We start from the raw sequence: 71,826 nt of genomic DNA on the forward strand, positions 1-71,826 counted from the left end.
AATACGGTTTCCGTAAAAACAGGTCGACTGAATTAGCTCTTCTCGATCAAAAGGAATTTATATTGCAGAACTTCGAACATAAGCTATTAACAATAGGCATATTTGTCGACTTTACACAGGCATTTGATCATATTATTCACAATATTTTATTCTACAAACTAGAGAAATATGGGATTAGAGGCATTCCACTTCAATTATTAAAATCTTATCTTAATAACAGACGCCAGTTTGTTTCTGTAGGCCACAATACATCGGTAACCAAAGAAATACTTTGTGGCGTCCCACAGGGTAGCATTTTGGGCCCGTTGCTGTTTAACTTATATGCTAACGATATTACTTCCATCTACGAAAAGGCGAAATTTATAATTTACGCAGATGACACAAGTGTTTTCATCTCATCCGGTTTTTGTACCAATTTAATTAGTATGGCAAATGACTTCTTGCGCAGCCTATCCTGTTGGTCCACTGAGAACTGTCTAAAAGTAAATACGGCGAAAACAAAGGCCGTAATTTTTCATACCAAAGGCATGAGTCTTCTTCCTCCAGATCTAACATTAGTGTATAGATGCACAAATATAGAACTCACTCTTTCTGCAAAGGTGTTAGGGGTACACTTCACGAGTACCATGCAATGGGACGACCATGTAAGCTTTGTACTCCAAAAACTTAGCCGCATAACAGGTGTTTTAAATCGCTACAGATATACCTTACCCGTCTCTGTAAAATTATTAATTTATAATGCCTTATTCGTGTCTCACATACATTATGGGCATCTTGTATGGGGCACCACAACTGAATGTAACTTGAGTAAATTATTTCGTATGCAGAAGAAAATAATACGTGTCATCGCTAATGTACCGTTTGCCGCCCATACTGAAAACCTGTTCAAGAAATACAACATTGCGACAGCCCATAAGATCTATGACGGCAGACTATTACGCGAGTATTACTTTAATACCAAACGTAACAACACTTTACTTGTAGAACTTGCAAATCTATCCGTCAATTCATACCGTTATTCAAGTCGTACACCTGAAGTCTGGAAGGTTCCGCGCTCTAGAACTAACTACGGTTGTCAAATGTTGTGTAACAACCTTCCAAGATTACTGAATTTATACAACAGAGCAGGCTTCAATTTACAGGATTTATCACTGTCAGAATTTAAAACTCTATTGCTTTCACTTCTTTAGAGCACGTTTGTTAATGAATAATAATGTGTGTTATGTTTCCTCTTTTTTTGTCTATGTTACCAAGTGTATATCATTTATTTATTTCAATGCCGCAGTGTGTTTTGCATTGTTATTGTGGAAATATTTCACTGTTCTTTCATATATTGTACAACTGCAATGTTTTATGGCCACTAGATAAATGTAATTTATATGGCGCTTGATGTGTCACCCCATGCAGCCATATTGTACTTAAGGGGGTGAGGTTACCTCAAGCCGCGTCTGTGCGGCTTTTTTCCCTCATCCACCTCCATTTACCACTCCTCTGTACATGTGTGTGTGTAAATGTAAATCAATAAATCAAATCAAATCATACCGTGTCAGGGCGCTGGTTCAGAGCGTGTACATATACATGGAAGAAGTGTGGCAGAGAAGAAACGAGATGTGAGAAACTTGTTTGTACCGCACCGCATTGAATGTGCACAATGCCATTTGGAGCTTCCTGGGTGTCGCCGCATTAACCTCTTGGTAGGTGTAATTATCTGTGGCCCCGCCCCCCCTGCAAAAGCATTGCAGAAATTACAGCGCTTAGCTTTCTACTAACATGCTAGCCCAGAGGGAAGCTAGATAGAATTGTGGAGAGGAGGGGGAAAGAGGGCAAAGATTGGGTAGAATCGATGCAGTCACGAAACGAGTGAACAGCAGCCTTGCCACTCTTCACTTGCAGTTCCCGTACAAGGGGATGGGCGATAGGGAAAAGGTGACGTGAGAAGGCAAGGAAATGCTGCTACTGTATACAGTGGTTGCAGGCAAACAGAATAAATTTAAGTTCAAGGTACAGTACAGTACGTTTCTGGTACTTCTGAAAAATAAACACCATGCAAATTTGTGAATTGGGCAACTTACGCAGGGTGTGCAAAAGCACAGCCACAATGAAGTGCACCATAGGGTCAAGACGACACTACGGAAGTGGTCACACGTCAACACTTCAGCCCCCGCCGTGGTAGCTTTGTGGCTATGGCATTGCTTGAAGTCATGGGTTTGATCCCGACTGCGGTAGGCGCATTTCAACGAGGGCAAAATAAAAACTGCTCGTGCACTTAGATTTAAGGACACATTAAAGAATACCACGGCATCAAAATTAATCCAGAGTCCGACACTACCGTGTGCCTCATAATTTGATTGTGGTTTTGGCATGTACAGCCTCACACTTTAAATAAAGTTTAATACTTCTGCCATGATGTGATGTGCTATGTGAGGCAATGAATGTGTTCAATCCTCTCGGAGGTTATAAAGTATGGCGCATAACACCATCTCAAGTAAACACCTTCCGCTGTGTGTTTTGTCTACTACACAGACAAACACCAGTGGTGCAGGCAACTCAACGTCTAACGTCAACTCGCCACTCTCATGTATTAAACATTGAAGGAATTAAAGATTCACTGTCAGCATCACCGCTAGTTATCTTTGATCAAAGCGAACTGCTCAGAATGATTTGCTTACATTGATTCCCACAGTGTGTGGGATCTGCATAATTTTTCTTCCTGTATGGATAAAGCCGAAAACTAAATAAAACTGATTTTTCATAATGAGCTCTTCGACACTGCTGGCCTAGTTTTGAACATTTGGTTTGATTTTCAGGGATGGCATAGCGATTGAAATCTACACCTAGAAGGTAATTGAAATGGCAATTCTTCAGTTAGCTGGTAGCTGAGCAGCTCAAGCAGCACACTCAAGCATTCAAGCATTCAAGCACACTGTTCAATAGTGTGCGAACTTAGCAGTAGAGCAGCAGTAGCAGCAGTATAGTTGGAGTTGAAGTTGAAGTTGAAATTTATTTGCATCATCACAATGCGGGAAGGCTCGAGAAAAAAGTGAAAATCAATTCACTTGAAGAGCACTCTGAAGAGCACTCTGAAGAGCACTCTGAAGAGCACTCTGAAGAGCAATGCAAACAATTTGAGCAGTAAGGTTTTAATGATTATTTTCTTGATTTCTCTGCCGCTCAGTAAATAGACAGTTAAACTTTAGCTGTGTTCCATGGCTCCATGGTCTGTTGCTTGGATGTTTGTTAGTAGCTGCAAGGAAAACAAAGCTGAGAAGAGTGTGGTGCTCTAATGTTGAATTTTTTTGGTAGTGCAGTATGCAAAGCAGCTGTATATTACAAAGATCTTAACTTGTTAGTAACACTGCTGGGTAGTCTTTCTACCACGTACGAGGCACGTATTGGCATGCCTAGTGATAAGGCATAAATCACTGTACAGCATGGAAAACACTGAGGTGAACAGGCAGAAGTCATGAGGCACTGCACTAATATAAATTTATTTGGTAAAATATATTAGGTCTCCACAAGCAAACTATCACGCTGATGGCTAAGAAATCATAATTATTCTAATAAAGCAATTGATACTGCTGACATCGACATTTCGTGAGTCGGATATCTTTTTGGCATTATGAATGCTCACATTAGGAGATCTCTCTGTTTGCTCTCAATAGTGCATTCTTTTACTAATGGAGGCACACACTTGCTGCAATGTGCTGACAATCTGCCTCCATGCACACACTTGATCGTGTAGTTCTTTTATTCGATCATGAAGACAATGGCCAGTCTTTCTGACAATGTTTGCTATGTGTAAGGTGCATGACGTATGAATATTTGCAAACTCAAAAAATCATTTTCTTGCTTAGGCTGGTTCAAAATGGGTGTTATGGAGATGGCCTGGAAAGGTCTTGGTGCTGCAGTACACATAAATGGGTTGCATGGTTGCTAAAGATCGCAAAAAAAGTAACACGAAGACACAAGGCAAGCTAAAGACTGCATGAACACCGAATAACATCAATAAAACTGTTTAGTTGGAATAGGCTGATTATGAGGCTAAAGGGTTGTACTGCGCTCGCACATTACCGCAAAGGTGCGATAATCGCGGTAGTCTTTCGAGCAGTGCGCTAAGGAAATGTCGGAGCTACCTCGCGCATTTGGCGGCCGCTGAGATGTCAACACATCAGCAGCGCAATCGGAGAGTGCATGCAAGCAAACGCGCGAATTAAAGAAGGTCGTTCACGCCAGTTTCTTGCGCGATAACGTGCGATAAATATCAAAACAATGTCATCTGTAGTAGCCCTGCGCCGCAGAATTGCGTGATGGATCAAGTCGAATTTTCACACTCAGATCAAAATGGTTTTCGCGAGCGCACTCATTTTGGCCGACCCAGGCAGCTGTGTCAAATGGCCGTCGCTTGATCGTTTGGCGTATAATAAAAAGCAACCACTGCATCTGAAAAGCTATGTGTGTCAGCATAACAGTGCGTACAAATACAGCCGTCTACACAGCCACATTTCATTCAGCGAAGCGCCGCGGCGATCGAGTGCGACGTAGTATATACATGTACGTGCCGGCAGCTTTCACGTCTTTCGCGTAACAGCGGCATAGGCACCGCGCCGTGTCGCCGCTTCCCGCTTGCACTGTGCGAAGGGAAAGGTGGTCTATTTCTAATCGCTACAGTTGAAAATGAATCGCAATAAAAGCACTTGTCAGTTCAATACGCCGATGACGTGCACATATATGCATATACGAACTGGTTGACTGCGCTGCATATATATCCTTCGCTGAACGTAAAAAGCGCTGATAGAAGTTTGTGCGTTTCAACTATCGAAGAATGGTTCAATTTTTTCGAAGCACGGGAACGTATACATATACGTGGAGGCGTGGAAATCGCGCTGTCGATGAACGGCGCTGATATCAAGCTGGTACGCAGTCGATCGGCAGTTTTGCCGGCATTGCATGGAAGTTCGCTGAAGCTCGATCGCACACTGCGAGGACTCGCGTTTCGTCAGTCACGTCGTTGTCGGCCTAATATGACTGTATATTAAGTGGTCTGCCTCTAGTTTGTTTGTCAAACGTATTTAAGAAGCCCAAAAGTTCTCAGCACACACGACGCACGTACATGTATGATTCCGCAATGGTATTGCTGTTGGAAGGGGTCTTGAAGCAACATATTCAAAAATCGTATTTCAGTTGAAGGGTCGCCTATATAGCTTGAGGGGCCTTCATTAATCTTATTGGTGTGGGAAGCGCGCGGATAGATAGCTTTGAGGGAAATCCAACAAGCATATTGCAGTAGGAGGCTCGCCTACAGCAGGTTTGAGGTACCTTCAAGAATCTCATTGGTGTGGGAAGAGTGCCCATAGAGCGTCCTGGGGGCCCTTCAAGAATCTTATTGGTGTGGGAAGCGTTCCCACAGTCTGTACTGAGGGACCACCAGGATTCTTATCGGTGTTGCAAGGGCGCAAACAAGAAATCCTATCGGACCCTCAAGAACTCTGTGGGTCCAACAAGATCGCTCTGTCGCATTTTTTGACTCGGAAATTAACTTATTTATTATATTTATTTATTTATGGATGGATGCAATATTTCAATGAAGGTAAGCGACTCAGCGCGCTGTGGGCCGCTCCCACGTTAGGACAGTCGGGCCATGCCTGACTGCCGCATTCTATGAATAAACTTCTTTTAGTGCAAACTTGCATCTGGTTTTCATGGTACATGCACTTTCTAGGTTGCATATTGCCCTTTACCAACATGTTCACACATACAAATGTTACTAGGGGGGCTCATAAAACGTCAGTAGCAAGTACATAAGCACATGTAAGTAAAATGTCCCCACAATGTCACTACGGAGCCTAAAGACTTGTGCTGGTTGACGGTCACTATATAGAATGTTTACGGACCATCTATGAACATGCTTCGATTGAAGTGCAGTGTCCAATTGTTGACTGGATGTTATAAGGTGTATAAAGACAAATGTTAATAGGCGATTGGTAAGAATTCGACGACGTCTAAAGCATTCTTCTATTGGAAGAATGTTAATATGGTGTATAAAGAAAGTTTGTTAATAGGGGATTGGTAGGAAGTTCACAGAAAATATATGAACATTTCTCTTTTGAAAGAATGTTACTAGGGTGTATAAAGACAAATGTTCATAGGAAATTGGTAGGAAGTTTAAAGACATCCTATGAACATGTTTCTATTGGGAGTTGGTGGCCAATTGTTTCTAGGGTGTTACTAGAGCGTTGGTAGGATGTAGAAAGACATTTGGTAGAATTTCTATTGACTGTTCGTAGGTTCTAGTAAAAAAAGTCTATAGACTGTCTAAAAAATGTTGCTAGAAATTTTTATAAGGCAAAGACCAATCGAACCATCTAGTAGCTGGTTCCCTCTGAAGTTTCCCTCAGGATAGCTGGCGCTCGATGGGAGAGCAGTCACACCTGGTAAAGCGAATGATTAGAGGCATTGGGGTCGAAACGTCCTGAACCTATTCTCAAACTTTCAATGGGTGTACGGGAGGCCTTCTGGGTTGAGGCCTCCCGCTGCGATGAGAGTGCCAAGTGGGCCACTTTTGGTAAGCAGACCTGGCGCTGTGGGATGAACCAAACGCCGGGATAAGGCGCCTGAGTCGGGACGCTCATGAGAACCCATGAAGGTTGTTGGTTGCTTAAGACAGCAGGACGGTAGCCATGGAAGTCGGAATCCGCTAAGGAGTGTGTAACAACTCACCTGCCGAAGCAACTAGCCCCGAAAATGGATGGCGCTCTAGCGTCGCGCCTATCCCCGGCCGTCGCCGGCAGAAAAGCACGAAATGTGGGGCTTCTAAGCCGCGACGAGTAGGAGGGCCGCAGCGGTGGGCGTTGAAGGTGTCGGGCGTGAGCCCGCCTGGAGCCGCCGCTTGTTGGTTCCACTTCTCCTGTTATCATGGGCTGCAGGAGCCGAACAACAGGCTCACTGTCAACTGGGGGGAAGTAGGTTGCGCCATCCGAGTCTTCATTTGGTATTCTGGTGGTCATGTGGCCTGCCACAGCCCCAACCAAAGCCGACAGCGGTGTCATGCCTGCTGCAGCAGGTCCTCCTCTTAAAGAAATGCGCAACAGTTGTAACAATCTATGAAGTACATTTATGAAGTGCTTTGAGTGGGCCCGTACACAATGCACATTGAATAAAAATGTTCAACATATTTGATTTCAAGCAGGTTGCTGAAACTGCTGTGACCCACTCTTTTACTCGCATCCTTTCAAGTATTGCATGCAATTTATATTACAGTATTACATTGTGCCACATTTCATATTCTCTAATCTTTGTATAAATGAGTTAATATTTTCCTAGTACATGTATTTTTGTTACCTGCATTGCCTTTCAGCGTATGTTTAGAAGACCATGTGGTATTGCATAAAATGTCACTGCTGTGTTGTGGATGCAACACACAATGCTCATTGAGGCTGTTCTGAGTCTCGCCGAAAAAGGGTGCAGCAAACTTCTATGCACATACAAACAAGTAGGCAGGCTGTTATAGCAATAGGGCATTTCAGGAGTTACAGAATGTGATTCAGTGCCAAATTTTGTGAACTGGTGCTTATGTGTATCTGATCATACTGAAATAAAGTACCCTGAGCGTGTCAAACTACTGCTAAGCTGTTTTTGCCAGCATACAATTGTGTCGGGGTACCATTAAAACGACGTTACTTTTAAGAGCAGTAGAATGAGCATAAAAATTGGAGGACGCTTAAGCTTCGCCTTCAAGAGTGGAACGCGACAGCGTTCCCGTCGACCCGCCAAGGGGTGTAAGACAATGGGCTACGGCGAAGCGACTACGCGCCCCGCATAGGACGCGGTGAGCGTCGAGCAACGCAGCGTTCGGCGCGGCAACGAAATCTGCGCCTGAGCAAGCGACGCACGCCTGAGCCTTACAAACAGCCCGTTTCTAAGGCAACACCGCATTCACTAGACGCGCTTTTGTACCGCTTTGAAGCATCGAACTCGTGGCTGAGTGCTGCTTTTATGTACTATGATTTGCATTTGCTTTCTGCAAGGCTAGCTGCTTTAATGCATCCTATTGTTTTGGTGTTGTCGGTGCCATTGTCCACTGCTTTTCTTGCTATTGATTGGTGCAAGCATTTTGGTGCAAGTGTTGTGGGAGTGATTCTGCTGGAAATGAGTTTGAGATGCCTTTTCACTGCTGTTTTTGTTTACTTTAGCCTACTTTTCGTGGGAAATCTTTCACAGAGACAATGATGTATGCAGAGACAGAAGGGCTTCTGCAGCTTGCGAAGAGCTGTTGCTCAAAAGTGCTAGGTTGGTGTCATATGGAGACAACATCTTGAGAAGCATCGGGAGCTCTTCTGCGGCAGTTTGCTGATAGAGAGATGGGAGAGAATGGAAAGCAGACGCAGGATTTGAAACTTCACCCGAACTCTGGTTTCCACACCTTTCATTTGTTGTAGTTTTTGTTGTCTGGTTGCTCTGCTTACGCCTTCATTTTTGTCTTCTGTATGTTGTAACACTATATGGTTTTTTTATAGCAAAATATTGTTTTTCAATAAAAAAAAAACTCGTGGCTGAGTGGTAGTGTCTCCGTCTCACACTCCGGAGACCCTGGTTCGATTCCCACCCAGCCCATCTTGCAAGTTGTTCTTTATTCATGAAGTGCCTGCCGGTTTTTATTGCTCACGGCCAACGCCGCCGACACCGACGACACCGGCTTTTCTGCGACATGAGCTCCTTAACGCTGTCGCGTTAATATGCTGTTTGAACAGCTCGCTTGTTGCATAACTACTTCTAGCCTAATGCCTGCGTTTAGCAAACCTAACCTGTGTCTGCTCGTGTGTTACCCTACGCCCGATGTGACCCCCATCATGTGTTCCAGCATATGCGCCACGCGAGAAGTGCTTGCGCATCACGTTCATCACTTTGAGGGAAAACCTTTTGTACCGTGCACCATTTCGGCCAGCTGCAAATCTCAACTCTACACGAAGCACACGTGTAAGCAGTGCAGTACAAACGCGCGAAAAAGTGGCAATGTTAATTTTCGTGACAACGTCGAAACGTGGAGACATAAATAACACGAACATACAGTACCATGCACTGTTCGTGCCACTTATACGTAGCGGTGTGTCGTTGTTTTCGCAGTCAATGACGCGAGTCTCGGCAAGCATGCAATCGCCGAAGCCAATATACTGTCGACACCACACACACAGACACGCAGCTTGACAACTCAATTCCAATGACCTACACAATGGTGCTAGTCTTCTACGTTCCATCATCAATAAAAGATCGCTTACCCGTCTTGTGAATTTTTCTTTTTTCTTCAGAATTCTCCTTTTCCATTTCTGCTTCATGTTTCCCCAACATTTCTTCAGCTGCTTGGGATCGCGAGGCGTGACACCATGCTGTGCGTTGTACTCCACAGCGAGCTTCTTCCAAGCCGCAGTTTTCGCGCTCAGTGATGCCACGTCCGTCTTTTTACATTCTAGAACTTTTTCATGATTGTTCACTAAGCTCAAAAGAAGCGACTTCTCCTCGGATGTGAAGCGCGGTGCCGGTTTTCTCGAGCTACACACACGGTGCTGTCGTCTCCTCCGACGCCATTTTAAAAGTGACCGTCGAGCGGCAGTGGATCGACTTGGATGGTTATGGCTGTTTTCGTGCGATTTTCTTTTATTTATTTCTTTTTTTCTGCCAATGCCTGTCTGCAAACGGGTACCTAGCTTAACCTTTCAGGAAATCGTCGGTTCTACAGATGTACGAGATATTATTACTGTCATTCCATCTGGTAACCTCGCTCCCAGACACACCGCGGCGTAGCTTGGGCTTGACTTGACGAAGGAAGGCAGCGAGAACGTTTATGAAACGTGATCGCTGCCTTCAGCGTGTTCAAGTCGGGTGTAGTCTTGAGCAGGACTTGTTCAAGTCAAGGCGCAGCTTCAAGTTAAGGCGCATTTCTGAATACAACAGAAATACAACACAGGGACTCTAGCACAAAAGCCTGATATAGAAACAATTAAGCCGCGGACGCATGTATCGACAAGCGAATGAAACACCCTCATGAATTTATCGTGGGCACGCCAGTGCGTTGACACGCTTGGCGCGTTTCGATTTGGCCACCTGGACAAGCTCAATCGTTGCAATTAATAGCAATTCTACGCGTTCCCGGCGTCTTCTCCACTTCGAAGAATATAGATTGCGCTGAAATGTACGACAATAACATTTATATAGCGTAATATACAAAGCCACGAGAACGTCTGAATCCGCAAGCACGAAGATCAGACAAATCCATGTACTTCCGATCATTCCCATGACTGCAGCGCCAGAGTTCCCTCTAGTAATGTTTGTAGGAAACTCTATGCTTCCGAAGTCCCAGGCATAGAGTTTCTCACTACATTACCTAGAGGGAAATCTGGCGCTGCTGCGCTGTGGTATGCATGGGAATGCCGGTATATTGTGGATTCGGATTGGCATCGTTCTCGTAGAGACAGGACACCTTGAAGACGCGCTTGGCAAGTACCGTTCCGTCTGTCACAATGATTCATTTTCTACTAGAACAGCACGTAAAAAGCTGTTTTAGCTTTATTATTACTCGAAAACATGTTTCGTTTAACTATGAGAATTTGTTATTGTGTGTACGACTACATGTTACGTAAAAAGAATCAGCGGGCCGCTAAAGTTGGAGGACAGACGACAAGGTTCGCGCTCGCTTTGAAACGGTTGGTCGTCTGTTCTTGCTTTTCTTCGCTTGGTCATGAATCGTGGGTGAGTAAAGATGTAATATGCCTGAATGGAAACATTTTATGAAGATTTTTCTTTGAGAACGCGTTATTTGCGTAGCCATATCCACGTTTTAGACGAAGCCTCTTACAACACCAGCCAACACGAGCCTCGCAGACACATATACCGTCATTCCCATGACGGCACGGTGCCCCCTTAAGAAACTCCCATAGACGGTGGCGCCAGATTACCCTCTAGGTGTTATAGTGAGAAGCTCTATGGTCCCAGGGGCCTGCTATGCACCGTTTTAAATACACACAAGACCTCAAATGGTTGACTATATCCTCTGCGAGGTTTTCATAACACCTGGAGTGTATACAAGTCTACGACGCCATGCGTCCAACAGCGCGTTGCCTACGAACGCCGTCATACTGCCGCTTCGGGACTCTGACGCAGAACGCGTTGCTTGCCGGCGTTTGATACGCTCAATGAAGTCACCGTACAAAAGCTGTTGTGGATTTCCACTTTAAAAAAAATTATGCAATAACTGTTTAGTATATTGCTTTGAGAACGCTTACCTGTCTTCAAAATCTTCCGCTTCTCTTCTGACTTTTCTTCCTTCCACTTCTGTTTTAGGTTTCCCCAGCACTTCTTCAATTGTTTGAAGTCGCGAGCAGTTACGCCGTGCGGGGCGTTGTACTCCGTGCACAACCGTTTCCATGCTTGTGTCTTCGCACTCAGAGACGCGACATCTGTTTTCTTGAACTCTATCACTTTCTTGTACTTATTAACGAAGCTTATCAACATCGATTTTTCTTCTACCGTGAATCGCGGCGCCGGTTTTCGAGAAGCATGCAACGCAACGTCGAGTTCTGACTCCATGCTTGCTTTTCTGCTTGCGGGAGCTGCTGTGGATTGGCTAGGATGCTAGTGTCTATTTGCGCACGTTGGATTATACTTTCTGTGAGGTTATTTCTTCCTTTTCGAGTTTCTGGGTGGTCAAAACGCGCACTTCAAACGCTTTTTGGTTAGCGTAATTTTCTGTGACTACAGTAAAGATATTCTGTTCGAGTTAGTATTGTACTCTCGCTCCCAGATGCGCCGCACCGTGACTTGGCGACGACTTGACGAAGGAAGGCATCTGGAGCGTCTATGAAACGCAATGCCCGTCTCTGTCGCGTTCAAGTCAGGCGCTGCTTTATGGCGGACTTGATCAAGTCAAGTCGTGGCTTCAAGTTAAGGTGCGTTTATGAATACGGGGGTAAGTCCGAAACGACGTCAGTCGTGGCTTCGAGTACGCCTCCCGCGCTGGTCACACTCGTGCTCGGAAATGGCGAAAGGGCCGCGCTAGCGTGCCTCGAATCGATCGGCCGGCGGCCCCGTAGGGGGACAGAAAGGCGATTGTTCAGGAAACCGTACTGGCCATTGGCGAGAAATTGCCGTTCGCGCATTTGGTGGACGCGCTGCGCTTTCACGACTTCGGCATTGTGCTGCCGACGTAAGCTTTCAATCTTGCTCGCGTCGTTACGAGGCGGCACGACTTTCGCCGAACGCTCGTCGAAAGTGGCACGAGTACGGCCCCATGGAGGTACTTATCAGGGTACTTAGCAGGGTACTTATCGCTGCTATTATAGGGGGGTCCCAGAGAGCAGTCGCCCCCAAAGCGACCTGGGTGTTTGATATGCGGCGGGCTTCGTGCCCGTCAAGCGTGTCCCCGGTATCGCTCCCGTGGATCCCATAGCTGACGTCTGCAGCCTCATCCGCTTGATGCGTTAGGGGCTGGTTGTCGAACGACGCTTTTTCCACGATATCGAGGTGTGTTCCGCATCGTCATCGGACGAGTCAAATACGAAAGCGCCGAAGGCGCGGGCGTGACCCGTCGCCTAGCGGCTTTGCCGTCTCGGCTACGTTGCAAGTGTCGGTCGGTCCACCAGTGCTGCGGGCTCGAGAGAAACCGCAAGCCGCGATGGAGTCGACACAACCAGTCTATCGAGAATGTTGCGTGCTTCTTCCCGCGTGGCGATACCTGGCCCTGCGGGGAGGGCGCCTTACCGAGCTCGAACGCCGTCGTCTCGGACTGTGCAAAGTGCTACCCTTTGCGAGAACGAAGCGTGTTGGGGCGCCTGAAGCTAGCCTCGGCATCGCAAAAACGGCGTCCGGCCTGCTTGAAAGGCTGGACGCGCAGTTGAACGATTACCTGGTTGATCCTGCCAGTAATCATATGCTTGTCTCAAAGATTAAGCCATGCATGTCTAAGTACATGCCGAAATACCCGTACAAAATTGACTGTTGATTAACCATTGATATATTGTTGGGAAATTGTTGAAACAACGGAGTTTAACAAACTTTCAAGAGCAATTGAGTTCACTCAACCCTTGCACAACAATATTACTGTTGAGTGTTCTCAATAAACAATTTATTGGGTAATTTGTGTTGATTTTTCTAGTTGTTTTTTTGTTGTGTAGCAGTTGAGTCCAGTATACAATAATTAGGACTCGCATATGAAGACATTCCATACATGTTTTGCGATGCGTTCCAACCTCATTCCTGTCACTTGGCGGCAGGTAGGTTCTTCTTTCGCCTCGCTTTCATTAAAAGAAAATTATGTGTGACCGATGGGGTGGAATCGAACGTCGGCCGTCGAGCCCGGTACTCTAACCAATATGCCACGAGCGCGCGCATACTCCTCTCATTCGAAAGCCAGTAAGCTCTGAAATGCTTGGCGTGTGCGCCGCGTGCCACTTCCTGGTGCTGTCGCTACAGCTGCCGCTTTGCAGCGCCTATCTCCGGGACCGCCTCACTTTCGTAGCTATTTTCGCTACGTAAAAACTGCAACGTTAGACTAGATTCATGACCGCCCAAGTTCATAACGATTTATTTCTTCGCCGGTGTACAAATGCCATCGTCGTTTTAACATACACTAGATGACATAACCATTGGTACGATCCGAAATGAGCACGTTTCGGGGAGCAGAAGAATGCGAAATTCACTTGCAAACACGGTGACTACGCGCATGTGGAGTTACCCAAAAGTAGACACGGCGGCAGCGCGGCCGGCGATAAGACAGGTGCCGACAGGCGACGACGCTACCTTCGAGCATCGGACGCACTGTGGGAACCGTAGGATGCAAGCGCGCACACGCTACAAACATACACGGGTGAGGTCTTCGAATTTCCTGCGACGTACCCTTTGTCCGGAAAGTAAATATAGCTTTTTTTTATCCAACGGCCGTGGTACTACAGATCAAACAACGAACTCGCTTTGAGATCGCAGCGCGCAGCCGCTGTAACCATTGACTTCAAAGAGCTTCGGATTCAGCAACAGCCGCAACAGTATCACAGCTAATCGCTGTATCTGCGGCTGCTCCCGTTTCTCGCCTTGCAAGAAGCACGCGATTTATTTGAGCCTCGCCGAACTGTCGTCCTCTCATGTCCCAAGCCTGCAGGTCTGGTATGTTCAGTTAAGAACACCAAAGGGAAATGAAAGAAATACAGGTAACGGACTCTTATCGTACCTTACTTGTCACCTCGTCATCTGCAAAGATGCTGCAAACTATTTTAAAAGCTTCTAGGTGGCGCAACCAACGTTAAGTTAGCGTTCGGGTGTGTATGTGTGCGCGCAAGCGGGTGCAACCGAGCTTCGTTTTGCGCACACTTTTGCAACAGTACACACGGTTACTGCTAGTTTCGTAGTCGCATCTTTTGGTCGTAGTATTTATTGTTTCGGCTACAAATGAGGTAGTTCTTAAAAAATTATGAAGGTTAGTTGATGACAAATTATTGCTAATTAATTAGCGGTTCTTAAGTGTCGTTATTTTGTGTTTGAAAGGTTTTTATAACTGAATACGATAGTGAAGCTGTGAACGGCTTTCGGACTCAGTTATTCGGTTGCAGTTGTGCGGTGGTTCACGCCTCGTGATTTTTCATGAAAGTATTTTCTTTTTGGACATCATGACGCACATTTTAGTGAAATGCTTTAACGACGATAAGTGGGACGTTTATCGGTTGAAGTGGTTGGCTCATCCAGCTACTAGTCTTCTACTGATGTGCGAGCCTGACGGTTTTGATGAGTTGCGCGGCAGAGGCCCTGATGCCTGTTGGAGAGAAGGCACCCCGAAACAGTCGCAGCCGCACTTCTGAAGATAGGTAAGTAATCTCGTTTTCTTGGGCACGTAGCCTTCTTTTCTATTTTGACATTGACGAGCGTGACATGTTAAACACACCGTTCACTTTCTTCAAGCAAACCGCATGCCCCGGAGCAAATGCGCGCGATACTAACTCTCGCTGCCGCCGTCACTTCGTTTGAAACAATGGTAGGCGAAGAGGCAGCGGCGCCCCATGTGCGTAAAATTGCATTGCTTCATTTGTTCCTGTCTAATAACGTTTCCTTCATTTGTATGAGAGAACACAATTGGAACATAAGGATCGGCTTCTCTGCGCAGTGATAATTTTGTACAGTGGCCACGTCATCTTTCATGGGGGCTCACGTATGCCGTCTAAGAGCTTGTTATCGCGTTCCGATACGTGAGAGGCGCGCTGCCTTTCAAGGTATTTAGGCAGGAACTACGAGCTTAGGAGAACCGCGACAAATAATCGTGCAGCAGGTGTGCAGCTGTGCTACGCTTGTACCACACTCGTACCGGAAGGCAGTGTTGCACTTCACGCTTACGCATTTCGTAACTATGGCGGCCTCCGTGGCAATTTGGGGCTCGAGGTCGTGGATACAATCCCTGCAGCGGCCGCATTCCAAAGGAGCGGAATGCAAAAACGCTCGTGCATTGTGCATTGTATGCACGTAAAAAATTCCAGGAAGTCAAAATTAATACGGAGTCCCCAACTACGACGTGCCTCATAATCAGATCGTTGGTTTGGCACGTGGAACATCAGAATTATTTTTTTTTTCCGTAGTGGCTCATCGTATACCATACGGTTAGTGTGATCACCTTTTGTGCCGTAGCGGTTAAGCGCGCCTCGATTTAGGTTGCGGCTAATGATGCGACTGCGAAAGATATTTCGCCTCTCTGGGATTTGCGGAGAACGGCCAACCGATTAGTCACAGCTTCCGCGCGGTGACTGTACACGGATACACAGCGCAAATGAACAGAGGGGTGGTGACGACGTGGGCAAAGAACACACCCGCCGACGGGCTCACCTTATCGCCTATCACCGCCAAAACTATCGCAGTAAGCATCTTTATCTATCGCGGTGGGTTGCCGTTGAAGGCGTACTGTGCAATTTTAATAAGCGATAACCGAAACATGCGACCGTTCTCTGCTGCCTCTTTGAGTTGGACCGACCCGAATGTGCGTTGTTTCCAGAAGCGAAAGGAGCGCCAATCGGCGCATTGTCGCCTCGAGCTAAGCGTCGCACTCGAGCACCGTTTGCGTGGTAAAGAATGACGCGTGCATGAAGCTAGCTCACTGCGCGGACGCTACCGCGCAAAACGCGCAAGGGCGTGTAAGCGACGTTCCGCACACAAATCGCGCGGGATGATCGGAGCCACGCCGGAGCGGCTAGCTTCAAAGAAGCGGTACATGTTCTCACTCGTACAGGCACGCTCACGCTCGCATCGCTCTCGGCGTATGTTTAGGTCATTCCTTCTACTGGACTTCTACCCAAAGATTCGATATCTGTTTCGTATCGGCTATGCACTGTCGCGTGGTCTTTCGTTCTGCGAGAGAACCGGGAATATTTTCCCCACTGTGAAACATCGCTGTGCGTGTTTTAGGTAACATTTACCGTAGCAACCCATTTCTTCCTTTTCTGGACGGCACTCGTAAAGAGTCGCAAATTTTTACTTGCCAGTATAGTGTGTACTTCTATTTCGTGCGTAGTTATGTGCAGTGTGTGGCGCTGAGCACGAGGTCGCGGGATCGAATCCCGGCCACGCCGGCCGCATTTCGATGGGGGCGAAATGCGAAAACACCCGTGTACTTAGATTTAAGTGCACGTTAAAGAAACCCAGGTGGTCGAAATTTGCGGAGTCCACTACGGCGTGCCTCATAATCAGAAAGTGGTGTTGGTACGTAAAACCCCATAATTCAATTTTTTGCAGCGTGCGGAAGATTCTTAATCCGCGTAATCTCATTTTCTGTCCGCATTCCCTTCTCACAGGTTACGTATGCAGCAAATTCCCAGGTGCTAAAGTGTTCTACGCCAACAGCACCTTGGCGTCGTGCAAGAGACACCCGTTGATATGTGGCTGATCCACTAGCAAGCTCGCATCTCTGCTGCCACTCTCCATCAAGTGGGGTTTTCAACTATTTCTTGTGCTGCTCTGTGGTGTACTAGCTGCCGCATGGACGCTGTGAAGGCTTACTTTCGATTTGCTCTGGCGTTTAGTAGTAAAGGATGGGCTACCTTTTGAGGGGAGGCATTTACTTTTGTTTGTGAGAACGTTTACCAGCCTAACCAAGTGATACGTGCGTACTGTAAACAGCAGCACGAACAGAGGCGGACCGCGGACGACGAAATAGGTAGGAGCACACAAGAGCGCAAGCTCTACTAAAAGTTTGCTTTTGATGACAAAAGTATTAAACACACGTGTCAACTTGGCAAAGGTAAAAATCCGTGCATGCGTGGCAGAAACAGCCACGTGCGACAAGAAAAAAAATATGAAAAAGCCATGTCATGTAGAATAAACGTGCGTGAAAAACGAACTATCGGACAAATCTTTCAAAAAAGCGAAAGATTTGTCCGATAAGTGATACTACCCAACGAGAAATACTCTTTTGAGAACTGCAACTTTTTCCCACTAAGGGCAACGGATAACTTGGTTACGCATTGGTTTCGTGTGTGATCAATAAATATTGCTTCTGGAACTCCTCTGGTGTTGCGGTATAGAGCAGAAAGAACGATCGTTTCATCACAAAGACCAGAACACAAGAGGACTTATGGAAGCATTATTTATTGATCACGAAGAAATATTCATAAGCAAGATTTCTGTGACCCTTAGTGGGAAAGAGTTGCTGCAGTACTTCTCGTTAATATCACTTACAGGACAAACCTTTCAATTTTCACGTTTTTGTTAGTTTTTGACGCACATGTTTATTCTACAGGACGTATTTCGGTCCTTTTTTGTTGTGCCGGGCTGTTTCTGCTGCGCATCCATGGCTTTTTCTTTGTGAAGTTGGCCAGTGTGTTTAAAATCTTCGTCTTCACGAATAAACTTAGTTGAGTCAGCGTTCATGTGTGTTCCTACCTTAATTCATCCTTCTCCTCTTTGTTTGGGTGGTTGTCAAATATAAATGTACACCGAATTGGCGAAGTGTCCATAGAATTGATACATGAAGTTATTTGCGCTGTTTATTTCAGGAAGAACGCTATAGGGTCTTATCTTGTCTTTGTTTTTGACACTGAGTACGTTTTTCTAGTTCAACTTCAAGGAGTCCCCTGAGGAAGCCAATAAGAGTGATGGTAACTTCCTTTGTGCGTAAGATTTATGCATTTCATCCATTCAAGGCATGACATGGCACATGCCTGATTGTAGGTTGCAAGCATTCGTAGTAAGATCTACTTTTCGGTTCTGATGACGCTTCTTTGTACTGCGCTGCATTCTCCAGGCACATGAACCTTTTTATGCTTTAAGTGGATGCGTTCCTTTTCTATATGTTGGAGCGAAAATTGTGAGCTTAAATATGCATATATATCATTTTCCTTGTGAGTGAGTGTGAGTGAAAAACTTTATCAGCTCTAGATTCGCTGGTCTTCTGCGGTCTTCAGATGGAATCGTCCATCTTTTAGCACAACGGTCGGTTGCCCTTAGTCCAGGGCTCCGCTGGATGCTGCTGCCAGTTGTGCTCGCCGAATCAGACCTTCTTGGTCGACCTGGCGATCGCTGAAGAGCACTCCCTCCCATTGCTCCGCATTCGGGTTTGGTATAACGGGTACCACGTCTATCTTCTGGCATGCCCACGTTATGTGGTACAGCGTGGGTGTTTCGTGGCACCAGGGGCATGTGTCATTGTATAGTGTGGGATACATCTTGCTGAGTACGTGTAGGTTTGGGTACGAGCCCGTTTGTAGCTGCCTCCACGCGACAGAGTCCTCTCTGCTAAGGGAGTTGTGCGGTGGTGGATACCGCTTTCTGCAGCCCTTGTAGTAATTTGTTATTGCCGAATAGTCTTGGGGTACAGGTTCGGTCTCCTCGAGGTCGCCTACGTTGGATGCTCGGTAATAAGTGTACCCTCGAGCTATCCTGTCCGCCTCTTGGTTCCCTGCCACTCCCGTGTGTCCCGGCGTCCATACTATCGTATGCCTAATTGGTTCTTCTTTTGTTTGCCGTTCTGTTATGTGGTCTCCGGAGCGGAGTATGCGGAGTGCTCCGTGCCCTATTCTGCCGCGTAGGTAGTTGCGGCACGCTGTTTGCGAGTCTGTAAGGATTGTTAAAGACCGTTTAGACCGATAGCCCTCCGCTGCCGCTAGAGCGACGGCCGCTTCTTCAGCCTCGACTATCGTACAGCCTTGTAGTGATGCGCTGGTGATCTCGCGTAGGTTCGAATCGATCACCGTTGCTACCACGTTGCTGTTGCTCTGACGCGCTGCTCTGGCGTATGTGGCTGCGTCCACATATACCGTCGTTTCTTGGGGTGCTAGGGTCTTTTGTAGGTATTCAGCCCTCGCTTCTCTGCGTGCTTGTGTAGGTTGGGATCCATGTTCTGGGGTATGGGTGCTACTTTTAGTGTGTTGCGATACTCATCCGGAATTGTTTCGGTCCTCTGTATCTCTTGAAGTTGATCGGCGCAGCCTAGTTTCTTCAGGCCCCGCAGGGGCGTCTGCGCAAGCAGGCGTTTGGTGTGTTGCGACACCACGTACCCGAGCACACGAGGGTTGGACCCTCCCGCGTGTAGCCGTGCGCGGCTTAGCCGTGTCTGGGGAAAAGGGGATCCTGGGGGTTGAGCCGATGCTGGGTGTCTGGACCTTTAAGGCCCCCCGGCGGAGGCAACACACCCCTTTGGCCTCTGCTTCACATAGACGGCACCCCCGGACTGACCCACCCGGGGGAAATCGGTAGTTGCCTTTTCCTGTCTCTCTCTCCCTACAACCTTCGTCTCCTCCTTACTTTCCACCTTTCCTGTCTTCTTCTCATTTCTTTATTACTTCCGACCTTCCTGGCAGCAAGGGTTAACCTTGTGTGAGTAGCCAACCTTGGTTATATCATATTTGGTTATAGCGGTAGCGTACAGCTGGCGCTTGTAGGCCCTGTTTTACAGGCCCTGCAGCGTCCCCTTGTTGGGCTCCATGGTGGGTGGCTGGCGCTACTGCCGAAAAATACTCCCACTTATGGCTAGTTCTTTCCCTCCACTATCTGATCGCTCCCTGAAAAGGGGGCGCACCGAAGAAATCTTTGAATTTTTTGGACGCCAAAAAGAAACTTTCCCGCGATTCCGTGTAATCCACTCTGAAAAACAAGGAAAACAAGCTCGAACAATCTCACCTTTTGTTGTTTCAAAAACTCTAACTCAGGCATTTGGACCAGGATATAAAGCATCAAAGATGGCTAGCGGTGATCTCCTTTTGGAGCTCCGCGACAAAAAACAACACGAGAAACTGCCTAACCTTCTATCATTTGGAGAAGTCCCAGTCACAGTTACCCCGCACCGCACGATGAACACCACCCGTGGTGTAGTTTCGGATGATGACCTGATGGAACTTACGGACGCTGAACTATTAGAAGGCTGGAGCGACCAAAACGTAATCAATGTTAAGAGAATTCTGCTAAGGCGCGATGGAAAAGAGATCAAAACAAAACATTTAATTCTCACCTTTGGTTCAAGTGTGCTCCCTGAGAGTATTGAGACAGGATATGTGAAACTCCGGGTCAGACCATATGTCCCAAACCCTCTGAGATGTTTTAAATGCCAGCGATTTGGCCACAGCTCATCGAACTGCCGCGGCCGCCAAACCTGTGCAAAATGCAGTGCTCATGAGCACTCCTCTGAATCGTGTGAAAACACTCTCCACTGTGTGAACTGTGATGGGGAGCACGCCGCGTACTCGCGGTCGTGCCCATCTTGGAAAAAAGAGAAAGAGATTGTAACGATCAAAGTAAAAGAAAACATAAGTTTCAAAGAAGCACGCAGGCGGGTATCCTTCCTGCCAAAGCACACCTTTGCCGATGTGGCGCGTCAGGGGGCAGCGCCACAACGGTCTCCGGCGGCTGTCCGACCCACACCCAGTGAGGCGGCAGTGACGCCATCCGCCCCTCCGGCGGCTGCAGCTGACGCTGCTACGCCAACACAGCAGACGGGGACATCGACCCCGAAGGTGGGCGCAGCCGAGGCTGCCTCAAGCTCCCCGGCCCCTTCCAGCGCTGGCAACAGCCGGCGCAGCCAAATCCCTCAGGGAGCCCCATCGACCTCCGGGCTGGTGGGCGCAGGGGTCTTGCCCTCCAAGGCGGGACTCTCTCGGGAAACATCTCGCTCGCAAGAGCACGTGTCCGGCGCCTCAAGAGGCAATGGACACTACACCTATTCTCAAGGCGCACCAAGCGCCTAAGGAGCGGCGAGGCTCCCTCGAACGCTCCAGAAAGAACAGAACCCCCGTTACAGGGCCTCGAAAGAGCCCTGTAACCTAAGGCATCACCTCCCTTTCCGTACACACAGCACTTATTTACATTAAATATGGATACACAAATTATTCAATGGAACATTAGAGGTCTCCTTACAAACCTTGATGATTTGCATGAACTAATCCACAAACATAATCCAAAAGTGGTGTGTTTACAGGACACACATTTGAAATCCAGACACACAAACTTTCTCCGTACGTATGTTACGTTTCGCAAAGATCGCGATGATGCCGTCGCATCATCGGGTGGTGTTGCGATTCTCACTCATAAAAATATAGCATGTCAACCTTTACAGCTTCGAACGCCCCTTGAAGCAGTGGCGGTGCGAGTTGTTCTGCTAAACAAACTCATCACTATTTGCTCGCTTTATATATACCCCCACATTACAAGTTAACTAAACATGAATTTCAGTCCTTTATAGATGAATTGCCAGAACCCTATGTTGTTCTTGGCGACTTCAATGCACACAACTACCTGTGGGGCGACCCTCGTATAGATGCGCGAGGACGTCTTATCGAACAGTTCCTTTTCTCTTCTGGTGCTTGTCTTCTGAATAAGAAGGAAGCGACATACTATTCTCTTGCAAACAGAACATTTTCTTCAATAGATCTTAGCCTAGTCTCCCCGTCACTACTGTCTGAACTTGAATGGGAAGTCAACGACAATCCTTACGGGAGCGACCACTTCCCTATACTACTAAGAACATATAAAGAAAACGAATGTCTACCACAGGCTCCCAGGTGGAAAATCGATACAGCCGACTGGGAGAAATTCCGAACTCTCACCAGGATCTCATGGAATGACATGTCCTCTTTAGAAATTGATGCTGCCGTTCAGTACTTTACAGCCTTCATTATAGATGCCGCATCTAAATGCATATCTGAAGTAAACGGTTTCGCATGCAAACGGCGCGTCCCGTGGTGGAACGACAAATGTAGGACCGCCCGTAAGAAACAAAACAAAGCGTGGGGGTTGCTACGCACCTCTCCCACTGCGGAGAATCTTATTAACTTTAAAAAAGCAAAATCCGAAGGAAGGAGAACGCGCCGACAGGCCAGAAGAGAGAGTTGGCAGAAGTTTTTATCGGGTATCAACTCTTATACAGAGGAGGGGAAAGTCTGGAACAGGGTTAACAGGATAAAAGGACGACAAACTTATTCACTCCCCCTGGTAAACACTCAAGGCGATACCCTGCTTGAACAAGCAGACTCACTTGGGGAGCACTTTCAGAGCGTGTCAAGTTCCACCAATTATTCCAAACCCTTTCTCAAATATAAACAAATAGAAGAATGCAAGCCACTCGTAAGAAAGTGTCGGCAGAATAAACCGTTCAACCGCCCCTTTAGTATTGCAGAGTTGAGAGCTGCCTTGAGCGCATGCAAGAGCTCTGCACCAGGATCTGACAGAATCATGTACGAAATGCTGAAAAACTTACACAATGACACGCAAGTGACACTACTTACACTTTTCAACACTATCTGGGACGCAGGGTACCTTCCGACCGCATGGAATGAAGCCATTGTGGTCCCTGTTTTAAAACAAGGGAAAGATCCTTCCTCAGTGGCAAGCTACCGCCCGATAGCCCTCACAAGTTGCATGTGTAAGGTATTTGAAAAAATGATAAATCGGCGACTGATCCATTTCCTTGAACAGAACAAAATGCTTGATCCTTATCAGTGTGGCTTCCGAGAAGGGCGCTCCACAACCGACCATCTTGTACGTATTGAAGGAAATATCCGGGACGCATTTATACATAAACAGTTCTTCCTCTCGATATTTCTCGATATGGAAAAGGCCTATGACACGACGTGGCGATACGGGATCTTGCGAGACTTATCGGAAATGGGCATTCATGGTAATATGCTAAACATAATAAAAAAACTACTTGTCCAATCGTACCTTCCGGGTGAAAGTCGGGAATGTGCTGTCACGTCCTTTTACACAAGAAACTGGTGTACCCCAGGGAGGCGTGCTCAGTTGCACACTTTTTATTGTTAAAATGACAACGCTTCGTGCTTCCTTACCACCAGCCATTTTGTATTCCGTCTATGTGGATGACATTCAAATAGGCTTCAAATCCTGTAACCTCACAGTATGTGAGAGACAGGTACAGCATGGTTTGAACAAGGTGTCAGGGTGGGCAGAGAAAAATGGTTTTAAAATCAATCCTCAAAAAAGTTCTTGTGTGCTGTTTACAAGGAAGAGAGGCCTTGTTCCGGATCCTTGCTTACAAATGTGTGGACAACAGATACCTGTAAACAAAGAGCACAAATTTCTAGGTGTTATACTTGACAATAAACTCACTTTCGTCCCACACATTAAACACCTCAAAGAAAAGTGTCTGAAAACAATGAACCTAATGAAACTTCTATCCCAGACTACGTGGGGTAGTGACAGGAAATGCCTAATGAACCTGTATAAGAGCCTCATCCGGTCACGATTAGATTATGGTGCCGTGGTATATAACTCTGCCGCCCCAAGCGCGCTACAGATGCTAGACCCGGTTCACCATCTAGGCATCCGTTTAGCCACGGGCGCCTTCAGAACAAGCCCGATTGAAAGTTTATATGCCGAATCAAATGAATGGTCTCTCCACCTACAGAGATCATACAACAGCTTTACATATTTCCTTAAAGTACGCTCAGATCCTGAACATCCATGTTTTAATACCGTTACCGATATGACGTGCGCTACACTTTTCAGCAATCGCCCCTCTATAAGACAGCCTTTCTCGTTGCGTGTGAATGAGCTTAGAAATGAAATGCATGTCCCACTCCTCGAGCATCGCTTAATGCACACAATCAAGCTCTTACCTCCTTGGGAGTGGCAGGTGATACAATGTGACATATCCTTTATAAAAGTTACAAAGCACGCTCCTGAGGACGAAATCAGAATGCATTTCCTAGAACTTCAGTACAAACACTCCTGCGCAGATTTCTACACAGACTCTTCAAAGTCAAATGCCGGGGTATCCTATGCAGCCGTCGGCCCATCCTTCTCGGAATCCGATGTACTACATCCGGAAACAAGCATCTTTACGGCAGAGGCCTACGCAGTACTCTCTGCCGTGAAGCACATAAGAAGATCAAAACTTTCAAAGGCAGCGATCTATACAGACTCTGTAAGCGTCGTGAAGGCCTTAATGTCACTCTACAAACATAAAAATCCCGTATTCAATGAACTGTATTCGGTATTATGTAAAGCGTACTCATCTAATCAGAATATCATAATATGCTGGGTCCCTGGCCATAGGGGCATCGAAGGTAACGTTCTCGCGGACGAGATGGCCACGTCTATCACATCGCAAGCTGTTAACCCTACCGCTGATGTGCCTGTCACAGACCTGAGGCCTTTCTTACGAAATAAACTGCGAAATCACTGGCAGTGCACGTGGGACGCGCAAACAAATAACAAACTGCACGTTATAAAGCCCCAGTTAGGTTTTTGGCCCTCCCCAACGAAATGTCGGCGAACAGATGTCCTATTCTGTCGCCTCAGAATAGGACACACATTTGGGACCCATCATTTTCTACTTACTGGAATTGAACCTCCAACCTGTGGTAGATGCGGTGAGAGGCTGACCGTCCTCCATGTCCTCTTGGAGTGTCGGAAAGCCGAACCTGAAAGAATGAAACATTTTCCGCTTGCATACCGTAATTACATCCCTCTACACCCGGCTATGTTTATTGGTAAGGAACCGCTTTTTAACACCAAGGCAGTCCTCGACTTCTTAAAGGATGTAGTTCTACACGTTCTAAGCCCATTAAATTCGTAGAGCATCCTCGCTCCAGAGGATGCCGCTGCGATAATTGTTTTGAATAGCACATGCCTCCAGGCCCTTGCGCTTCAAGGGCTCTAAGGAGGTAGTAGTGCTCTAGCATTTCTTACATACTGATATATTTTACCTATCGCATCATTCTTTTTATATGCATCTATTGGTTCATAGTACAAGTCATACGTCATCGCCATAATTTTATTACACATATTTTACGCGCTTTAGAGCGTACATTTTAAGGCCCCTTTACAGCCACGTCACACCAATTTCATAGTAATCATAGTTACACTGCACACCCACTACCACAGACACGGCGCTCTTTGGCCACACCTGGCCCTTGCGCCGCAAAACCCCATACATCATCATCATAGTTTCTTCAGGAGCTCCCTGCCAGATGGGGTCTGCTGTAGTCTGCGTTGTTGGGAGACTAGTTGCGCCTCTTTCAATTCGTCGAAGGTGTTGTGTAGTCCTAAGGCTAGGAGCTTTTCGGTTGAGGTGTTGTGGGGAAGGTGGAGTGCGGTTTTGTAGGCTTTGCGTAGAATCGCGTCCGTCTGTTGTACCTCACTCTTGATGGGATTGTAGTATGGGAGGCTGTATGCCACTCGGCTGACGACCAAGCTTGTGACCAGCTTGAGTGTGTCCTCCTCTCGCATGCCGTGGCGTCTGTGTGAGATGCGCGTGATCATGCGGGCCACTTGTAGGGTGGATGCCTTGAGTAGGGCGAGGGTGTGGGTGCAGCGTTGGTTTGACTGTATCCACATCCCCAGGATTCTGATGAGCGTCTTTTCCGGTATCGGCTTCCCCTGGAGGTAGACGTTGAGCTTTAACTCGTCGCTGGTGGGGACTGTGCGGTTTTGCTTTCCTCTCCAAACTCTCAGGAGCTCGGACTTCTCAGTGGAGCAGGCTAGCCCTCTTGCTCTGACGTAGTCCTCTACGCAGGTGGCTGCTTCTTGTAACTTCTCTTCTTTCTGTCTGAGCGAGCCTGTGTTAACCCAGATGGTGATGTCGTCGGCATACATGGCATGGTGTATGTCGTCGATTTCATTTAATTGTTTTGCCAAGCCAATCATTGCTATGTTGAAAAGCGTGGGGGAGATGACCGACCCTTGAGGCGTCCCTTTGTTTGGAGTAAGGAACTTCTCTGATCGGAGCCCTCCGAGGCCAATCGTTGCCGTTCTGTTTGAAAGGAAGGCTTTGACGTAGCCGTAGACTCTCCTCCCGCAGTTCAGGTCGTTCAAGCCCGTGAGGATAGCCTCGTGGCTTACATTGTCAAAAGCCCCCTTGATATCCAATGCCATTATTATATTCTCCCCGCTCCTGGGGACGTTCCCGAGTACTTCTTTGATTTGAAGCAGTACGTCTTGGGTGGATAATTTTGCTCTGAATCCAAACATGTTGTGGGGATACAGTTCGTTGTCCTCCATGTAATGTTGTAGTCTCAGCGTCACCACTCGCTCGTACAGTTTACCCAGGCACGATGTGAGCGAGATCGGTCTGAGGTTCTCAATTTGCAGTTTCTTGCCCGGTTTAGGAATCACCACTACCTCTGCATGCTTCCACTCCTCGGGGACGGTCTCAGCTTCCCAGTGTTTGTTGAGAAAGTCGGTTAATTCTGCGACTAACTCTTCACTGAGGTTGCGGATGAGTGCGTTATTTATCTTGTCTGCACCCACGGCCGTGTTTCTGGTTGTGCTTCGAATCGCTGCGTAGACCTCTTCTCGCGTGATGGGTCTGTCCAGGTTATCGTTTTCTCTTCCTCGGTAGCGCTCTGCGTAAGCTGCTGGGTTTGTGTCCCCGAAGCATTTAACGCGTACCTTATCCAGGAGTTCCGAGTCTTGTCCCTCGAACTGGTGGATGAACCGGTAGATGGTTTTGTTGTTTTCTGTCTTGGTCTTGGTCGGATCTATGAGAGCCTTGAGGATATGCCACGTCCTCGCTGTGTTCAAAGTTCCGTTGAGGGAGTCGCTGAATTGCTGCCAATTTTGCCTTGCCAATTGCGCCGCGTACTCCTCTGCTTTCGCTGTGACTTCTGCGATCTTTATCTTTAGCTTCCTGTTGTGTTTTTGTTTCTTCCACCTCTAAGTGAGCCCGCGTCTAGCTTCCCACAGCTTGAGCAGTCTGGCGTCTACCTCGGGCGTCTGCGTCGTTCGCGCGATTTCTTTGGTGTACTTGCGCTGTTTTTCAATAAGCATTTTCCCCCACTCTTCTATCGATTGGATCCCGTTCTCGGCGAGATTCCTATCGCATGCGTCTCGAAAAGCGCTCCAGTCCGTAATTTTTGCCGATCCCAGCTGACGCCTTAGCCTGTCCGAAGTTACTTGCGTCTTGAGTATGTAGTGGTCACTACCTAGGTTCTCTAACAGGTTCTCCCACACTGCTTGTTCCGCTCCTCGTATGAACGTGAGGTCGGGGCAGGTGTCGGTACTAACGCTGTTTCCGATTCTGGTTGGAGTGTCTGGGTCTGTGAGGAGGTTGCAGTCGGTGTTCTCTGCTGCCTCCGCTAGCGTTTTGCCTTTTGGGTTTGCTGTTTGGTATCCCCAGCTTTTGTCCATGGCGTTAAAGTCTCCTAGGATGATTAGCGTGCTGTCTTTCGCTAGTTTGCGTGCGCCATGGAAAAGCTCGTGGAATTTTGCCTTCCTCTGTTTCGGGGGGCTGTATGCATTTACAATAAATATACTGCCCCTCTGTCTTTTCTTCTTTGGTATAATTTCTACAATCACGTGCTCTACGTCGGTGTCGGCTATCCTGTCGTGGCTTATGGCGATGAGTGCCTTGCTGACTAGGGTCGCCGTTCTTCCTTTCTCTTGAGTCTCGTAACACGTGTATCCTGCGAGTGTTGGTGTCGTGCCCGTCTCTTGAAGCGATATGATGTCGGGCGGTGTTTGTTGTGTATGAATGTATTGTTGGAGGAGGCCCTGCTTCTTACGGTAGCCTCTCCAGTTCCATTGCCATATATCTAAGGTTTCTTGCTTGCTTAAAGTTGTACTGGCCATGTTTAAGCCTCGGTGTTGTTTGCGGATGTGTCGGCGAGGGATGCCAGCGCGGGGCGGTGGTAGGCCTTCTCTCTAATGTTCTCGGTAAACTTCTGCTTGCGGATGCTGCTTCGGAGCTCTGTGACTTGTAATTGCACTTGCTGCATTTGTTGCTGTTGCTGCATCATCTGCTGCATCATTTGCTGAATCTCTGCTTTAAACGTGGCGAAATCCTCGTTGCCTGCTTGCCATGGGGCTTGGGTTTGTACGGTCTGTGGCTGCGGAGGGTTGTTCGACCGAAGGTCTCGCACTGCCTTCGTTAGCTCTGCTATTTGGCGTTCCAGATCTTTCTGCCAAGCGCGTGACAGCTCTAATTCGCGTCTAAGCGCTATTTTCTCCGCGTCCTCCTGTCTAGGCTGTTCGCGGTTGCTGTTTGTGTTGTTCTTTTCGTTAGCTACCCCACCCGAGTGCGGAGCAAACCAAGGGTTTTCGGCTCCCCAGCTCACCTTGACGCCGCCGCTCTTTCGGGTAGGCTCCTTCTTCGTCTTCTTCCTCTGCTGCTGCTGCTGCTGCTGCAGCTGGCTCCCTCCCTTAATGGCCAGGGGCGGCAGGGGCGGGAAGGACCGTGACCGGCTCCGTGAACGGCTCCGCGACGCCCGGGATCTCGAACGGCTCCGCGAGGTCTCCCCCTCCGAGCTGAACCATCTCGGCTTCTTGCCGCGGTCGTCCAGGCTGCGACGTCTGCTCTCGCGTCCACCGCCGTTGTTGCCGCCGTTGGCCTTGCCCCGCACGTCCCTGGCTTTCTTTAGTCGGTCTTGGCACTCCCTCGATCCGGTGGAGTGGTTGCCTCCGCAGATCAGGCATCTCGGGGTACACTGGTGATCCTTTGGCGGGTTCTGCATCCCGCACTGTTTGCAAGCCTTGGCGTCCGGTGTGGGGCACACGTCGGAGCGGTGACCTTGTTGGCAGCAAACGTAGCAGATTTGTCTTGTGGGCCGGTACGGGCAGCACTTGTACTCGGCTCCGCAATAGATGACGTGTTTCGGTGTGATGGGTCCGTCAAAGGTGATGACGGCCGTCTTGGTCTTGCCTAGTCTTCGGGCGCTGTGGATGGTGACACCCTGTGTGCGCGTCCACAAGTCGGTTTTCAGTTCCTCCGGTGTCGCTCTGGGGTCCACTCCGTGTATCACGCCACGCCGGGTGTTTTCCGGTGCGGCCACGTAAGCGTTCACGTCGTATGAGCGTCCCTCGATCGTGAGGCTAGTGATGCGCCTCGCGAGCTGGGCGGCCTCCTCGTTCGGCGTGCTCACGATTATTATGTTGGACCCTGTGCGGAGCCTCGTGATCAGGTCTCTTCCCTCGAACTTGTTGCTGCATGCCGCGGCTACGGCCCGGGCCACTTTGAAATTGCTGGAGCGACTTGACTACGAGTCCCTTCGGTCGCAAGATAATCTTAAAATCGTCTCTGGGGAGCGGGGGCAGCCTCTGCCTAGGCTGCCGCTGCGCTCCTTTCCCGTCATTTTTCAGCGCGCCGGAAGCTGGCGCGCTGTAGCTCCCTCCGTCTTTCAGTTACTTCTTTGTCCCAATTTTTATGCAACCTTTATGTATTTTATGCAGCAAAATTCTGGTGCTATTTTAATAACATTTTACCTGCGAAATTGAGGTAATTGGTGTTTTGTATATGCATTTATTTGCGTTTTTCACTGTCTCACCCATCTGGCTGTCGAGTCATTGGAACCTTTTCTCATCCTTTATGACTATTTCTGGGGTACCTGATACTGATAGCGCAGGTGACCATTTATTTGGCTGTTTGGAATTCTGTTAGCCGTGTGTTACTACCAATTTTTTGTGCTAAATAATTATTTTTTCTCTTATCGTTCAAGGTATTAGCCTTTCCTTATCTCTTTATTGACTGAGGTACCACTTAGTTGCTGGGTATAGGGAAAAAGGCCCCAAAAAGTGCTTTAATTAGCTTTGTGCAAATCCAGAAAAATTATACCTGAAAATACCAACAAACTCTTCTGTACCCCAAATTAACATAATCAAATGGTGTACTGTTTGTTCTTGACTTGTGCCAGGGAGATAAGCTGTTTTCATTACACAAAAGCTTTACAAGTTGATTTCTGAAGAAAGCAATCCTGGCTTGTCAGAAACATGATTCAGGTGTTCACCATGCCCGACAACTTTCTAAATGATGTCTCGTCAAATAATAGCTAAGTTGAGGGATGTTATTTTAATAAATAATTGGGCAACATGAAAATATATATATCTCGAAGACAAAGCTCAGGCAAGTGTACTTTGGTACTTCATTAAATTTTACACGCGGTGAAAGGCGTGTGCTAAAGCTTGTATATATTTGCGTGAAATCATTTGTTTCAAGTTTGTTATTTTGCCTTCTCACAGTCAGCCCTAGCTCTTCCTGTGATGTGTTAGTGTGCGCAACATTTTAATGTCACATATTCAGATGTCTTTTGTGTATTCACATGCAAGCCCTATTTAAAAAATATGTACGATAATTGAACGAGAACTTCTCTACGCTATTATTGCTTCGTAGACTCAACGACATCGTATGTCACATGTGTACGAGAGGACATCGTCACTGAACGAGATTCTCGTATGGCTACAGTAAGCGAGATCGTTCTCGTATGGGTATGTTAAACGAGATTATTCTCGCATAGCTACGCTCAACGATATCGTTCTCGCATGGCTACGCTCAACGATATCGTTCTCGCATGGCTACGCTCAACGATATCGTTCTCGCATGGCTACGCTCAACGATATCGTTCTCGTTTGTGTATGCTACATGAAAATGTTCTCTTCAGCTATGCAAAAGACGCTATTCTTATTTAGCTGCATTGTACAAGTGTTCTCATTTGTGTTGAACGAGTTCTTTTGTTCATGCAATATTTCTGATGAAGTTGCACACAGTAACATCGTCTGCCAACACTGCAGCGAGTGAATTTCAATCGCACAGTCGAGCAATGAGCCAGCTCCGAAGAGGACACTTTTTAGGGCACGCAGCACAAAGCATCTTTATTTCGCATCACGCAGCATGGTGGCCAGGTGCTTGTTAAAGTCCTTGAGACTCCTGGCCTCTGTGTCCACAGCGCTCGGATGTTTCGCCACAAAGTGCTCGTATGACTCTGCACAAAAAATGCAAACAAAGCATGCTCTGTTAGATTCCACAAGCCATTGGAACTGACATGCACAGTAGGTGGCTCCACTGCGTAACTGATTGGGCTAGTTCTGGCACGATATTGAGTGTAAAGCGTGAACATCTCACAGAGAAAACACGGAGGCTTATGAGTTTTTTACCAACGTAAATTGATATTTCAACATTAACCACAGCAGTTGAAAGCAAGCACTCGTCCTCGCATTGTCTTGTTCCCATTTCTGTGAAATGTTCGTGTTTTACAAACAATATAAATGGCTGCAGAATTGCAATAAAAGACCACAGGAATAGTCTAATACATTTCCACACATATTTTACATTAAATTATCAAGTATATACCAGCTCATGCAAGTGACTACACAAATTACACAGCTTTTCGCTACCGCACCGCGGAATATGCAGATGGAAAACACTGCATAGATGCCAGTGCAGAACTATTAATAGGAAAGATTAATGTACCTATAATACCACTATAGAAACTAAGTGATAGTTTTTGTTAGCGAGAGCGCATCACTAAATATGCACATACAGCTATGCATGCCCCTGATGTGTAGATGTAAACTATGTCGGCCCATATAAGAAGATCACCTCTATACAACCCCATCTTACCGACAGCCCATTATATTCGTGCAGAAATAGCACCATGCGATAGGCATTGCTCCTTTAACTTCAAAACACTTCGCAATCGTTATGAAAACATGAGCTAGCAGGACAGGGTCTACTTATTTCGAACTGCACCAAGTTTTTTTGGTGTTAATGCTGGCTTTGCCTCGCCACCTTCCTTCAGTGTGCGCATGCAAATTTTGCCCGTCACACTCCTGCCGACCAATTCATGTGGCTGCCACAGGCACCGGGCAACCTCTCTGGCAAATGTGCTGTCTGTCTTTGCTTGATTGACCCACGTCCACTTGTTGGCACAGATAAATAGGCCATTTCCAATGTGAACCTACGAAAGATAAAAATTGCAAGAGATTAATTACTCAAATACAAAAGAGCATATGTACTCTCAGAAAAAGTCTCTGTTCTTGAAATAATGGATAAAAAAGGTAACAGTTATTAAGGAAAAGTAGGTTGCCAAACAGTGATGGCACTCAAGGATAAAACCAAGATATATGCAAAAGGGTCAAAGTTTACGCCCTGACTGTAGGAAGCCCTAGTCGATGAAGCTTCACTGATAATGGCCCAGGGACAACAATTCTACCTCGAAGGATTCACCACATTTAATCCCACAGTCAGCGACACGCACCTTTTGTACGGGATATACTAGTTTTTATTTAGACTTGAGAAAAAGTCTAGGGAAGCAGATCGGAAGAGTAGAAAACCACAGTAAAACTTATTGCACGCTTAAGGAGCTGCTTTGTCCCCGAGCTAGCAATCTTACCCTTGAGGCTGAAAACAGTTCTTGCAGTACCCCAGTGAGCTCAAATTACACATGCGGTGAAAGAAGGGGTGTAATACAGTAAAACCTCATTCATTCAAATTTCACAGGACTGGAACTAAATTCTGAACTAACCAAATGTTGAATTGTTAAGGGTATGAAAAGAAAAAAAAACAAATGTTCACACCAACACACTTTTATACTGAATCAATCCGCAAATCCTGTTTCTACTTCACGTATAAGCAGTGCAGGAGCTGCAGATGTCATTTCGCGACTGATCATACTGCTCGCAGCGGCAAGGGCCTTGAGGAAGTACTTTCTTTGCAGTGCAGTCATAGCACAAGACGTGGCCGCATCTTTGTCGGAGGCATGCTATTCACTACCATATGTCCATCCCGATAATTTTTTCACCACTGAGCTGGCTGTACAACAGATTGTACAACAATATCAATGTAACTGGCTGATAGGATGCAAGCCTGGCCACAGTACAATCACTATCCTCGATAGCCACCATGTTTGTGAGACAGCATGCATTGCACCAAGTCACAATGAACTACTACTTGTCACAACAGCTGCGAACGAAACCGTGGTCATGATCATCACGACTACAGAGGGCAATTATGCAGTTCTGAAGGCAGGTGGCCAATGCAGTGTCATGCAAGGCAGCTAGCAAATGCGAGAATAAAGACACAACAAGGCATGACACATTTTGGCATCCCTGTACAATTTCCCCCAATGACAAGGCAATGTTGACTTGCTGTGTCATTTCAGTTGGACACTGGCACTGCTTTTGCTCTTTTGCATTGCACAATAGTCGCACACCTTGCTCAGAGCCCGAGTCATTAGGCAATACCTAATGTCACGTGCAGTGCTGAACTAATTGAATAGAAGTACTCATCCTCTGGAGGAAAAAAGAAATGTCTTACAATGCAGAAAGGATGACAGGACAGAAAGGGCACTAGTCTTCAACTGGTTTCATGGCATTGAAAAAAAAGCTCTTAAATGTTACACAATAGCATAAGCAACTGTTCAACACATGGTACTTTCACCAAACCACATTCCACGCACATGTAGGATACCACCGTTAGCATGGGTTTTTCTTTATTGAGTAGCGCAACAGATGCAGGACTTAAACTATATCAGATATCTTTTATGCAATGAGCTTCCTGCAACATTCTGCATTACTCAATTATTTTTTCTCTCCTAGAACGTATGCTGCCAGTTCCTTATGGTATAGTGACAAGGGCACAATGTAAACGCACCTGTCTACTAAGTACTTAATATGAACAGCTTCTATTACACCACATGTCAGCTGCTGTCCGGCCCCGCCCCGATACTGCACTGGTCAAACAAAGGTGCAACCACACTTTCTACAATGGCACGCTACCGACTAACTGCCAAATTTCTTTACATTGTTATGCTCCCGTAGCCAATCATTCAGGCATCATCCTGTTTGTCCTACATATAGAATCTAAAGCACTGCAGGTGTAATTGCCCGATGATGCACGAGGCACAATCAACAAACTTATTTTCGCGCCTTTTTCGCAGTGGAGTTTGGCATCATCATTTGGGTTAGTCATCCAGCATACCCTTGCTAGCTTGTTAGGTGCAGAGAATACTAGTTGTACATTCAATCGCTGGCCAATCTTTTTCGAGTTGTGTGATAACTTATGTATTTAATAAAAAGAAAAGCCTCGCAGTTGAAAAACAATTTGTCCTGGTCTGGAACTCGAACCTGGGACCACTGCCTTTCCGGGGCAGCCGCTCTACCATCCGAGTTAACCAAGCGGCTAGTAGATGGCAGGGCGAAGTCAAATTTGTCGACAACTCGAAGCAAAGGCAAGAGTTTGACCTAATAGTTCTACAGAAACCCGCAAGTTGGAGAGAAGTAATTAATAAAGGGTAAAGCAGACATCCAACCGTTCATAGCAATTGCCAAGATATTCTTGCAGAAAAAAAGGGGTTGATTAGCAGCCGAGAAAATTTAAACCAAACTTGATTTTTGCTCTCTTTTCTCGTACTGAATGTTGCCTACAGTCGTGGCTGCGAATGATTTGCGGTTGCGGATTATCAATGCCTTGGCACGCCCCTATTTGCCTTGCGGTTTTCCGCAGAAATATTAGGTCAAACTCTTGCCTTTAATTGCTTCGAGTTGTCAACAAGTTCGACTTCGCCCTGCCATCTGCTAGCCGCCAGGTTAGCTCAGATGGTAGAGCGGCTGCCCCGGAAAGGCAGTGGTCCCGGGTTCGAGTCCCGGACCAGGACAAATTGTTTTTTAACTGCGAGGCTTTTCTTTTTATTAAATACATAAGTTATCACACAACTCGAAAAAGATTGGCCAGCGATTGAATGTACAACTAGTATTCTCTGCCCCTAACAAGCTAGCAAGGGTATGCTGGATGACTAACCCAAATGATGATGCCAAACTCCACTGCGAAAAAAGGCGTGAAAATAAGTTTCTTGGTTGTGCCTTTATTAATCTTTATATGCACTGCGAATGAACTTGAAATACTAGCACGTCAGCACCTGTTATTTCTTCAGAACACTGCTGTACTGGCTGCTTTGACAACTGCATACACTAAGCTCCACGGTTAGTACCGAGTAAAGTACTCGGCACATATTTTCGTTTATAATGACATAAACTAGTTTGATTGAGATAAGCAAACACAGCTTGCCTTTCCACCAACTGGTGTGAAGAGTGGAGCTTCCACACCCAGCTCTGCAGGTACTGGGACTGGCCCCTGAAATAAAAGCAGCACACCTATGTGGTTAGCCAACCTACCTTTCCTAGTATTTCTGTTTTACACAAAAAATATCAAACCTGACATTAGAAAGAATACCCTACAGAAGACTGCATACAATAAGCATGCATAATCAGTGAATGTGATTATATCTCATTTCCACACTGCTTGTGCATCAAGCACGTGCTATAAGACTAGCCAGCATCGCCACTGGCAAAAAGTAAACTACAAACTGCGTAAGCAGAACCTATCTGGAGATACTATAAAAGTTTTTTTTTTATAAATGGTTCTTCAATGCTATAAACACAAATTTTCCCACGCCAAACAAGTCCATTAGTGTAGCATTCAATTAACACATAGTCAAACCTCAGGATAGCAAAAGCCTGAGACAATATTCTGGCCACAATGAAATAAGGTTTTCAGCTGTTGGAGAATTGTGAAACAATCCCCAAGCTTTGTTTTGATTTTTGAGGGCTTTCCTAGATTCGTCATTCCACCATGGGTTGCGACGATTCGTTGCCAGTCCGTTAAATTGTTTAATACATTTTGTTGCAGCATCAATAACACAATCAGTTAGGTATGCCACAGCATCATCTACGTTAAAATCAGAATTGTCATCACCGCCTAAATATAAGAGTTCTCGGAAAAGTTCCCAGTTTGCAGATTCGAGGTTTCATCAAAGAAAATGCGGACAGCATGCATCTGGTTTTGTTACCTTTAATGTAATTGGGAAGTAGTCACTCCCATAGGGATTCTTCAGAACAGGCCACTCCGGGTACGGAAATAGTGAGCTCGAAACTATGCTCAAGTCTATGGACGAGTATATTTTATGTGTAACAGTGTAGTATGTTGGTTCTTTTTTGTTCAATAAGCATGCACCTGAAGAAAACAAAATTTTCTATCAGGCACCCACACGCATCCGCACATGTGTTGCCCCACATGGGCCTATGTGCATTTAGATCACCACGACTACATATGGTGGAGGAAGTTCATCGATCAAGCTGTGAAACTCTGCTTTAGTAAGTTGACAGGAAGGGGAGACGTACATCAAACTAACCGTGATTAGCTGACCAAATAGCACAGCTCGTAATGCAACTGCCTCGAGGGGGGTTCAGAGATTTATTTGCCGACATTCAACGCCCTTATAGACTATTACGGCTACACGCCCTGAGAAGGCGAGTGCATCATCACGGACTTTGCGGAAAGTGGCATATTGCCTTAGAAAGTTGGTCTGCATTAATTTTAGGTGTGTTTCTTGTACACATGGCACCTTTGGAGTGAATTTGCGGAGGAGTTCTTTAACATCGTCAAGGTTGTGAAGAAGTCCGCTCACGTTCCGTTGTAATATTTGCGTATCCATATGGGAACGAGGTTAGTGCTGTGTGTCTAACAAGAAAAGTTAGGTTACAGGGCCCTTTGCCGGTCCCATAATGCGATGTTTCTCTGTTATGGAACGGTCAAGATTCTCGCCGCTCCTAAGGCGCTGGTGGTGCCGTTTGACTAAGTGTTGTGTCCATCGCCTCCTGCGAGGCGCTGGACACCGGCTCTTGAGAGCGATTTGTTTGTCGAGAAAGCCTCTTAAGTGATGAGGCCTTTGAGGCCACCAGCCCAGAGGTCGATGGCCCCTTGATCTCGGACGGTGGAACAGCGCCAGCTGCAACCGCCCAGGGGGCAGGTGACGGCACTGCCGGCTCACTGTGTACGGGCCGGACAGCCGCTGGAGGCAGATGTGGCACTGCCCCGACGCGCCACTTTGGCAAGAAGGATACATGCCTGCGTGCCTCTTTAAACGAAATTTGCTCTTTGATTTTGATTGCCATTGTTTCTTTTCCTTTTTTCCAAGATGGGCAGGACCGCGAGTACGCAGGGTGCTCCCCTTCACAATTCAGTGTGCAGTGTTCGCGCATGACTCGGACGGATGTTCATGGTCGTTGCCATTTGGCACAGGTTATTCAGCCATAGCAGTTCTGGGAACTGTGGCCGAACCTTTATTTAAAGCATCGGAGGAAATTTGGTATATATGGCCTGACCCTGATCTTCACATAGCCTGCCTCGATTGTTTCAGGCAGAACACCTAAGCCGAATGTGAGAATAAGATGCTTAGTCTGTATTTCTTTACCATCGCACCTCATCTTGATTCGTTTTACACTGATCACATTCTGGTCACCCCAGCCTTCAAGTAGTTCAGCCTCTGTCAGATCAATCAGGTCACTATCAAATACAACACCACGGCTGGTGTTCATGGTGCGGTGCGGGGTCACATTCACTGGAACGTCGCCAAAAGACAAGATTCGGCAGCCTTTCATATTGATTTTTATCTCTGAGTTCTAAAAGGAGATCTCCATTAGGAAGTTTGGAAAGTTTATAGCCTTGACCAAGAACATCGGTTATTGATTTCGACACCAGAAAAGGAGATCATTCTCACTGACATTGCGGTTTTCTCGGAATGTATGACATGGAATTTGGGAAAGTTTTCAGTATGTTGGCCATAGAAGCTAAATACTTCTTCGGTGCGCCCTCGTTTATGAGGGCGATAAGCAAGTGGGGGAAAAGAACATGCCATAAATATATGCGTAAATTCGGCAGCACTGCCAACCACCGACCTCCATATGGAGCCCAACAAGGGGATGATGCAAGACCGTGAAAAAACACATCCTGCAGGCGCCAGCTGTACGTACCGTACTATAACGAAATCTGTTATAACCAAGGTTGGCTATCCCACACAAGGTTAACCCTTGCTGTTTGGAAAAAGTGGAAGTAAGAGGAAGCCAAGAGGAAACAGGGAAGATCGAAAGCAAGAGAAAGACAAAGATTAGAGAGGAGGATAGGAAAGTGCAACTACCGATTTCTCCCGGGTGGGTCAGTCTGGGGTTGCCATCTACGTGAAGCAGAGGCCAAAGAGGTGCGTACTGTGCCTTCTGAGCAGGAGGCAGATAGCTCTATCCGCATAGCACGATTCTCATAATGAGTTGGCATAAACTAGTATACAAAGTACGGTTCGAAAATTCAAGCAGACCAACTGCAAGTGCATTCATGGCAATGTTAGTTCTTCAGTATGACACAATGTTTAACAAGAGGAAATAAACACTTCGTTAGGCTTTGTCTAGCAAGCATAGCGGCTTAGCAGGTGCAAATTATCAGGATAAATCTATACACTCACATGGGTGGAAGGCACATGGCTGGCTACTTGGCTGCCTGCCACCTCTTCTCGAGGCCCAAGGACGCAGCTGGGCTTTGCCGACTCGCAATGAGCTGGCAGTGCCCCATCCATTGGGGCAGTGCCGAGATCCAAATCCTGAACACAAATAGCAAGTTGATAGCACATCATAGCAACGAGTACCTCAAGGGTGTACAATAGATGCAGGTTAGAGAACAAATACAACTGAGCAATACAGTGTGGCAGCCCATGCAGAACACCAAAAAATAATTATGCAGATCCAAGACACACTGGAGTCAACGTGAAGCAAAGTCTTAGTGACATGCTTAATGAAGTGCTATAAAAGTAAAGGTGCATATAATAGTGTTTACTTTCACCCTGTGGGACCTGTAATTTTAGTTATGCAATGTTTATGTTTGTTCACCATAAACATATGTGCGCAAGTGTCTCATGCAATTTCTTTTTCTTTATGCACTACACTGCTCACAGGTTATGCCATATTGCAAATGCCAAACAAAGCAGATGCAGATACACATTGTGAGATGTCTACTGCATGCAGCGATGCAACAATGACAAAAGCAACATCATGATGTTTGTATGGCACACATCTAGCTAAATTTAATGATTCTGTACCCCCTCGGGTCACAGTGGCACATGCCGAATGCCTAAACCCAAGGTGCCACTGGATATAACATGTTATTCCATTAAGAGGTCAGTGTGATTTAAAAATACCTTCAAGTCATCATTATACCCACATCTTAAATAGCAACTTTCTTTTTATCCAGAATATAGCATGCTAACTGGCATTAGTGAGTCCGAGAGCGTACAGAGCTATGTCAGCCCAAGTGCTGGAGCCTGCAATCTTTGCATTTAAACCTGCATATACATATCCACAATCATACCTACAAAGATACCACAGCAGCAGCAACCATGCCAAACACAGGCTTAGGAAAAGGGGAGATAGAAAAATATAGGAAAAAAGCTTAGCTTCAAGAAAAAAGTGCTCGCAATCCAAAACAGCTAAAGACAATGTTCACTAGGTCATCTTATTCTGCTAAAAATTAACAAGACAGTGCTTTCGCCACTTTATCTAAGAGAGCGGATGCTGAAGTGAGTGGGCGAAATATCATTTATATCATTTATAGTCCCGGGGCTGCTACATTAGGCTTGCAAAGTACAAACCAAATGCGTACAAATCTGTCTTCGTTCTGGCTGTTCAGATTTCCAGATCTTAATTTTTCGCAGCCCCATGCAACATACACTAGCTGGGCTTTCATGTATTGTGTATACATACCTCATACAGGTAGACTCTTGTTGATCAATTGCCATTCGGGAGTTTTCCTGAATGAAATTATCCTGAAATCCAGGAACCAACCACATTGCAATTACCACCACACATCAATTCTTTAAATGTGTAGGCCACAGACTTATCAGCATTAGCACATGAACTATAAAGAAGCTATGCGAAGTGTCTAAGAGCAATGGCAAAGTTCTTTTTGAGCCCTTTTCTGAAATTAAACAGGGCCTAACCTGCCACCTTCCTTGCCAATGGCTCAAAACACATAGATCTAGACCGAGAAGCAAGAAGCGTGCTTGTCAGCTATTACTTAAACATATGTCTGGGCTAGAAAAAACGATTGCTTGGGAGCAGAATGTAGGAATGACACAGCACAACAGGAAAGAGAAACATCACACTGATTGTTCATTTGGTTGCTGCATGGGGACAACCTGAAGTGTGTGCATTCTTCAGTCTAAATTCAATGCAAGCTTACCCAATATTTGAAGCTTTAAACCACGTAAAAATTTGTGTCACACTACATGGTGCTCTTCAGCTGAATGCATAAGGTTATCTTGCTGGCGGAAATACTACGGCCCATGTGTTGCCTCATGTGTGACAACTATGCAACACTGCAGAGCACTACATGCTATCACTACTGTTGAGAACTAGTAAAGCCCCAGAAACTTGTAGTGAATAATTATATACTATTGCATATTGCTGCGCTGGAAGAAAAACACCAGCTTTTTAATTTGTATAGGTCAAAATGTTCACAAGTATACCAACTCGTACTTGCTCCACGCTTATTTCACAGGCATAGGAGGGTGCTAGTGAGTAATGATAGGTGCAAGGATGTGTGTATGAATGGGAGTGTTAACAAGCTTGAGGGGACGTATGGATAACAGCAAGTGCTGATAAACACGACTATGAATGAAATTTGGTGGCAGCGAGTTTCAGTGAATGCGAGTATAATAGGTGGCTGTCCACAAGTGCGTGTGAATGTAATGTGAGTGAATGGTTGTGGATGCAAGAATTATCATGACTGGGTACCATTAAGTGTCAATGCAAGCAACTGCAAATGCCACATGATACTGTATACCATTTTGTATTGCACTATGCGGGAATAGATTTTCTTTCTTTCATGAATGCAAGTGCCAATGACTGCGAGTGAGTGCATAGCCTCCAAATATATAGGCGAGCAAGTATGAGCGAGTATCTGCTTTTTCTGCCTATGGCTGTTTACTGCAGACATATTAGCAGGATTCCATGCATTGCACAATAATGCTACCTAGTGCTCACCAGTGATACAGAAGCTAGACTGTACACAAGCAGGAATGTGCAAAGAAGCAAGGAAAAGCTTATCCACAGTAACTAGTATATAGCCATAAGTACAGTATTACGTGCACTAACATGCACGAAATGTGCATAGCGCATAACAAAGCCGTACATATGCAAACTATAGATGCTGTTGAGTAACACACACTCCCCATTCCTTGGTTTGATTACCTTAAATTATAATTCAGCATAAAATATACGACACCAAAGCTCAATACCATCAAGTTTACACTAGCATTTCGTGGTAAGTTAGATTTGTTTTAAAGTTGACTACATAAATAATGAGCAATGCATAATGCATAGTCATTTCTAACAAATAAATATACCAATGCCAATGAAGTTCTCACCTCACATGGCTTCATGGGAGCTTCCCGGACTGTTTGCTGCAAATCATCGCTGCAAACATTTGCAGCACAACCCTAAAGGGCAATTGAAGAACAGTACAGTTATCAGAAGTCCATTTACATTTTCTCCAATAGGCACTGGTAAAAGAGTAAGGCCATTAAGGCTTGTAGGGTTTTGTTTTTGACACAATACTTTACTGCAAATTAAAAAGTTTAGCTGCTTTAGACAAATTGCTGTAGCTATTAGATTCCCACGTGCTTAGAGATATGCATTGATAATTGTGCAGTTAAATGCATGGAGGAAGGAAAGATATAGGAGGGAGCATTACGTCAGGCAGCCAGCCTTGGCAAGCGAACGCTCCATGAAGCCACAGTAGTGGCCGAACATGTGACCTCTTTGGTCGAGATCTGCTAAGACGTTTGGTTCCCAGTAGCTATGCCAATATTTATTCGGTGCACGCTTGTTCAGCTGCCTTGCCGTGGCTCTGCCTGCAGAGTGGGAACACTAAAACCAGCCGCAAACTTCGGCATGCGACCACAGGTTGGGTCACCAGGTTGGCTTCAATCGCGTTGCGGTACGCTCCAACCTATCTTTTTCCTTCCTCCATGGGTAAAGGTAAACAGGCTAGTTTTGCAAAATGTGAGATCAGTGCATGATCTCACAATACAGAAGTGTCATTTATTAGTTGTTTATTAGGATGCAGCTAGACTCGTGTACTTAGATCGACAAATATTATTTTGCTGCTGCTTAGATGAGAAATTCTATATCAAGTACTATGGGTGCAAATCATGTCAGCTGCCAAAGAAATGTCATGATAGAAGTGTGATTGTGGCAGCAAAAGGTTAAACTAGATCGTCAAGTAACCAAATTTATAAATCTGTCCATGGGAAACAGTGCATGACTTGATTTGACATTTCAAAATCATGAAATTTTGCTCCCCATAAAATATCAACATGCCACATTACATACCTGTGAAGGCAGCCTTGCCGCACGAACTTCTTTTCTTAGTGCCTCAATTATGGAGGCCTCCATGGAATCTGCATGGTGCACATTTACATAAACACAATCATAATTGTCACATAAATGTCCACACATAGCACAATTAATTCCACTGACTAGCATTAATCTAAAACCTTAGCTTGCATGCTGAGGCATTTTACTACACCATTCATGCACAAGGACTGACAGCACACTTGTGAGGCGACACAGAATACTGCAAAAATAAATTTCTAAGCAAAGTGACACCGTCACTTAAAAATAAATTATTGCTCACTCATCCTCTCCTCGAGTAAGCTGTGGAGTTTCTGGTTCTGCTGCCGCTCTTCAATCCGCTGCTGCTCGGATATTCTTAACTTGTTTTTGAGCCCTGCGATTTCATTTTCCGCTTTCTTCAGCATCTTCCGGGGCACCAAGTCATCTTCACTGCTGGAGTCCGTATCTCCAGCAGCAGATTTCTTCTCAAGGATCTTCTGCATTCTTGATTTTTTTTGCACTTTCTAGTCGGCGCCGCTTTTCCTTTGTTGGTACATCCTAGTAATAATGTAAATGGCAAGAGGAAAATGAAGTTGCATAATATTTGTTTCGGCAAACTTTGCAATTGTTAAAGCATTATTATCATTATTATTACCTTGAGGGCTGGCTTCTGCTTGTGGCGATGTCTCTCACTTGATTGCTCAAACACGTCTATGGGAACAGGCTTGTGCTGCTTCGACATCCTGGCAATCAAATCAGCTTTGCCACCTGAAGGATAATGTAAACAAAATGCTGATTACAATAAAATATGGCATTTGTGATGGTCATCGCAAATGCCATATTAGGCGCTATTAGGTGCCACATTAGGCGCTAAATATAACTGAGGGATTCTACAAGACATACAGAAAAGGAAAAGGAACAAGCGGAAGCAGTAAGTGCCCCAAAACAAGCACACTACAGCATGGGCATTTTGTTGCTTCACATCACATCCGTTAACATGTTGCGTGCTAACGTGTGTTAATTAACACAGGTTAAGTCTTGATGCAGCAGGTTTCCGTTCTTTTGAACACATGTCGCACGTGTCAAATGAGAAACATTGGGTCTGTTGAGCTAAAATTTTCGGTAGAGTCGGCAACGAGGCCCAATTTCAGACCAAGTATCGCGGGGCGAGCACATACAAAGCTACATTTTTTTCAGTTATTTTCCCATTTCCTTTATCAATGACATATAAGCCGCCTATGTTATAACCACGATCGCACCGTGAGTTGTATGCTAAGATAGGCCGCGATTATGTGACAATGCCTTACGCCGATTCTATGCCACTCTAGCGCGGTCGGAGCGTCACTATGACCACTGATGCTCCGAGAAGGAATAACGTTGAAAAAGTCATCGCCATAACATCGCAGCACTAATCTCGTCGATCAGGACTCGTTACTATAACTGGACCCAATAAAGGAACGCGCACACAGTGCTGTGTGCATGCTTCATTTAGCGACATAGAGGCTGCATGAAATGCAGCGCAAAGCACCGCGATCTGCACCTGTTACTATAATCTCAGGTGCTTTCCTGAGGCCTCCGTTTGCCTGTTACATGTGCCCTCCTGGAGAAGTACTTGTGAAAAATTCAATATATCGTCGCAACGAAAAAAAAAAAAGCACCCAGCTACGAGAAAAGCCCCCCGCGACATCTACAACACCAGTCACAACTTTGCCCTGCGATCAACCCCCGCGAAGCAAATGAAGTGTTGAAAGTTGATATATACTCACATCCCAACACCATGATGTTGCCTGAGTAGTACCCTTCCTCGCCGTCGAAGCCTTTTCGATGGTCTCTCCAATAAATGCGCTTGTTGCACGCCAAATCGTTCATGTCGTTGGGACTGAAATCCTTTATGAGGCTTACCGAGACGATCGCCTTGCCTCCGTCCTCATATTCCACATACGCGTGCGTCGGCGCTGACATTTCCAAGGACAAATATAAAAAGCACACTAACACAAAGAAATAAATACGAGGCCTACAAAAGTACAAAAAGTAATCAAAAAAGTTATATATATAATTAAAGATGAAGGAACTATACACTGAATACACACATACAAATAAATTAATATAAGCACTTACAGAGAAAACTTAAAAGAATAAAGAATCACGGCACTACACTGAAATTAAGCTGTATATAGATACAGTAATAAAGATATAAAAGATAATATAAAAGAGATATAAAAAAGATATAAAAGAGATATAGAAAAAGGAAATATGAATATATAGGAATAGGAATATAAGAATGAAAAAAAAAACGTGGCGTATGCAGAAATATGGCGAGGGAAGCAGCGACGATAGCAGGAGCTAGGGTAGCAGGGCTTTGCACAAAGACGTACACACGCTTTTATAGTCTTGTATGGCTTGTAGTAAATATGCATAGACTGCTGACACCGTATACGAATTTATGGAGGTACTGAATGTGTGTGCTCTGTGTTGCCACATGGCAGCGGAGAAAAGAAAAATTTAAAAACGTTTATGCACAATCTTTAACACATGTCGGCCATGCCGTATTCTCAGTTCCGTCGTGTGCAGGCCGCAAAAGCATAGCCTTTGAGATCTAATACCAATTGAAATTGTCGATGCGCCATGGATTCAATACTACCTATTTGCAATATGCTTAAGGAACCATTTAAATATCGCGTTATCTTATCTTGATAATACCTTTTTGAGGATCCTCAGCGCCGAATTTGACGTCTATGACGTGTTTCTGACTCCCGCAACCACTTCCGCCTTCTGCTGCAAGCAACAGCATGGCCTTCAAGATCAACGTTTAATACGTTGATGAGGACATCGCTGGGCCGTGGATTTCGACACCACCTGTCATTATTATTGAATCTCCACCCTCACGCGAACCGATTCGCGGAACATAAAGATCTGTTCGTGTCTCACGTGCTTAGGTGTGATAACCTGAATAACCGCAGTGTACGTTATGAATCAAATTTTCGATACGTTTCTTTCCTCCTGTGGTGCATGTGGCCTGCATTTAGTTGCGTGTGCCTGGTACATCGTCAGGGTATTTTTGTCACAGAAGTGATTGAACGTAGAGCCGGAGTAATAGCTCAGGCCTGAGCTGCTAGCAGTTAAACAATACGGCCAGTATATATTGGTCAAAAAGGAAAAAAAAGGTCGTTACTATTTTTATGAGTACTGATACCATTTAAATGTGGCTGATGGTAAGACGTAACAAGTGTCCCAAAGGGGCACTCAAGGTTTATTAACTATTAGGTCCATTATATCTTTCTACCTGCAGCTGTCCCTCTCTTTTTAGCGCAACTCCAAGCTCACGTGGTACATCATATACAAAAAATTAGAGAGAGGGGAAGGGAAAGGAGGGAAGAAATACTTTGAACTTCAATTAAGCATCTTGCCTTCGGTATGCGCACGCATGCTTTCAACACATCATGATAATTCTACACTCGAGAGCAAAAGTGCTTAGACGACGCTATTAGCAAAAAGATTTATCGTTTAGCACAGCTCGCGCGCCGTGCGACGCAATCGTCTCAATGAATTGCATTAGTCGAACAGGCACCTTCATTTCAGCCTGCATGCCAAGCTACCAAGAAATCGGGCAGAACTCGTGTACGATATGACTATCAAAGTATTCGATTAGCCGAAACGCATCTGTGACGCGGGTACCTGCAGCCGGGCTCCTGTAGCTCTCTCGCTTCCTCATGGACACGTTGTGCCTTCTGGCGTCGCCGCCGTGAAGTACGCGCAAGCCCACAGACATGTAAACAGTCACAAAAGTTGGCATCGAACAGGTTCATTGAAGAGCGCGCACAGAATCATTGCACATGCTCACTGGAACGGCCCACCATTTTCAGGCTGCACTATCTTCGGCATCGGTGGATATTCTTGGTGGGTCGATAGCTAGATAGCCTGAAATACTACTGTTCTGACGGGGCCAAGAATGCTGTTCGCATTAATATTCATATTAAACGTTCTCTGCGTCTGGGCTACTTGCTCACGACTTACCTTAATACGCATCAGCCCATCGGAAATATTGATTTCACGTGACCCTAAGGGTATACATTTTTCACAGGTATATATGCCGTCCTCGGCATGCGCACTTTTTATAAAAAAGTGAAGGGCACTTGAGTCGATTGAACAGCCAAAGCCCTGTAAATAATGTAATGCAGTGAATCAACGTTATCTATTGTATCGTCGCATTGAACTATTGACCGTGTAATTCGCGCGAGACGCAATTAAATCACACAGTACCTGCCGCTGTGGCGATAGCTGTGTATGTTTAGATGCAGGCTATTGTTGTATGAAGCTATAGTTGAGGCTGAAAGGGTCCGCCCGGCCACATCAGATAGAACATGTGTATCGCACATAGCCGACTGTACTGTGACTTTTCCTCTGCTCATAAGCTGGGATATGTCTCGGTGAAATGTGTGTGTGGGGAAGATACACCCAACGTAGGAAAGTATATAATAATCGTATCGACGTCGTGCGTGAAGAACTAAGCGCGCACAACGTATCCAAACTCTCAGCGGTAAAAGATACGCCAAACATAAAAGCTAGCAGTCCCAAATCTTCAATGCGTACAGCTTCACAAATAACCAAGCACATTTACAAAACTCCTAGTAAAGTTAGTTCGTGATGTCAGTCGGAAAACGCGACTGCCAAATTCAGAATAACTTTCATGCACTACAAAATCTTGCACTATTTATCGTGACAAAATATTGACAAATGTCCTTAAGAATATTTTTTGGTCTATATAATGCAGGTATTTGTGTCAGGAATGTATCAACGTTTTGGAACATATATACATATATATATATATATATACATATATATATATATATATATGTGTGTGTGTGTGTGTGTGTGTGTGTGTGTGTGTGTGTGTGTGTGCAGGCTCAGCGAAACACTCGAAACGAATGCAAAGGTGCAGACGCGGTGTAGGCGTTGTGCTATGTCCGACGAATGTACACGGTGTGCGTAAGTTTGAGAGGTCCTGAACTGGAGGTATGATCGGTTTCTGGGGCGTAAATGCACACCACAGTTGCGCAGACACATCAGACGCGCGTAAGCGGGGTTTTAACGGTGCTCGATCGTGCTCGTCTGCTGCGCCGCTGCTTCGCACCTGCACCAAGTCGGCACCGACCGTGGAGAGCGGGTGCAGCAAAATCACGAACCAGCCCTGCACCTTTCCTGCACTTTTTCAAACGAACGTCGTGGTTCTGCGGGCGTCATTGCTGCACCGCTGAAACGAATGGCAGGGTGCAGCACCTCGCGAACTGGTTCAAGTGGTGACGGCGCTGGCATCGAGGCACCCTACTGACGGCGAATCGAACGTACCAATCGGGGCCACGTGACTACATTCCGAACAGTGAATCTTGGCGGTGAGTGCACGCGTATCCTGACAGTTGCTTTGTTCTGCTGTTCTGCGGTTGTGTACGCTTTCCTTTGCTTAGCTTTTTCTTACTCCGTACCGTGGTCTCTTCGCGCCTATCAATGGAGCCTCCCGCTCGGAAGAGGAAAATGTACCTCCACGATGGCCAACCTTTTCACGTTCCCTCATCGACACGCCGCTATAGGTTGCGTCACATGTCACAGCCGGTTGCGCAAGGGCATGCTTCGAACATTGCCGAGCCTGATCTGTCCTGCTCGTTTGACGACTGTCCGCTACTTTCAGACGATGAAATCGGCGCATCGTCAGCTGGCCGTCAGACTGACAATGCATGCCCGGCCCCAGACGAAGGCAACGAAAGCGGGCAATCCGACCCAGTACCGCCGATAGACGTTGCCCAAGCGCTCGCAACGGCTCTGCGCGAGTATGGCACGGGCACCCTTCCTGGATCCACAACAACAAAAGCTGCTGTAGTCGTAATGATTCTAGCTTTTGTTGTTGCGCATGGGCTGCCTTGGGACACCGTGGACGGGTTGTTGCGTCTCATCGAAGCATTGTTTGGATTTCAAGGTGACATGCTGCCTCGAAGCAAGTATCTACTCAGGAAGTTGTGGAATCCAACGATGCATACGGCCGTGAATCGCCATTACTACTGCAACATTTGCGGAAGTCAACTAGAGCAGCTAAGTTCAGAGACAATGCGCTGTCAAGCATGCCAAGCAGATATGAAAGTCTCGCTATTGAATAACGCAGGTTGCTTTTTCAGCATCTTGAACATCAAGCAGCAAATTGGTCAGTCAATAGCAAAGTTTAAGGACTTTCTGTTCGCCCAAATGGAAAAAATAGAGCAAGGATTGCAATGCGATTCAGTGAGTGACATCACCAGTGGTGCCTTTTACAAGAGTCTTAGACAGAGTGGCAAGATATCCCACAAGGACTTGACGCTCACATTCAGCACTGACGGAAGCCCTGTTTATAAATCGTCGAAAGCGTCTGTGTGGCCCATCCAGTTCACTATAAATGAACTTCCGCCAGGTGTGCGCCGCCAAAGCCCTGTTCTGGCTGGATTGTGGTTTGGCCACAAACATCCAGACATGATGGTGTTTATGGAAAAATTTGTGGAGGCATTGCAGGCTGTTGGAACTGTTGTGTGGCAGCATGGAACAGAAACGGTTAGATCTAAAGTTCATTCCATCTGCTGTTCAGTTGATGCACCAGCCCGTGCAGCAGTGACAAACCAGACACAGTTCAATGGAAGGTTCGGCTGCTGCTGGTGCCTGACCTGTGCAGAACAAATCGAAGGTATGGAGTTTTTCACATTGCTCATGAATTATTAGCTCTCTCTGATTCCGATGTGCCCGCTAGTTGAGTGACCATACGCCATTTTGTCATAAGGATGTGTTGGAAAATGTCTTGGCACGATAACTAGTCTTAGACTCAAACATTGCAGATCAAAGTTGTTTTCACGTTGGCTTCTATAATGTTTTACTTTGTGTGATGATACCTTCTAAGCATACTTGCGACTTCCTTGCATTGGGTTTTCTTCTTAAGCTAGTTTATGGAATGCGTAAGTTCTGTCCATGTTTTGACAGTGCGGTGCATGCTCTGCATTATGTTGTGTTTTACAGCATCCATAGAGGAGTGGTGTGTAAGTTCTCTCTGCTCCGGCGTTCACCTATTTGAAGTGCAACTGCTATGCAACAACTTTATAGTGGGGGGACACAGTGCTGCATTGTCGATTTGCACTGTGGGCAATAGCTTGTAACAAAAGGTATTACAGTACAGAGGCAGTAGCATTTAGTGTATTGATTAAACCGATCTATTCGGGCTTACTTTATAGGTACTGATGGGCTAGTTGGGTACCCATGATTTTGGTGAAGCAGTGCACTTGGAAAAAAAGGACTGCTCCTGGACATTTGGACATACATCAGTGCATGTGTATGTCTTCATAATTCATTTTCATGTGAACTTGTGTTTTTTCCCAAGTGCGCTGATTCACCAAAGTCATGTCAAGTGGGCTGTATATAGGTCAGTGGCATGTTTGCACCGAGGCCTTTTGGTGACTTAGAGCATGCTAAAATCTTTTTGTTCAGGCTGTTCTTGGTGCAGTGCAACGTGATGAACTAGAAATCTACTGAAGCAAGGTGTGAGGCTGGGCTAGTTGTTAATCCATGATGTGCCCGGCGCGACAGCATACAAAGGACGGAAAGGCACGATGGAGACAAGTACACGATGAACAAATTGGCTGGCACTTTCCTGCAAGCATTCTATATTTATGCAGATTCTTGCTTGAATAAAAAGAACATATGCTTCACATTTCTGTGCACATATTTGTTGAAAGTACTGAATTGCTTGCAGTTGACAACATAGCTTTCATGTCACTAGCTGTTACTGTTTAACTTGTGAAGGGCCATGAGATGCATAAGGTGCTGCATCGCATTAATGTAAATGTCAGGCAACCTACTACGTTGTACCCTACAAAGCACCAATATGTCACTGTGAGCACACTTGTAATAAACATTGTGGGATTTCCCATAAATATTTGTATTTTTAGGTGTATGTAAAAAAATTTATGGGCATTTCCTTCATTGCAGGTACTCCTCGTTACATCCAAACGGACTTTGCACTGAGAACAGAAGAAGGGGTCCTGAGAGACATGAAGCTTGCCCTTGAGCTGAATACGCCAGTGAATGGCATCAAGGGTCCATCGCCCCGGATAAACCTTAATTTGTTCAATCCAGTGTTGAGCCAGGCAGTTGACTACATGCACTGTGTGCTGCTTGGAGTGACAAGGCAGCTTACCGAGTTTTGGCTGGACAGTGCAAACTCCCAGGAGCCGTTCTACATCGGTATGTACCTGTGCTCACTTGTTAAAGTGGAGTAATTGAATTCTATATTTTGTTCAGGTAAGTCAATTTTGAAGGGAAATAACAATTCGCTCTTGCAGTGCATGTGACAAGAGTATGCCTGATAACATCCATGATTTAGCTGGTACTGATGTTACACACATACAAACATTCCTTTTTTTTTGAAATATTACATATCCTGCGCACAAGTCAGAATACTTATGTAATGCAATGCGCTTGCCATGCTCTAAATTGCAGAAAAAGAAAAAAAGAAGGGGGCAATCAACCATTCCTGTATACTGGGAAGTGCCGAGCATTGTAAAAAATATCCCACTAAAACTTGCAATTGGTCCACTGTGGATACCTGCCTGGAAATAGCACTGAAAAGGAAATGTTTACAGACTACAGTAGGAATGCCTTTGTGTAAGAAGTACACGTAACCGAAATTGACAGATTTAGCCGAGCTGGGTTGAACTAGTTATAAAACAGCTGATTGCTGAGTTGTCGGCTAGTTATTTCAACAGAAAAGACACAATCCAATATTTTTGTTAGTACTTTTTTAATTTCACGTGATATTCTGTGACTTGCATGTTCTTAGACCTATGGTAAGCATGTGGCTTAAAGAAACTTGAACACGTCATTGCAGTATTACCAGCGTCTGCATGTTCATCATCATTAACGTCTCCGTTTTTGTCGATTAGTAGAATGCTTGCATTCTTCCAGTTTTCTGGGACCCTTGCAGTCGATAGTCACCTCGTATAAAGAGCCGCCAGTTTTCCAAGCGTTATGTCTCCTCCATCTTTGATTAAATCGACTGTTATTCCATCTTCTCCTGCTGCGCTCTCTTGCTTGTTTCACGTCTTGTAAGGCCCTTCTCAGCTCATCGCGAGTTATAGGAGTTTCTGTATTCTGTTCTTTACTGTTTTGAATGGAGTTCTCCCGAGTCCTCTGGGCACTGTACGGGTCAGTACAGAATTCTTCCACTGCCTTTACTATACCTTCAAGATTGCTCATGGTATTACCCTGCTCATCTTTTAGTGCATACATCTTGGTTTCTCCTATGCCAAGTTTCCTTCTCACTGATTTCAGGCTGTGTCCGTTTTTTACGGCTTCTTCAGTCTTTCTCATGTTATAGTTAAGACTATCACTTATTTTCGCCTTGATCAGTTTTTACAGTTCCGCGAATTCTACCTTATCTCTTGAATTCGACACTTTCATTCTTTCTCGTTTCTTTATTAGGTCCTTTGTTACTTGGGAGAGCTTGCCTACTGGTTTCCTTGGTGCCTTGCCTCCCACTTGAATTGCTGCCTCTGAATCCAGCCCAATTACGGTTTCATTCATTACCTCTATGTCAGCGTCTCTCTGTTCTAAGGCTGCATATTTGTTTGAAAGTACCAGCCTGAATTTGTCTGCTTTTACCCTTACTGCCTCTAGGTTGACCTGTTTCTTCTTGACCAATTTTGCTCTTTCTCTCTTCAAATTGAGGTGAATCCTAGCCCTTTCTAACCTATGGCCACAGCACTTTATTCTACCTATCACTTCTACATACTGCACTATGCTGGGATCGGCAGACAGTATGAAATCAATCTCACTTCTTGTTTCACTATTACGGCTTTTCCAGGTTCGCTTTTTATTGCTACGCTTCCTGAAAAAGGTGTTCATCATTCGAAGCTTATTCCTTTCTGTGAATTCTGCCAGCATCTGTCCTCTAGCGTTCCTAGAACCGATGCCATAGTTTCCAATTGCCTGTTCCCCAGCCTCCTTTTTCCCCATTTTTGCATTGAAGTTGCCCATTATTGCAGTATACCGAGTTTGCACTTTTCTCATCGCTAATTCATCTTCATAAAACCGATCTACTTCATCATCATTGTGACTGGATGTTGGAGCATAGGCTTGTACTGCAACCCTCTCATTAATGCTGTAGAATTCATCAATGTTGCCCGCCATGACCTTATGGATTAGGAATCCTACCCCGTATTGCTTCTTATCTGGGAGACCTCTAAGCAGAGGACATGGCCGTTATTCAGCAACGTATAAGCGTCACCAGTTCTAGTCTCACTAAGGCCGATGATATCCCAAACAATATGTGACAGTTCCTCAAAGAGTCCTACTAAGCTAGCCTCACTAGACAGAGTCCGGCTGTGAAAGGTTGACAGGGTCATTTTCCATTGGCGGCCTGTCCAGACCCAGAGATGCTTAGCAACCTCTGCTGCGTTGACCACCGCATTGGTCAGGTGCTCCGTAGCTGCTGGGGACTGAGGCCCATGGGTTATTTGTAGGAATCGTAAGGGAGGGGGTGGCCAAATACTGTACCAGAGAGGCCAATTCCTGTTCTGGTGAGGCAGTGTCTTTGTCTAAGCTGAGTGTGCCTTCCTAATTTGGTCGTCCCTGGATTAGCATAGTCCCACTCGCTCTCTGCATCTTTTGCCGGTGTTAGGCATCACTGCAACCCTCTGGATGTCATATAACTGTAAAGGCAATGTGCTTCTCTGTGCATTAAGAAAATTGATGATAGTATAGGTTTCATATCACAGCAGCCAACATTGGCTATAATGCACCAAGCACTAATAAATGTCGTTTTAGTAATGCCTAATGCTTGGATTGCTATAAATATTTGTGGCCTTGCCACAGCTACCATACTATGCGGAGTCTGTAGTTTTTTTATGTGTTTGTGTCCACATGGCATTGCGTGAAAACGAGGCTATTACTAAGACATGGTTAACATCTAGTCTTGGTACTTGAGAAACTGGGCATATGATTGCACTATTCCCAACCATTGCAAGTATTGTAACAGGTGAGGCAAACATCCTCTTCATGGCATAGATGGAATTTGTGGTAGTAACTACGGCTTATTTTTGTGCAGGTGCTCCTTCAACTATAGCCAAGCTGGATAAACGTCTCCTGAGTATTTGCCCACCCCACTGCTTCACACGGCTGCCACGGTCCTTGGCAGACAGGTGCTTCTGGAAGGCGAGCGAGTGGAAGAAGTGGCTGCTCTACTACTCTCTGCCAACAGTACTTGGAGTGCTGCCGCCGCGGTTCTGGAGGCACATGTCAATGCTGGCCGAAGCCATTTTCACTCTGCTCAAGAGTGAAATTTCACCAACTGATCTTCAATGTGCAGGTAAATTGTTTACTTGCATTTAGACTATCTTGCTTCTATTTTTAAGAGTATTTACCACTCAGCCTGTTATTACCATTCTCCTGCTGCCAGTGTTCCCTTGTCATAGTCGTTAGCTGGTCCTTCATCAAACCTGCAGCCCCCAGCGACAGCTGTTAAGTGCATTTGCTCTAAACGTGTGTGCAAGAGTAAAAGCTTTTAATCTCGGCAAAAAAATACTGCATGGCCATTTGGTCACAAGTCTGCTTCAGACCAAAGTTAGGGGTGTCATTATTAGAAATAGGTAAACGAAAATCGAAATTTTCGAGAGCATTGTTTAGGGTAATCTTATGATGCGAATGTTATGTTAGTATACACATTGCATACTTACTGTACACAAACTGAAAAGCCAAAGAGCAACTATGTGCACACCTTTGGTTAGAGCAGAGGCGCAGAGACTACTCTGTCCCCTACACAACCTTTTGCGCATCATCAAAGCATCACATAGTACGTGCCTTAGCCAATCAATTCTGTGGAAGCTTGCTAGGTGGTCATTTTCCATCTTGGCTAACCACTATACTTGCAGGCTGAAGTAATCAGCAAGCCCAAAGCGACACTGATTATGGCAAAGGCTTGGATTTGTCAATGAATTCAACCTTGCTCTGCAATATAGCCTTCTGATTCACTCAAATAGCAGAGTGAAAGGCCCTAAAGGATGCATCCTCTAGTGCAAAGCTTTTCTCCTGACACTACTTTTTTTTCATGACTTATACAGCACGCTATATACCACTGTGGCAGGTGCATTTCTGATCGTCCATTCACTCTGCATATTCCCCTCAATGTCCCTGTACCCAGCAGTGCACCCAGTGAAAAAGTGCTCCCGCAGCCTCGTTTGCACGATTTTCTGGCAGCTGTGTTTTGTCTGGTATTTGAGGTCGCACAGATGTGGGAGCATTGTGCACACACTCTAACTTCTATAGGAGGGTAAACAAGAGTCAGAAAAGACTTATATCTGGTCCTGCACTACAATAGGTTGCATTTTATGTGCTCTGAACTGCATTTTTTTTGTTCCACTGCTGCACTTCTGAAGCTGTGCTACACCAACTATCCTAATTTTGTGCACTGCTGGTTTCTTCTGGTAGCCATAGCTTCTGAAATTTATGAAGCCTTTAATTAGACTGTCTGAGTCATTAAAATTTCACTCTCATTGACAACCATGGCAACATTGTTTTCTTTTCTGTTTTTTTGTCTTGCTGTGAATGCTAAAACAAAATGCGATGCAGGAAGATAAAACACTCAATCTGTGCACATTTCATAGGTATGCTTGATTGTGGCGTGAAATACATTTCATGAAAAGGGACAGAGAAAGGACGATAGTGAAGCGGCCAACAGGGGTGGATGTTTTCTCAAGTGGAGTATTGGACTGCAGTTATCATGTGACTATTGTAGATACATCCCCAGACACTATAATAGATGCTCAAGCTATGTCAGAGTGTATTTGTTCTGTGTCCCCCATTATGTAAAGTTTTACTCTTGATACATGGGGATGCTCTAATTTAAACCTTGTTAGAGACGCACGTTAAGTGGATGAAAGTATTGGAGATGTGATAATTTACACGTGCATTGACAAGCTTACTCAAAGCTTTCTTTCAACAATACTCTTACATGAAACAATTATTTTTTCTAGGTCACCTGCTTGAATCATTTATGTGCAGAGCTGCAAACCTCTATGGGACTCGCTTCATGACTTTTAACGTCCACCAGCTTCGCCATCTGACGTCAAGCGTGGAGCATCTGGGTCCCCTTTGGGCAAACTCAGCGTTTCCCTTCGAAGCAGGGAATGGGAAGCTCACAAAGATGGTAAAGGCAGCAAAAGGAGCTCCGACACAAATACTGGAGAGAGTCACTCTGGAAGGAGAGCTGGAGCTTGCGCTGCATTTGCTTTCTCTTCCGCATGATGTGGTGAGGTTTTGCGAAAGACTGCTTGGCAATGTTCCTATTAAGAAAGTGACTCGAATTGATAATGTATGCTTATTTGGAGCACCAGTTACAGCTATGTTGTCCGAGCGGGAACTGCAATCTGTGCAAAATTTCTTGGACACAACATGTGCTGTAATTGAGGAATATTCAAGAATGAGCTTTGAAGGCACAATTATACACAGCCAGCAGTATAGAAAAGCAAAGAAAAGTGACTGTTCTGTCGTTGCAAGCCATGATGGGAAATTTTTTATAGTTTCCCATATATTGCATGTAATTGACGGCATTTCTGGCGTGGTTCTCTTGCTTTGTCAGAAACTGGGAATTGGTGAAAATGCTGATGGTTTTCCTCCTCACATCCAAGAGTGTTTTTTGTCGCCTGTTGACACTTGTGTTGTTTTAAAGCCTGCTTCTGTTGCAATGCCGGCTTTGTTTATAGACTTTGAGGCTGAAAGCAAGCAGTATGTATGTGCATTGCCCAACATTGTAGAACGGGATTGAACTGAAGTACAAAAACAAAAGTCTCTGCGTCACTGTATTTACGGAAATCTAACTAGCACGTTTTTTCTGAGAAACTGCGTTCAAAAATAACCTGAACTTATATAAAACAAAAGCTGTGTGTATGGCCACCAGCGTTTGTGGCATTGTGGAAAGCTCGGTATCTGCAAGAACGCTCGCTGCCGCATACTTTGACAAGTCAGATGCAGAGTTGCATATAATCTGAATTAACTTCTGGGGTGTTACGTGCCAAAACTATGATCTCAATATGAGGTGCGCTGTAGTGACGGACTCTGGATTAATTTTTACCACTCGGGTATATTCAACGTGCCCCGAATATGCGGCACATGGGCGTGTTTGCATTCCACCCTATCAAAATGTGGCTGCTGCGACCTCGTGCTTAGCAGCACAGCACCACAGCCCTTGAAAGTCAGTATTCTCTCTAAAAGTGATTGCTTGAGATTACCACCCCTGTGTGCTTGGTATCTGTGGCCAATAAAGGCCAAACTTCAATGACAATGCAGCACTTTCATTACGAAAGCTCATATATAAAAAAAAATTCCCTTTGGTGAAGGTAACTTCTACATGTCTCGTATTCTGATCCTGAACGTTTAGGGCATGCTATATTTTTCTATTATAAATCTGGCGAGTTGCATTCATATGTAATTTTATTTTGTTACTTTAATCTCGTGAAAATTGAGTGGGTTAGAATCCCATAAGTACAGTGTCAGTGTGGGTCTGCGTTTTCGAAGTTTATCTTGGAACAAATTCACATCTTTTGTTTATTCCACAATGAAGTTATAGTTGCTCATTCTGGCATGCACTATTTATTTGACTGAATGAACATACTCTGATGGGAGCCATGGCGTACGTAGCACCGATGTCTTCCACTGACTTTTTTCTCTGCCTACACTGGCTGGCTTTGTTTGTTTAATTTAATCTTTTTTCTACATTCCATGGGTGTACCACTAAGTTGCCTGTCAATATGGTGATCTACTGTAGTAGTTGAGATGGTGACACGCATTATTCACTGCTTTCCAGGTCCACTTGCATAAACAGTAGGACATATTTTAGTTTGGTGTCTGACGAAGGTGCTGGTGAAAGTGACTCGCAGGCTTTTGCAGAAAGACTATTACACAAGTGTACCCTCATAGTGTGACTTGTCTTCCCTCGTGTGAAGCTGAGAATTTTGTCGTAAGTAGAGCCTGCTGGACGATATCAATGAGCATAGCTGGATACATTAGAGTTGGTACACATAGAGTGCCAAGGCAATGGATGTGTAGCTACGCGGCGTCATACAATCGTTGCAGACCACGTGTGTCATTGTATGACTTCTCATTCTAACGATGTCAAAGTGCCGCAGTGGTCCTGAATAATCTTTGCTCAATCTCCAAATCTTTCCTTCAACAGTGAGGTGGCATGCACACAGCATGTTTCAAGTGCATGCAAACAAGAGACTGCTGCTGCGACATCACCAGCCAGAAAACACTTTAGGTAGTCGAATTTGGCGGAACATGTCAAATCAGTTGAGGTGAATAGTTGGGCCAAATTGTTCTCAGAAGCCTGTCCACTCATTGATGTCCCCTTGAATATGGACATATGTAGAGGTAGCAATCGAGGTCCTACGTATCTGGCTGTTGTCTCGTTTCTAGGCAATATGACTGCCTTGTGCGCTTGAAGTTTGTGATTGTATGCTTTGTGCTCATTTTATATAGGTGATTTGGCAATGACGATTTGGCAACCAGCCAATCAGTGTGCAATTGAGGGTGACACTACAGTTGAACCCACTTATAAAGATATCGGTTAGGACAACAAAAAGCTGCTACACTGTCAACTTTTGTATGTTTTGTATGGGGAAATAACCTGCTTTCTACAGTGGCCCCATGCCGCATTATCGGTTATAACGATCAATTCTGGCTGCTGATGGTCCGTGCTGAAAGGTAATGGAATCTGACATCCTTGAAAAGAAAAAAAAGTGAAATGCTAGCCGCTGCATGCTTGCCCGCCACTGCTACTGCCGCCGCGCGCTTCTCTCCATGAGAGATTCACACCAGCCTCGCGCATCTCTCCCGTCGCCCTTCCACCCCTCCGAACAAGAATGGGCTGCGGCCATAGCTCTGTGCCTCACCACTCCAAAACGCAAATGGACCACGCCAACTGCACTGCCGGCACTGCTCCCAGATTGCTCGCTGGGCCATCTCTATGGCTGGGTCCTCACTGTTGGTTCTTTATTCTATGGTCCTCATTCTGCCCAGTTCTGCTAATGGATTAAGTCACTCGTACTTGTCTCTGTTTGTTGCATCGAAGCCATTCCTGGCCATGTTGTTTCTCAGCCTTGTATGAGTTGCTGCCGAAATGGAAGATGAATGATCTGCCTGCTGATCATCAGCAATGCACTACGTTGCTGGTGAAAAGAAGGCACACTGCTATAGATTTGGAAACCAAATGCTTCTAACTGATGAGGCGATCGTCATGAACGTGCATCGGATAGCGACAGTGACGGCCACGACAGCAGCGCTGACACTGTAGGGCAGGCTGCTTCAAATCGTCTTCACCCAGTCCATCGTGGCGCTGTTCATCGAACTTTTCTCGTGAACGTGCGCAACAACATTCCTGGGGAACATTTATTTGGCCAGTAGTGTGTTGTGTCCGTCCATCAACAAAACAGCACAGCATTGCTCTTTTTCACTTCTTCCCATAACCTGCTGTCTTAAGCTTGATCTCTTTCACTCTTCGTTTACTGTGTATATGCCATGGGCATGTCGAAGAACACCGGTGTCTGGTCAGTGTTTGCAATCTGCTCCAGTTGATAGCTCTTTTGCCGCCATTTTTCAATGACGTAGTACTGGAATGCCATGAGCTTTTCCTCAGAATTCGCTGGCTAGTTTCTGGCACACGAAAGCCAGTTGTCTGAGGCTGAAGCCGAAACATTTCATGAAACGCGTTACCCAGCCTTTGCTGCGCTGGAAATTGGTTTGTGTGATACCTCTAGCATTGGTGACCTCCCTTGCCTTTGCCTGTATAATCCCCATCGTTATGTGCATTCCTGCTTCTCTCTGTTCCCTAATGAATACGCCGTATCTTCCACCTCATGGTGTTGACTCCTCTGTGGTCCGGTGAAACCCATGCGGGCTGCACTGCAGTTGGAAAGCTTGTTCCATTTCCGCCACCGTAGCATGTTCTTTTCGTCCATGCCGAACTCGTGCTGTACTTGGAGGTTGGAGGTTTTCTCCATGTGTAAAACGACCTTTTGCCATTAGCCTGTAGTGTAGTGGCACCACTTGGTCAGTGCCACCACAGTGGCTGGCACGAGGCTACAGCGCAACACTTGAAAAAAATTTGGACAACCTGCTCTGAACGATCGCTTACAGAAAACACTATGGCGCACGCATATGTTGCTACAAGTCTGTGACGGTGAGGTGGCGATAGGTATGTGGCAGTTGCGGCCGAACCACCGACTCAAATCTAAGCCGACCCCTTGCTTCCGTACTTCATTTTCTTTTTAGAAGTATCGACCAGTAATTACGGTATTACAAACACTGCACATATGTTAGTACACTTGTTTTTCCTGTCCCATATTTGTAGCACATTGTGTTGGAAACATGAACCAACTAGCCAATTTAAATATTTAACTTTTATGTTACCTGCATTTATAGGTCTCAGTATCTGTACATGAGAATGTTAAATTTACATGTACAGTGAAACCTTGTTAAATCGTAGTTGGCCGGAGCTTGGAAAAAGTATGTATTAAACGGTAGTACTGCTAAACTGAAATAGTGTGAGATTGCTCACTTACCTGTCAAAAACGGAACTCGGAGAGAGTTCAATAAAAGGGCAAAAAACATGCAGTATTATCCATTTTGCACGACAAAAGCCTGTTATATTCGTTTGATGCCGCGGCAGCCTAGCAGCGACGACAGCAGCATCAAACTCCTTTAAGCTCGGCAAACACTCGCATGAGGCTGACGTAATGCGCATCTTCTGCCACTGTCGGGCCTGAATCGCCCGTGCTGTCGTTTTCTGTGTCGCCCTCATCACTGTCGTTAGGGGACACTTCAGCAATAACAGAGGCAACGATGGTGAAAAGACAAACCTCAAAAAGTTCAACCTCGTAGCCAACGTCTTTTCGCGGTCCCAGCAGCACTGCCGAGCATCTTCTCCTTCGCATTCCAAATGCCACATACCATATTGAACGGTAGATCCTTCTCGCGTGCCAGCGCCAACTTCGTGCCACGTTCGGTAGCACAAACAATTTCCAATTTTTCATTTAAGCTGAGCACCTGGTTTTTGTCCAAACTTTGGCATGACGCAAGTCCTAGCTTGCACGATGCCACAGCACTATCTGGCTCGGCACCGAAATAATGTTGATGTTAGTGTGGCTTCACCCTTCCAAGCGGCTTCTGCGTTCGTGCTTCGAGGCCGTTCTGATCTCAGGCTCATTCTGCCTGGCCGACCTACCGCCGTGATTGTGCTAGGAAAAGTGCAAACACTATGTGTTAACCAATACGTACGCAATAAACTGGAACGGTTTATGCGAATACAAAACAGATTATGTTGAATAGCCGCTGAGTTGGGGACTTCACTTTACTACGTTTAAAATGAAAGTGCTGTTTAAGCAGGTACAGTTTAGCGATGTCTTACCGTATTCTTGTACAGTAAGTCACTGCAACATTGTGTTTGTAGTATTAATTAATTCATCAATAGTTAGCCTTTTTGTATCTTGTTTCGTAATCCACATTGTGAAAACTTATTGCTGTTTCTGACGATGAGCCGTCACACTTATAAGCCATTATATTTGGAGAAATACTTTGATGGCCGATAATTAAATCCTCTTCCCGGAAGAGGTGCACCAGTATAGTTCTGTTGCGTATGGAAATCTGAAATCACAGCTACTGCCTGCACTAGTTTGAAGGAATTCAGACTGTAAGGTACATGTTGTCCACTGATAAGCATGTAGTACTGTAAATTCTTAATGACACTTCACTGAGCTTATGTATGTAAGCTATGCATTAGGAGACATGTAATGTGTTTAGTTGAACTAGTGCAGGGGTGTTTTTGCTGTAGAATATATCGGCCAGGTCGGTAGGTAATATTCTACATATTGGAACCCAGATCATGGCAGTGAATCACAATTTTTCAGGTATTATGACAATAACAAGATTGAGTATGTGCTGTTGAAGCAAAATTCTAGGGACCATGGGAATGATGGCCAAACTGCACGGCTGAGCTCTCCAGTGGTGGCGTACCTTTGTCTGAAACTTCTGTACTGTCCAAGTGCATCATTTTTACGCAAAGCTTTCTTTCGCTTTTTCAAGGGATGTTTGCTCAGTCGGTTTCTTACTGAGTATACTTTGCAAGTTTCTTGCTGAGTAAACTAGCCAATGCTTGATGCATTCTTAGTAAACTGGGCTGGTCCCGGAGATGATGCGGTCTGAACTAGGCCAATTCTGGAAACTCTAATGTGTTGTTGCTTGAGTCACATAGAGTTTCCACAGTCGTGTGGGCATTTTTGGTGGCAGAGCAATTTTAAAGTTGAGCATATAAAGAAAACCCGCATTGTGGGAATTTGTGGCATTTGCACCTGTGTCATGGGACTGAAGCACATTTTTAAAACTTGTGCTATGCTGAAAACATAGTACATAACGCAGTTACCCGCGCATTAGCACTAAGTCAATTGGCTCAAGTTTTCTGTGATGAGAGAATGCGAACAGTTCCTTGTATGTACAGTGTCATACCTGGTGGTAATACATCATACTACATGCTAAATGGTAAAAGTGTTAACTTGCAACTACAAATTTGCATGTTACACGTTGGCTGCCACCAACAAAGAAATGCGACCCCACAGTAAAGGTTGGGTGGAATATGCACTTAGCTTTCTTTCTTGGGAAACATAGGCAATGCCAAACAATGTTTGAAAACTTTGGTTGAAGAGCACAGCCAAAGAGTAGACAATGTATCGACCTGTCCAGCTTTCCCCAGTTCACATGTGTGCGTGTTTGCAGTTTGTGTAAAATACCATATGTCCTGGTGTAAAATACCATATGTCCTGGAGCATGCACTAAACAGAACGCAAAGCTGCTGGGGACATGATACAGAAAAGAAATAATGAAAACCACATACGATTATATGAAAAAGAAAAAGGTAAAACCCATGATGGGGATTCAGGAATTGCCATTCTTCAATATCAATGAGTGTACATAGAGCGCAGCGGTGCTGTTTGACCACCACTTCAATGGTTCATACAATTTTGCTCTCAATCCATGCACACAACTGCTTATTTGTGCTCAAGTATTAATGTGGAATAATCTGTGGTTTTCACTAGTCTTTTTAACGCCACTTGATTGGGTCGCAGATTGCTATGAACAGTTTTTATATCCAGCACAAACCTTAATTGTTCTCAATGAAGTGATTGAATGTAACCATTCTGTTTTTACATATAAATGCATTGTATAATACAGCTTGTTAAATGACATATATGTAATGCAAATGCCTTGTTGTAAAAGAAGTAGTGTGTACTCCAGCTGCCCACTCATTTTTCCTGGCACCTCATGGACAAAAGGTTAACAAAAGGTCCAATATGCTGCAGGACAGCACCTTTTGTTAACCTTTTGTCCATGAGGTACTTCATGTTGCTTCAAAGAAAGTGTCATCTACAGAGAACCTGACACAGTGCATGTGCTGTCTGAAGCGGGACAGATACAAAGTTGAAGGAACGTGAAACAGAGTGACCTTCTCACTGAAAAGCACAATTTCTTATGCTTATTGTTTGTTTATTAGGCGAGCTCTTACAAACTGGCTCACATGCACCAATACTCATTCCCGTGAACTTGCACTGTACTGATTGTTTATCACCATAAGGATTATGAAACTTCTTTGTTGTTTCAAGCTTTTTCAGAACTTTTTCGCTAATCCCAAGGTACAATATGTGTTCTCACTCACAACCAATTCTGTCCATTCTGTCTGCAGGCATTGATGCAAGGAATGACTGCCAAAGTCATTTTTCACACTGTTTATAATTGCTTTACACTGGGCATGTGCACTTCCATCATTAAACACTACAGTGATATTGTACAACGCATTAAGTCCATGAATATCCCTGACTGACATCTCTGATGCAAGCAATATTATTAGGATGTGACAAAGTGCATGCGTCTTCTGTCATTGATCAAACTGCCTGCAATAAACTCCTTTGCCAACTCGTCCTTGTTTCAAGTGTTTCCAATGCGCTATAATCACATTGCCAGATTCTTTTATTGTGTGCACAAACAAACATGTAGCATTTTGTTATGAAACTTTGATGGTACCCGACTCCTATATTGCATTAAAATCTTAGGCAGATCTACTCTGAACAAGGGATTCATTCTCTGATGATAGCTTTTGACAATATCATTGTGCTATATGCAGTGCTTATTGGTTGGTTAAGGAATGCGTTATGCAAAGGCAGTAGTATCGCCATAAGCGTTCATCCGAGACTATGTCCCCAAGTGAAAATCATTGCATCAAAAGTACCGACACCTGCTTTGATGGGGCTGTATGCGTTCGTTGCATGAAATTCCAGAAGTTGAACTCTGAACATCTCGTTTGCTCTGGTAAATATGTGTCACAATCGTTCAGTGTCATACAGCACATTGATCATGCTCTTGCATGTACTACAAACTCATCATAAATCTCGCTGTCATTGATGAGCTTTTGTATGCACTACGACTTAAGTGCACATACTTTGTATGCAATTCATAGTCATCCTTAAAGATCATGTTGCTCATACGACTACAGTGCGTACACATCGCATGCCACCTCACACACCTCATACATAATCTCGTCAGGTCTACACAGCACATCGCACACGTCATACAAGCTCTACGCATTCTTATCGCACACGTCATACAAGCTCTACGCATTCTTATCGCACATCGCATAAATCTCGTGCACTTCTCTACGCATTTTTATCGCACATCGCATAAATCTCGTGCACTTCGTAAAAGTGTGCGTAGCACATCATAGAGATCTCGCTCATCTTATACGAGAAGTCGTTCAATATCCATAGCATATCGTTCATTTCTCGTCAAATCTGTGCGACATGCATACATCTCGTTCAATTTCTCAGACAAATCTGTACGACATGCATACATCTCGTTCAATTTCTCATACAAATTTTTCAATAGGGAGCAGCTTCAAGTGTTCATGTGTTCGAAGTTGGTTGTTACAAGGGTATGCTTAAGCCCTGCCTTTTGAGTCGCTTTGCTTCTTAGTCCTAAATGACCAAACTTGATCATTTAGAGGAAGTAAAAGTCGTAACAAGGTTTCCGTAGGTGAACCTGCGGAAGGATCATTAACGGATTGTGAAGGGTGGCGAGCGCCATTGTTTCTACCCCGTGTGAGTGAAGCAGCTCGCTGCGCCCGACCCTTTCCGCCGCTGGCCCCGCTTGGACGCGGGGACGGCTATACCCGAACATGCCGGGGACTGCCTGAATTTTGAGGGGCGCCCCGTGCCAAATTTGTTGCGCCCAGTGGACGCCTGCTGCAACCTTGGACGGTTGGCTTGGCCACGCCCGCGGGTAGAAACGGCGTAACGCACACTGGGTGGGCTTTCTGTCCGCTTTGGCGCTCTTGCGCGGAATGGGAGTAAGACGACCCGACCTGCTGCTTTGCCCAGTACGAGGAGAACGGCGAAGCGTGCGGTCGGTCAAGGAACTGACGGTCGAGAGCTAATGCTGCTGCCGCTTAGTACACACGGAACCGTGGTGCGAGCGCTCTCCCGTCCTCCGCGGCAAACGCTGCCGAGTCTGAAAAGGCTGGCAGCTGCCGGTCGCTTCCTGCGGCGAGTATGGAGTAACGACCCGACTTTGTTGCCGCCCAAGTACTAAAGGAACGGTGTGGCGCTCGGTCGGTCATGGAACTGTCGGTATGAGGGTGCCGCTGCCAAGTACGGAAGGAACCGGGGCCTAAAGTGCTCTCCCGTCCTCCGCGGCAAATGCCACCGAGTCCGAAAGGGCCGGAAGCTGCCGGTCGGCTCCTGCTCGTGACGCGCGAGGTGTCGAGATCGTGGTTTAATGCGACGACGTCTGCAGGCTGTTCGCCCACCGCCGAGGGAAAGGCGGCGTTGCTGCGAAGTACCGAAGGAAACGCGGGTTTGCTACGTCGGAAGCGTTCTGCGGTTAGCGGACTTGTGCGCTTTGGGAAGGCGCCGCACGTCGAAAGAGGAAGTACGCACAGACGAGGGACTGTAGTCCCGCATTCGAACGCACTTGCGGCGAGGCCCTTGCTGGCTTCGTCTTCCACCTCAAGTAGACTTGTTGTGGCTCCGGCGCAGGGAGCCGTCCCTGGCACTGGCCGAGTGGTGGCACTGGCCGAGCGTGAGGCGCGAACGTCTGTTGCCATGTAGCGCGCACGTTTGCGAGAGAGTCGGAAGCGCACGCTTGCGTGCACGGAAAACGTGGGAATGAAACGCCGGCCGATTACCGCGCCGTGCGCAAAGCCAGCGCGATCGCAATTTGCGTTGTTTGCCTTCGAAGTACGTCGAGCTCCAGAGCTGGTCGCTTGTTCACGTCACCGCGGCTGTGTGGGCGCCCTTCCGGGCTTCGTCGCAGGAATGGGAATCGGCAGATTCTTGCGAGGAGCGGGGAGTAGAAGGGTGGCCCCCGAAAGCGGTTCGACGCGACAGCGCCGTCTGCGAGCGAGAAGAGTCACGGCACGGCGGAGAATTGCCGCGAAACGGAAAATGTCTCCTTCGAGAGCGTGGGTGCCCCGTTGGCGGAGCTGAAGCGTTCCGTCGTAGTCCGCCGTCCGTCCAAGTGCTTCGCAGTCTCTGTCCCCTAAAGACTGGGCCACTCCAGTTGGGGCAGGGGCGACGCTACACGAGACGATGCCTCCCGCCAGGTTTTAGTCGGCCCTGTGGTGCCCGCTGTAGCGGCGCGCTGCTAAGGCGATCTTTCCCTCGGTGGTGTTTGGGCTTCAGACACGGTCGCTTACCACGCAACTGCTCGTGCGCCGCACGCGCGCAGGCGGTTCACCGCCTGCCAGCCTCGTCTATAAGTAGCTCCGTGTTGGGCGAAAGACGTGGTAGGGCGTCGTACTCGGTTGGCGCTGGGTTTTCGAACGTGTCAAGTCCTTTTCGGCATACCGCTCGTATGACGCACGCGCGCAGGCGTTGTGCCTCCTGCCAGCTTCGTCCGTAAGGACGTGGCAGGGCGTCGTACGCGGTCGTGCTGGAATGGGCGAAAGCGATGTATCCGTTGTCGACCTCAGATCAGGCGAGACAACCCGCTGAATTTAAGCATATCACTAAGCGGAGGAAAAGAAACCAACAGGGATTCCCCGAGTAGCTGCGAGCGAAACGGGACCGAGCCTAGCACCGAATCCCCCGTCCTTGCAGGCGGTCGGGAAATGTGGTGAATGGGAGGCGACGTTCTCGGGTGTTTGCGACGGTGCAAGTCCCCCTGACAGGGGCCTGTCTCAGAGTGGGTGCCAGGCCCGTCTCCGCCGTTGCGCGCCCGGGATGAAGCCTCCCGTGAGTCGGCATGCTTGAGAGTGCAGCCCTAAGTGGGTGGTAAACTCCATCTAAGGCTAAATACGATCGAGAGACCGATAGTTCACAAGTACCGTGAGGGAAAGTTGAAAAGAACTTTGAAGAGAGAGTTCAAGAGTACGTGAAACCGCTTAGAGTAAAACGGGTGGGCCCTCGAAGCTCGAAAGCGGTGGGATTCAGTCTCCGGAAGACCGCGGAGCCGGCGGCGTCGGGTAAACGGCCCCCTTCGGGGGGCTGTTCCGGCTGCTGGCACGCAGACGCGGTCTCCAGGGTGCGCACTTCCCACCGCCGGTAGAACGCCGCGACGGACGCTGGTCAATGGGAAAAGTACGACTTTGAGTCCGGCTATGGAGGTGACCTGCCCGTCCCTTCGGGGACGGCACGCGGGAGTTATACCTCGCCGTGCACGAGAAGTTCGTCACCCCGTCCAGGCCCCATGGGCTTCTCCCGGCTGTCGGGAGGCCCGAACGATGACGCCCTCCGGAAACGGAGCGGAGAACCCGCTGGGCAAGCTTGTCGTCTCCTGTCGTCCGGGTTGGTCCCGTGGCGGCGGGTTGGCCGGCGAGAAGCCGCTGCGAGCGGGGCAATTCTACCGCGGAGGCGCTATCGTGGTTTGCGGCGAGTAGGTAGGTAACCCACCCGACCCGTCTTGAAACACGGGTCAATGCGTCTCTCGAAACCCAATGGTGCAATGAAACGTGAAGGCCCCTTGCGGGCTGCGTTGCGATCCCGGACCGCACAGGGGTCCGAAAAAGGGAGCAGCAACAGCCCGTCCCAGGCGCTCACTCGTCGCCGGGGCGGAGCGAGAGCGCACACGTTGGCACCCGAAAGATGGTGAACTATGCCTGGGCAGGACGAGGCCAGAGGAAACTGGTGGAGGTCCGAAGCGATTCTGACGTGCAAATTCATCGTCCGACCTGGGTATAGGGGCGAAAGACCAATCGAACTGAGAAGAGGTTTATTGGCGGCTCCTAAGGCAAAAGCGCAGCGACCGGGAACGGCGAGACAGCCCGAAGCACTGTCCAAGAAAGGCGACAGTAATCAACAGCGCGAGCGGAGCCGAGCCGCGCGTTGGCGATGTGTCTGTGCCGCGAGGCGCGTCTTCTTCTTCACAATCTCCCCCCGGACAAAAAAGAGCCATCCTGGCGCCTTAAGAATCAGGAGGGAGAGGGTCGTGGTAGGGCTTGAGACGCGAGACGTGAACAATGTCACGTCCACGCCGGCGCAAGTCTTCAGGTGGTGACAGTGGCTCAATTAGAAAATTCACCGGAGATGTTTGCTCCAAGACTCGGTAAGGCCCTTCGAATTTTGGGACGAGTTTCGAGGAAAGCCCCGGAGTCTGGAAAGGCACAGACAACCACACAAGAACGCCTGGAGCGTAGGTGGTGTTCGGAAGCGTGTCGGTGCGGTTTTCTTTCTGGCGCTGCTGTTGCTCGGCCGTAAAGGAGCGCGCTAGCTGGCGGCATTCTTCTGCCTGTCGGGCGACGTCGGACACAGGTAGACACTCGGAGGCGTCAGAACGGTACGGAAGGAGCGTGTCGATGGTATGCGTAGGCTGGCGGCCATACAGGAGGAAGAAAGGTGAAAATCCCGTAGTGGCCTGGATCGCGGTGTTGTACGCGAACGTGATGAATGGAAGGATGCGGTCCCAGTTACCATGATCAGATGCCACGTACATCGACAGCATGTCACCAAGTGTGCGGTTAAATCGCTCTGTGAGGCCATTAGTCTGGGGATGGTATGCCGTGCTTGTCCGATGAATAATACGGCATTCCGAGAGCAAACTTTTGACGACTTCGGAGAGGAAGGCGCGACCTCGATCGCTGAGGAGTTCTCGAGGTGCGCCGTGTCGAAGCACGAAGCGATGTAGAACGAAAAAGGCTACATCCCGTGCCGTAGCACTTGGTAAAGCAGCAGTTTCGGCGTAGCGTGTCAAGTGATCAACAGCAACTATGATCCACCTATTGCCGTCTGGCGTCATAGGAAGCGGGCCGTATAGGTCGATGCCGACGCGATCGAAGGGTGTGGCAGGGCACGGGAGCGGCTGCAACGCACCAGACGGGCGTAAAGGCGGCGATTTGCGGCGTTGACAGTCAAGACAGCATCGAACAAATTTTTGTACAAAATTGTACATGCCGCGCCAGTAGTAGCGGTGGCGAATTCGTTCGTACGTCTTGAAGACTCCGGCGTGGCCACACTGTGGATCGTTGTGGAAAGCGGCACATATTTGTGACCTTAAGCTGCGGGGAATCACCAGAAGCCACCGACGGCCTTCAGGAGAGTAATTGCGTCGGTGGAGCAGCTGGTCACGAATGGCAAAATGAACTGCTTGGCGTCGGAGGGTTCGGGATACAGGGATGGTCGATGATCCAGAAAGATAGTCGAAAAGAGAAGCGATCCACGGGTCACGACGTTGTGCGGTGGCAAAGGAGTCCATGTCGAGAGATGAGATGGAATGTGCGGAAGTTGTTCCGCAGGCCGAGTCTGGAGGTAAAGGTGAACGAGACAGGGCGTCGGCGTCGGAGTGTGTTCGCCCACTGCGGTATACGACGCGAATATCGTACTCCTGGATGCGTAATGCCCAACGGGCTAGGCGGCCAGTGGGATCTTTCAAGTTGGCAAGCCAACAAAGCGCGTGGTGATCTGTGACCAAGTCGAATGGGCGCCCGTACAGGTATGGTCGGAACTTGCCAAGTGCCCATACTAAGGCCAAGCACTCTTTTTCGGTCACGCTGTAATTGGCCTCAGGCTTCGTCAGCGTGCGACTCGCATAGGCGACTACGTATTCGGGGTAGCCTGGCTTTCTTTGGGCGAGGACGGCGCCGAGACCGACCCCGCTGGCATCTGTGTGTACCTCAGTTGCAGCCGACGGGTCGAAATGGCGAAGAATAGGTGGGGAGGTGAGAAGACGACGCAGCGTAGCGAAGGCGGAGTCACATGCAGGGGACCAGGAGGAGAGGGTGGTATCACCGCGCAGAAGCTGAGTCAATGGCGCCATGATCGATGCGAAATTCCGAACAAAGCGCCGGAAATATGAGCATAGGCCCACAAAGCTCCGAAGTTCTTTGATGGTCTGAGGCTTCGGAAACTCAGCGACTGCTCGAAGTTTTGCAGGATCGGGTAGAACGCCGTGCTTGGACACAACGTGGCCTAAAATGGTAAGCGCTCGCGCGGCGAAGCGGCACTTCTTGAGGTTGAGTTGGAGGCCAGCGTTCGTTAGACAGGTCAAAACAAGTCTGAGGCGGAGCAGGTGAGTCGGAAAATCAGGCGAGAAAACCACGACATCGTCGAGGTAACACAGACATATGGACCACTTGAGGCCACGCAGCGTGTTGTCCATGAGTCGTTCAAAGGTGGCAGGGGCGTTACAAAGCCCGAACGGCATTACGTTAAATTCATATAAGCCGTCAGGCGTAATGAATGCGGTTTTCTGGCGATCGGATGCAGCCATCGGTACCTGCCAGTACCCCGAACGCAAGTCAAGGGACGAAAAGAATTCTGCTCCCTGAAGACTGTCGAGGGCGTCGTCGATGCGCGGCAAAGGATAGACGTCTTTGCGCGTTACCTTATTTAGCCGACGGTAGTCGACGCAAAAGCGAATAGACCCGTCCTTCTTGCGAACGAGAACGACAGGCGATGCCCAGGGACTGTGCGAAGGTTGAATAACGTCACGGCGCAGCATATCTTCGACTTGGGTGGTAATGACACGACGCTCTTCGGCCGAGACGCGGTAGGGTCGTTGACGTAACGGCTGATGTGAACCGGTGTCAATGTAGTGCTGCACTTCCGACGTGCGGCCCAAGTGAGGTTGTGAAACGTCGAATGAACTTCTAAAGTGGTGCAGGAGATCAAGAAGGTCGGCGCGTTCGGCAGGTGTGAGGGTATCGGCGATGGCACTCGAGAATGCATCCTTGGACGTCTCTTCAAGCGCGGAAATCGAAGACGACGGGCCGGAGTCGACATCAAAAGAGTCTCCGGGGACGTCAACTAAAGACGAAGAGTCGAGGAGTTCCACGATGCCAAGGCATTCACCAACGAGCAATGTAATAGGCGCACAGAGGGGATTGCAAAAGTATATATTGCTACAGCCGCCAGCCATGTCAAGTGTTGCGAAGGGTAGTCGGAGAGATTTACGGCTCATGAAGACGTCGGAAGGTGTGAAGAGGACCGTTGCATCAGTGATGGCATCGCAAGAGACGGGTACGAGAGCGAAGGAGCCAGGTGGAATATCTGTGTCCTCGCACACGGTAAGTTTAGAAGGGCGGTCACAATCTTCGTGCAAGGGTGCGTCACAAGGGGAAAATTCAACTTCGGCGCGTGCGCAGTCGATCACGGCTTTATGACGGGATAAGAAGTCCCATCCGAGGATGACGTCATGCGAGCAGGTGGGAAGAACAATGCACTCGACTATGTAAACAATGCCGTGAATAAGCACACGTACAGTACAGGCTGCGTGCGGAGTGACGTGCTGAGCGCTTGCCGTACGAAGCGACAGTCCAGAAAGCGGCGTGGTCACCTTGCGCAGCGAACGGCACAGTTTGGCGGCTATCACAGAAACGGCTGCGCCGGTATCCACAAGAGCGAATGCAGGAACACCTTCTACCCTAATTTCGACCACGTTAGCAGGACAGGCGCGAGGACTTAGACAGTTCGAATGGGGCGCAGTTCTTGCCTCGTGAACTGCGACGTTCAGTTTTCCTGGTCAGGTGGTGCGGGTCGCCGACGCATTGGGGAGAGCGAGCGTCGGCGAGGGGATGGCGAGCGACGCGAAGGAAATTCTGGAAGGTCAGCACGAGCATACGGTTGAGGGGAAGGAGTGGCGTATTGGCGAAAGGGCTGGCTGCCGTACTGGAAGGGCCGAGAGGCGTCGCCGAACGCTTGAGGCCGACGTCGGCAATATCGGGCGACGTGTCCAGGAGTGCAGCAAGAATAGCAGATGGGACGATTATCCGGCGTCCTCCAAGGATTAGCTCTCGGTGCGGTCCAAGATGCAGCATGGGCTTCCGGTGGCACCGGTTGGGAATGGGTCGCGAAAGACGCAGGCGGAGGCCTGCGTACTACCTGCGCGTACGTAAGAGGCGCGGCCACAGGCTGG

General features: G+C 46.7%; 2 protein-coding genes and 1 non-coding gene across 3 annotated transcripts; 2 read left to right on the forward strand and 1 right to left on the reverse strand.

Moving 5' to 3' along the window:
* Positions 1 to 34,752: 34,752 nt before the first annotated feature.
* On the forward strand, positions 34,753 to 34,827 carry TRNAS-GGA (transfer RNA phenylalanine (anticodon GAA)). Its single transcript has one exon. It is a non-coding gene; the product is annotated as a tRNA-Ser (tRNA).
* Positions 34,828 to 38,485: 3,658 nt separating this feature from the next.
* LOC140213416 (uncharacterized) lies at positions 38,486 to 43,075 on the reverse strand. The gene is made up of 5 exons (XM_072284633.1): positions 42,689 to 43,075; positions 42,385 to 42,452; positions 41,418 to 41,489; positions 39,754 to 39,815; positions 38,486 to 38,597 (listed from the first exon to the last, which is right to left on the reverse strand). Exons 1-5 carry the CDS (start codon positions 42,888 to 42,890, stop codon positions 38,486 to 38,488), a joined length of 516 nt encoding a protein of 171 aa, XP_072140734.1. The 5' UTR covers positions 42,891 to 43,075.
* A 5,804-nt stretch (positions 43,076 to 48,879) lies between these two features.
* On the forward strand, positions 48,880 to 56,929 carry LOC140213417 (uncharacterized). The gene is made up of 4 exons (XM_072284634.1): positions 48,880 to 49,087; positions 50,380 to 50,634; positions 53,495 to 53,770; positions 55,419 to 56,929. Exons 1-4 carry the CDS (start codon positions 48,880 to 48,882, stop codon positions 56,207 to 56,209), a joined length of 1,530 nt encoding a protein of 509 aa, XP_072140735.1. The 3' UTR covers positions 56,210 to 56,929.
* Positions 56,930 to 71,826: the final 14,897 nt, after the last annotated feature.

Source organism: Dermacentor andersoni, chromosome 10 (genome assembly GCF_023375885.2).
Source record: "Dermacentor andersoni chromosome 10, qqDerAnde1_hic_scaffold, whole genome shotgun sequence".
In the NCBI taxonomy this organism is placed as follows: domain Eukaryota; kingdom Metazoa; phylum Arthropoda; class Arachnida; order Ixodida; family Ixodidae; genus Dermacentor; species Dermacentor andersoni.

What these genes read in the sequence shown, in the direction of transcription:
- LOC140213417 (XM_072284634.1), top strand. Translation starts at nt 48,880, where the DNA reads ATGATGGTGTTTATGGAAAAATTTGTGGAGGCATTGCAGGCTGTTGGA. An exon ending in CCAGGAGCCGTTCTACATCG is followed by an intron (nt 50,635 to 53,494) that starts GTATGTACCTGT and finishes ATTTTTGTGCAG; the next exon opens with GTGCTCCTTCAACTATAGCC. An exon ending in TGCAGGTAAATTGTTTACTT is followed by an intron (nt 53,771 to 55,418) that starts GCATTTAGACTA and finishes TATTTTTTCTAG; the next exon opens with GTCACCTGCTTGAATCATTT.
- LOC140213416 (XM_072284633.1), bottom strand. Translation starts at nt 42,890, where the DNA reads ATGCAGAAGATCCTTGAGAAGAAATCTGCTGCTGGAGATACGGACTCC. An exon ending in CTCCCATGAAGCCATGTGAG is followed by an intron (nt 39,816 to 41,417) that starts GTGAGAACTTCA and finishes CCTGGATTTCAG; the next exon opens with GATAATTTCATTCAGGAAAA. An exon ending in CAAGAGTCTACCTGTATGAG is followed by an intron (nt 38,598 to 39,753) that starts GTATGTATACAC and finishes ATTTGTGTTCAG; the next exon opens with GATTTGGATCTCGGCACTGC.